Genomic DNA, 72,089 nt, shown 5'->3' with positions numbered 1-72,089 from the left:
TATTAACTGGCTATGACACCTGTATTTATTATTCTTAATCTGCTCTATTTATTTTGCATTTTGAATTTGTTTCCTGGTAATCCTAATTTCACTGGAATTGTCAGCCTTAATAGATATGCATTTTTATTTCAAAAAATTATATAAAAACTAGAGTTATTAACCATAATTTTAACATGGTACACGTAAGCAACAGAGTTGAAATTAAACTAGCCTGGCTTACTGACATGAGGTTTAAACATTTTTTTTCAACTTAAGCCCATCTAAACACAATGAAGCTGATTCTGACTCAAAACCATCTCGCAAGCAAACATCAAGTGAATTTAATGAGAAGCCATGGCACTTGTCCCATGACAACAATCTCCAACTCTTGAACAAATGGGTTAAGGGATATTATTGTGCTATAAGAAGCAATCACGATGGTAGTTTTGAAGGAATTGGCATCAATGGAGACTCAATATTTCCTCATGGGTCATAGGGACAATCCTTTTCCTTTGAACTGTCAAGGAAATTTAGAAAAATACAAGGCATTTCCTGACTACATGAGCATGTTCACACAGTTGGAGGACTATTTTGGTGAGGCACTGAACTTACAACATGAATTCATCAGAGCATTATGGTCTACATGATTAATTAGTAACCTATTGTTGACCCTTAATGTGACCCTCACCTGCCTGAAATGGATGCCTCATGTTCTGTCCAACTTGTTAAAGTGGCATAAGACTCACTTCCAGCATAGTTCTGGTGAATGTCATGCTGATTCTGTTATCACCGCTGAATGTTACATTCTTGCCATTGGCAAGGATTAAATTTGAAACTTTTCATTAAATTATTTGACATTTACTTACCTTGCTATTTTTGTGAAACTGCAAACAGTGGTGATACTACATATTGTAACAGCTGACTGTAAATGAGGGAGTTAAAGGAAATTGACAGAGGTTACTCTATGTCTGAGAATGCTGAAGTCAGTTATAAACCACAGACAGTACAGATGCAAAAGCCAGTTGATAGAAAATAGTTTTAGCATCACCTGATGGCATAATACGTAAATGTTTAACTGATGTGTTAATGAGTCATACAAACCTGAGAATGTTTCTTTCATTTGGTCATGGGGTGTGATCACTATTGTCAAAGTCAGCATTTATTTCCCATCCCTAATTTCCCTGAAGAAGGTGGTGGTAAGCTGTCTTCCTGAACTGCTGTAGTCCACGTGGTGTGAGTACACCCCATCCCTAGTACTGTTAGAGGGAGACTTCCAGGTTTCCAACCCACCATAGAAAAAGGATGGTTATGTAGTTCCAGAACATGGTGCAAAACAGAACGTGTAGTTAATGATATTCTCGTGTGTATATCATCCTTGTCTTTATAGCTGGAAGAGTTCCTAGGCATGGAAAGAGCTGAGAAGGAGGCTTGACAAGTTGCTGCAGTGAATCATCTAGTTGATATACACAGCTGTCACTATGCACCAGTGATGAAGAAACTGAATGTTTATTGTGGTGGATGAGGTGCTGTTCAGGCAGGTTGCTTTGTCCAGAATGGTTTTCTTGAGTGTTGCTGGACCTGTATTTATGATGCATGTATGGAGTACTCCATTACACTCTTCATTTCGTCCTTGTAGATGGTCGACAGATTTTGCAGTGTCAAGAGGCGAATTACTTCTGGCAGTATTTCTCACCTCTGACCTGTTCTTGTAGCCATAGTATTTATTTGGCTGGTACAGTTAGGTTTCTAATCAATGATAACCCTCAGGTTGTTGAAAGTGGGAGGTTCAGTGATGGTGATGCAGTTGAACATCAAATGCAGATGTACAGATTCTCTTTTACACTTAATGGTAAGGTCCTAGGGAATATTGCTGAACAAAGAGACTTTCGAGTGCAGGTTGAAAGTTCCTCGAAAGTAGAGTTGCAGGTAGATAGGATAGTGAAGAAGGCGTTTGGTATGCTTTCCTTTATTGTTCAGCGTATTGAGTATAGGAGTTGGGAGATCATGTTGCAGCTGTACGGGACATTGGTTAGGCCATTTATCGAATATTGCATGCAATTCTGGTCTTCCTATTGGAAGGATGTTGTAAAACTTGAAATGGTTCAGAAAATATTTACAAAGATGGTGCCAGGGTTGGAGGATTTGAGCTATAGGGAGAGGTTGAATAAATTGGGGCTGTTTTCCTGGACTGTCGGAGACTGAGTGGTGACCTTATAGAGGTTTATAAAATCATGAGGGGCATGGATAGGGTAAATAGACAAGGTGGGGTGGGGGAGTTCAGAATGAGAGGGCATAAGTTTAGGATGAGAGGGGAAAGATATAAAAGGGACCAAAGGGGCAACTTTTTCACACAAAGGGTGATATGTGTATGGAATGAGCTACCAGAGGAAGTGGTGGAAGCTGGTACAAATACAGCATTTAAAAGGCGTCTGAATGGGTATATGAATAGGAAGGGTTTAGAGGATATGGGCCAAGTACTGGTAAATGGGACTAGATTAGGTTAGGATATCTGGTCGGCATGGATGAGTTGAACTGAAGAGTCTGTTTCCATGTTGTACATCTCTATGACTCTATGACGCTATCATGCCAAAAAACTGAAGCATTGCAAAACCACCCCTTAATAAAGGGGAATGTGATAGAAAAATGAAAATTAGTAGCAGAAGTTACTACTTGACCCATTAGGTTCAATCCACCATTCAACATCACCACAGCTGAGCCACTCTCTTACGGTCTTCTTTGACACCTTTAGCCTTTAGATACCTATCGATTGCCTTCTTAAATATATTCGGTGACTTCACCTTAAAGGCTTTCTATAGTGGAGAGTTCCATTATAATTGCACAGGTTCACAAACGTCTGAGTGACCATAAGACCATAAGAGATAGGAGCAGGATTAGGTCGTTGGGTCCATTGAGTACGCTCTGCTATTCAATCATTCTCAACCCTATTGTCCTGCTTTCTTCCCATAATTCTTGATCTCCTTACCAATAAAGAACCTATCTATATCTGTGACATCCAATGACTTGACTTCCACAACCTTCAATGGCAAATAGTTCCACCTTTTAACTACCCTCTAGCCGAAGAAATTCCTCCTCATTTCAGTTCTAAAGGGTTGTCCCTTCACTCTGAGGTTGTCCCCTCAGATCCTACTCTCTCTACTAATGGAAACATCTTCTCCATGTCCATTTTATCCAGACGTCTCAGTATTGCGTAAGTTTCAATCAGGACCACCCTCATCTTTCTGAACTCCATTGAGTACAGACCCACATTTGTCAACCCCATCCTCATATGAGAAACCCTTTATCTCTGGGATCATTTTCATAAATCTCCTCTGAGCCCCCTCCAACACCAACAACATCCTTCCTTAGATACGAGGTCCAAAATTTCATAAGATTCCAAATGCAGTCTGACCAGAGCCCTTATACAATCTCAATAGCGAATCTTTGCTCTTGTACTCTAGCCGTCTTGAAATGAATGCAAGTATTGCATTTGCCTTCCTAACTGCCAACTGAACCTGCACGCTAATCTGAAAAGAACTCTGAACTCTGACTCCCAAGTCTGTTTTTGCTGCAGATTTCGGAAGCCTTTCCTGACTTAGAAAATAGCCTGTCTCTCTTCTTCCTACTAAAGTGCAGAACCTTGCACTTTCCCACATTGTATTGTATTTGTCATTTTTTTGCCCACTCTCCTACCTTGTCCAAGTCCTTCTGCAGACTCCCTGCCTCCTCAACACTATATCTCTCCACTTATCTCTCTATAATTTCCAAACTGAGCTACAAACTAAGTTCCTTTGTCCAGATCATTAACGTATAACATGAATATTCTGGTCCCAACAAAGACCACTGCAAAGCTCCACTAGTCACTGGTTGCAGTCCTGAAAAACACTCTTTAGCCCTATTCTCTGCCAGTCAGCTAATCCTCTCTCCATGCCAGTACATTGCCCCAAACACAATATGCTCTTACCTTACTTAGCAGCCTCTTAATGCATCACTTTTTTCAAAGATTTATGGGAAATCCAAATAGATAATATCCACTGGCTGTTTAGCATTACCACCTTAAAGAATTCTAACAGATTTGTCAGGCATGACCTCTCCTTGATGAAGCCTTGCTGACTCAGCATTATTTTACCAAGCATTTCCAAGTACTTTGCAAAATCATCCTTAATAAAGAACTCCAAAGTCTTACTATTGACCGAGATCACACTAACCAATATATAATTTCCCACCTTCTGCCTCACTCGCTTGTTAACAGGGGTGTTACATTAGCTATTTTGCAGTCCTCTGGGTCGCTACCTGACTCCAAACGCCTCATCTATCGTCTTTCAAATTCTGGGATTCAGTCCATCTGGTCCAGGTGGTCCATCCAACTTCAGATCTGTCAGCTTCCCCAGCATCTTCTCCTTAGTAATGACCATTGCATTTACCTCTGCCCCTGACTCTCTTGAAGTTCTTGTATGATGTTGGTGTTTTCCACCAGGAAAACTGATAGAAAGTACCTATTCAGTTCCTCTGCCATTTCTTTGTTCTCCATTACTACTTCTCCAGTCTCATTCTCCAGTGGTCCAATGTCCACTCCTATTTCAATCTCGCCACTTATGTATCTATGTATTTTGCAATCTTGTTTTATTTGATTAGCTAGCTTAATCTCATGTTTCATCTTCTCCCCACTTATTGCTATTTTAGTTAACCTCTGCTGGTTTTTAAAGGCTCCCAAATCCTTTGGCTTTCCACTTAATTTCACTACTTTGTATGTTTCATCTTTTGCTTTTATGCTATCCATGATTTTCCTCGTCAGCCATATGTCTTCTTCCTTGGGATGAATTTCTGCTGTGCCTCCCAAATTACCACCAGAAACCCCTGCTGCCTTCTCTGCCAGACTATCCTTCCAATTGACTGTGACTAGCTTCTACCTCATATCTTTGTGGTTACCTTTCCTTAATTGCAATGCCATTACATCTGACGTCAGCTTCTCCCTCTCAACCTGCAAGGTGATTTCTACCATATTATGGTCACTGATTCCCTAGAGGTTCCTTCACTTTACACTTCCTAATCAAGTCTGCTTCATTACACATCACCAAATCAAGGATTGCCTGTTCCCTGGTGGGTTCTACCACAAAATATCCAAAACAAAATCTTGTACACATTGCATGAATTCTTTTTCTTGGGATCTGCTAACAACCTGATTTTTCCAGTACACTTGCATATTAAAGTCCCCTATGATTATTGTAATAGTGCCTTTCTTACATGTCTTTTCTAGCTCCTGATTTATTTTCGAGCCACTATCCTGACTACTACTAGGAGGCCTATATACAACTCACTTTTTTCCCTTTGCAGTTTCTCATCTCTACCCACCCAGAGTCTAGGCCTTCCAACTTTATATAACTTCTTGCTACTGAGTTAGTTTCATTTCTTACAAACGACCTTGCTCTCTGCATATCTGCCTGTCTTTGATATTATGTGTAACTCTGGGCCCCCTGCAGCCATGTCTCTGGGGTACCCACAAAATTGAATCTGCCAATTTCAATCTGTGTTATAAGGTCATTTACCTTGTTTCATATAGTGTATGTATTTAAGTATCACATCCTGAGTCCTGCATTACCTGCCCCTTTCTCATAGTTGTTCACTTATCTACCAACATGAAGTTAGATTCTTGACCCTTTTCATACTCTTTGTTCTGTAACTTAGTCATAGAGTCTTAGAGATGTGCAGCATGGAAACAGACCCTTCAGTCCATCTTGTCCATGCCAACCATTTATCCCAACCTAATCTAGTTTCACTTGCTAGCACCCAGCCCATATCCCTCTAAACCCTTCCTATTCATATATCTATCCAGATGCCTTTTAAATGTTGTAATTATACCAGCCTCCACCACTTCCTCTGGCAGCTCATTCACATGCACCACCCTCTGCATAAAAAAGTTGCCCCTTAGGTCCCTTTTATATCTTGCCCCTCTCACCCTAAACCTATACCCTCGAGTTCTGCTCTCCTCCACCTCAGGGAAGACACTCTGTCTATTTATCCACTCCATGCCCCTCATGATTTTATAAACCTCTATAAGGTCACCCCTCAGCCTCCAATGCTCCAGGGAAAACAGCCCCAGCCTATTCATCCTTTCCCTATAGTTCAAATCCTCCAACCCTGGCAACATCCTTTTAAATCTTTTATGAACTCTTTCAAGTCTCACAACATCTTTCCAATAGGAAGGAGATCAGAATTGCATGCAATATTCAAAAGTAGCCTAACCAATATTCTGTACAGCCCTAACTTGACCTCCCAACTCCTATACTCAATTCTCTGTCAATAAAGGCAAGCATACCAAACGCCTCCTTCACTATCCTATCTACCTGTGATTCAACATTCAAAGAGCTATGAACCTGCACTCCAAGATTTCTTTGTTCAGCAATGCTCCCTAGGACCTTACCATTAAGTGTAAAAATCCTGCTAAGATTTGATTTTCCAAAATGCAATACCTCACATTTATCTAAATTAAACTCCATCAGCCACTCCTCAGCCAAGTGGCCCATCTGATCAAGAACCCTTTGTAATCTGAGATAACCATCTTCGCTGTCCACTACACCTCCAATTTTAGTGTCATCTGCAAACTTACTAACTATACCTCCTATGTTCACATCCAAGTTATTTATATAAATGACAAAAAGTAGTGGACCCAGCACCAATCCTTGTGGCACTCCACTGGACACAGACCTCGAGTCTGGAAAACAACCCTCTACCACCACTCTCTGTTTTCCACCTTCGAGCCAGTTCTGTAACCAAATGGCTAGTTCTCCCTGTGTTCCATGAGATGTAATTTTGCTAAGCAGTCTCCCATGGGGAAGCTTGTCGAATGCTTTACTGAAGTCCATATAGATCACATCCACCATTCTGCCCTCATCAATCCTCTTGGTTACTTCTTCAAAAACTCAATGATTTCTCATGCACAAAGCCATGTTGACTATCCTTAATCAGTCCTTGCCTTTCCAAATACATGTTCATCCTGTCCCTCAGGATTTCCTCCAACAACTTGCCCACCACCGATGTCAGGCTCATTGATCTTTCATTCCCTGGCTTGTCCTTACCACCTTTCCTACATAGTGCTACCAGGTTAGCCAACCTCCAGTCTTCCAGCACCTCACCTGTGATTATCAATGATAGAAGTATCTCAGCAAGGGGCCCAGCAATCACTTCCCTAGCTTCCCACAGATTGTTGTGGAAACTTTAATCTGTGGATCCCTACCACACTCTTTTAACTTTTTCCATAATGTTCCATCCTACCGAACCCACACCCCTACTATTAATGTCAAGTCCTATCCACTGCTCTAGTTTTGCAATTCATAAAATCTCTGTTCTCAGCATAATTCAGATGGAGCACATCCCACTGGAACAGCTCCCTCCTTCCCCAGAATTAACTGCCAATGTCCCATGAATTCAGACCTGTTTCTCCTACAACAATCCCTGAACCACTTTTTTTAATCTTACTGATCCAGTTCCATTTGCTCATTGCCCAGGTAGTGATCCAGAGATTATTATTTTTTGGATCTGCTTTTTAATTTAGCCCCTAGCTGCTCATATTCCCTCAGCAGAATCACTTTCCTCATTCTACCTGTATTATTGATTCCTACGTGGACCATGAAAACTGGATCTTTCCCCTCCCACTCCAGGTTCCCCTGCAGCCCAAATGACATAATTTGAACCTGGACATCAGGCAGGCAACACAGCCTCTGAACTCTCGAACCTGGCCACAGAGAACAGTTTCTACTCCCCTGACTATACAATCTTTGATCACAACTATATTTCTTCCTCCTCTTTCATGGCTCCCTGTTCTGCGGACGTGCGGTCAGTTTGCTCATCCTCCTTTCAAGCCCCACTCTTATCCACACAGAGCAAGAATTTCAAACCTGTTAAACCATATTAACGGCTGAGCCTCCTTCATCACTATCTCCTGCTCTCTCTATCTGTCTAACTGATAGTTGCACCCTCTTGTCCCTGACCACTAACTGAATTTGAGATGGTTCTTGAAGAAATTTCTCTTCACTGCAGTCCGGAGTGGCACACTAAACATCCTGTGACCTTGACCCTCTTTTCTAGATTAGCTTAGATTCCTTACAGTATGGACACAGGCCCTTTGATCCAATAAGTCCACACCGACCCACCAAAGAGTATCTGACCAAGACCAATTCCCCTACCCTAAATTTACCCCTGACTAATGCACCTAACACTGGACAATTTAGCATGGCCAATTCACCTAACCTGTACAACTTTGGATTATGGGAGGAAACCGGAGCACCCAGAGGAAACCCACGTAGACATGGGGAGAATGTGGAAACTCCACACAGACAGTCGCCAGAGGCTGGAATCGAACCCTGGTCCCTGGCACCATGAGGCAGCAGTGCTAACCACTGAGCCACTGCGCCACCATATTTTCTCACTTTGTGTCTGTTTGGATGCTCACAGCATCTTTGCTGTACTTTGCCTTTCCTTTTTATGCTTTACCACCTCCCACGCAGAGCTTAAAGGCTCACCGTACTTCTGTCTTGTTGTACCATCTAGTACAGACACAAAGCCAGGCAGCTTGCCAAGCTTATCAGAGGTAAGCAGTTAAAAAATTGGACATATTGCTGTGTGGCTTTGAGCTACACCAATGTCACACTTAAAGCATATGCCAACAGCTTACACAGCAATCACACTGCACGTGCTTCAGTCAAATGGCCATGTCTTGAAGTCTAAGGAGAGTAACTGTCTGTCAAGTCAAAGGGAACTGTTGGCAGTCAGGAAGTACCACCACATTCAGTAAAAGGCAGCTTTCAATGTCAATCAGCTGCTTGGAGTGGCCAGAGCCAGGGGATCCATATCACTGCAGTCTAGGAAGCAGACCACTGTCAATTCTACAGCTGCAGTCCAGCAAATTTGGAGATTGGTGGTAGATCAGCTAAGGTGTGGTCACTCATCAGTCAGGGTTACCCTTCAAAGTCAGTCAAGGAGGTAGACAATGGTTAGTCCTGGGCATCTGTTGAATGAACAGAAATAAGGAGTAATAAGAGGCAACTGATGTGGTAGGAAAGTTGCAGAAATTAATTCTGGGAATGGGAGGCAGTGTGCTGGGATGCCTAGGGACAATAATTGTGAAGGGGGCCTGGAGGAACTCAACATATAAGGGTGGGAGGTAGTGCGTTGGAGAACATGGATTACAGGGACAGGTGGTCACCACTACTCTGATTTCAATGGGATGACAGTCAGTGCAGCATGATAGTTGTTTTGGCTAAGCAGTAGGGCTAGATCTCAGGGGGATAATGTTAGCAGATTAATACATAAATGAAAGAGTTGGTTGGGAACGCGTGGAAGCTCAAAACTGGTAAGGTCACCAAGGACTGCAAAATAGAAAAGAACATGGAAGTTCAGTGTCCCTGGTTTATAAGTCTGAGCCTGCAATTAACTCTCCCAACAATGCCCTGCATTGTCTTCCATCTTCATCTAACTCATAAGTACTCAATGGAAATGGGAAACAGCTGCAACCATACTCAGACTGCCTTCACCAGTAATACAGCATAAGTTAAATTCCCAGTACTAGGGTGGCTCATCTATACGACTAGGGACGGAGGAGAAGGCAGCTCAAAGAAACAATAGTGTTGGAGGATTCAATCGTTCAGGGAGAGGACAGACAGGGCTGGGAGTGCATCATTTCAGGGTATTTCCCTAGTGTCAAGGTCAAGCGAGTTGCTGAGTGTACACTGAGAATTCCAAGGGAAACCATATGAACAAGCATAATCTACATCAGTGCCAATACGTATCCTCTACCCCACAAATATTATCCCCACACCATACTTTGCAAACCTGAGACTCCACTTGGTGGTTTTTAGATTAGATTAGATTCTCTACAGTGTTGAAACAGGCCTCGTTTTCATGCAGCAGCCATTGTCGCCTTTTAGTCCTTTTGAGTATGTAAGGCTTTTTAGAATGTAAGTAGCAATCCAACTAGACTTGGAGCAGTTCTGGACATATGTTAAGAAATGAAACTGAGATAATGGAGAGGAGTGAATGGGAGAGCTTTTTGTTAATAGTGATCATAATTCAATTAGATTTGGCATAGTTATGGAATTGGATGAAAGTAGAGCAAGGGCAAATGTTCTTAACTGAGGAAGACCAGTTTACTAAACTGACATGTGATTTAACAAAAGTAGATTGGGAATGCTGTCAGGAGATAAATCAATGTAGCAGCCATTTAAGGAAGAGATAGTATAGGTTTAGAAAGAAACATCCCCAAGGAAATAGAGTGAAACGTTCAAATCTGGAGTCCTTTGAATGTCAGGAAGTAAACTGAGCAGGTTAAGGCATAAATGGGGATATTATTTCACAAACCAAGGGTCAGATCTACATGCCTTGCATGGTGTCAGAATGGAGAAGGAAGAGTTTTGTAATGCTCGACCAAACCCAATTCCAAGATTCCTGCCCCTCATTCATGTCTCGGGCAGTTTTGGCTGCTGCAAGGTAAAGGTGCAAATCCAAGGCTGCAACTTTGTCATTCCATATGCAAAGTGAGCAGATTTGAGCTGTCACACAATTTTGATGGAATCAAGCCAGCTTTTGCAGGAGGTTTGGCGTATGGCTCTTTGGCAGAGTTTTAAGCCATGGATGAACATAGCCAGCAATCTGAAACTGTTTGGCAGGTTTAATAATATGCTCTATTTTGTCAAATTACGCTTTATGAGGTGCATATTCAAATTTTATCTGTATTCCCAGCAAGTACGTTTACATCAGTATGTCTGGAAGTATCTTTGTAAAAAATATAGGTCAAATGGTAGATATCAAATATCTCGGATGGATACCTTTCCCTGAGGGGAGATAATCACAAGATTAAGTGAAGAGTCAAAGTAGAACAGGACTCAGTGAAATCCTAACTGATGGTTTATCTGTGAGAGCAGGAAGGGACTGAAGTTCTACGTGAAGTGACAGGACGCTCTTCAGCTGCCTCACTCAACACTACCAAGCACTGTTTTATTTCCTGATTCCTTTAACAAAGTGTTCCTTTGAGAAAAGCATATGATCTACCTTTTACTTCTGCACATGAGAACAGAGTTCACTTAAGAAATGCATAAGTCTTAGCTTACATGTTTGTTTGGCCAATCAATTGTTTTGATGGTGTAACAATGGCAGCTTTAACAATCAGTGCAAACCATCTAATCATTGCTGCAGCATGTTTGCAACTTTTTTGACTTTGATTTGTACTTTGAATGTGATATCATCCAGCTCGAATGCAATTTTAATGGACTAGTTGAAAAATGAGCTTAGAATTTTAGAGGATTCCACTTGAAAAACAATATACCTCAGTAAAAGGTATGTTGAGAAATAGAGAGGTAAGGGCACGTTTAGAAGGAAAACACGTCAGCCTGGAAGGAAGAGTGTCAAGTTAAGGCACAAAGGATCATGGTAAGGCTGGATCACATTGACTTCATGGAAGGAGTTTGATGGGTAAGACAGATTAGTTGAGGGTGCTGATTAAAGTATAGGAATGTAATAACTCTGTTTTCATGAGAAATATTTGAGGAAGGACTGGACTGTCAGCTTAATATTCCAGACTATAGAAACATCAGGTGAGATGGGGGTCATGTTGCATTATTGATCAAGAAGTCAATTATTGCAATAAGAAGGAATGATAAGGAGAACCTTGGGCATTCCTCAGTTGCGACCAAATGGACAGAACCTAAGATAAAGGGAGCAATAGCACTTCTGTGAATGTATTATAGACTCCCAAATAGTCTGGAGAAATAGAAGGACCGATATGTCGGCAAATCTCAGAAGTGTAAATACAAATGGGTAATAATAGTAGAGAGTTTCAATGTTCTCAATATTAATTGTGTTAGACAAATTGTGAAAGGTTTTTGGAGGGTTGGGGTTGCAGAATTCTGAATGTGCCCAGGAGAGCTTTATAAAGCAGCAGCTAAAAGGTCTGACAAGAAAAGAGATAGTGCTGGACCGAGTTTTAGAGAATGAAGCCATATAAATGGTAATATCCAATGGAGCAGCATTTCAGTAATATAGCTTAAAAAGCAATAATAGCCTCAGTAGGCCATCACTGAGTAAGATTTAAAGCAGTTGTGAAAAAGAACAAAGATGGACTGGAAATAAGGGTTCTGAATTTAATATGATAACACAGCATCTTGGACAAACTGGACAGAGAGAAACAATTTGTAGGAAGATGCACATCGGCGCAGTGGGAGTTCAATAAAAAAATGGTGAAAATGCAGGGCCAACGTGCTCCCACAAAAGGGAAAAGTGGGACCAATAAGTCCACAGGACTCCGGATATGAAGGGATGTACAAGTTTGGAGACCGAAAAAATTAGAAGGTTAGGGCAGAATGTGAAACAACGTAAATCCCAGAGGAAGATCGAAATTGCCAAGAGGGGCTTTAAAATGAAACGAGGAAAGTGGAAAGGGGGCATTAAAAAACACTGTGGGTAAAACAAAGGAAAGTCCAATGGCATTTTTTGAATATATTAGGGGCAAGCGGATAACCAGGGAAAGTATTGTGTCCATTAGGGACCAAAATAGCAACCTGTGTGTGGCGCTGTAAGATGTGGCTGAGATCTTAAAGAGTGCTTTGTATCTGTATTCACAATAAAGAAGGTTGATGTCGGTCTAGAATTGAGTGACGGGGGCTGTTACATTATTTTCAAATCAACCTATTCAGAAATTCTGTTCTGTATCTCTGGAGTAGGCGGGACTTGAAGAAATTCGCATTGAGAAGAAGGAGGTATTAATGGTTTTAGTGGGTTTTAAAGTGGCCAAATCTCTGAGCCTAGATGAGAAGAATCCCAGGCTGTTAGTGGTAGGCAGGCGAAGAGATTACAGGGGCTCTGACGATCATTTTCAAATCTTCTCTAGCCATGGAGCAGTCAATGGTAGACAAAGTGAGGACAGCTGATGTGGTACTATTCAAGAAGGGTGATAGAACTATACTGGGAAATTTCATGCTAATGAATCAAAATCAATATTAGGAAATCCATTGGAATTCTGAGAGACAGAACTAATCTCCACCTAGAGAGAGAAGAGTTAATCAAGGATAATCAGCATGGCTTTATCAGGGGAGATGACATGTAACAAATTTGATTGAATGTTTGGATGAGGTGTGTAAAGGGAGATGAGTCATCTGGATGGACTTTGGTAAGGCTTTTGACAAGGTCTTGCACAGGAGACTGGTCAAGTAAGGAAAGACAATAGGATCCAGGACAATTTGGCAAATTGAATCCAAAATTAGCTCAGTGGAAAAAAACAGAAGATGATGATTAAAGATTATTTTTGTCACTGGAAGCCTGTGTCCAGTTACACACTGTGGGATTTAGTGCTGTGTCCATTAAGGTGTACATTAATGATCTAGGTAAAATCATTAATCTAGATAAGATCATAAAGATCTAACTTAATGTAGGATTATAATCTGTACATTCGCAGATGGCATGAAAATTGATGGTGTGATATATAGTAAGAAGGAAAGCCTTAGACTACAGGAGGATAGACATGATGATTAGATGGGCTGAACAACAGCAAATATAAATTAATCCTCAAAAGTGTGAAGCGATGCATTTTGGGAAGACTAACAAAGCAAGGGAGTCCACAGTGAATGGTAAGTCCCTCGGAAAAACAGAGGATCAAAGAGACCTTGGTATGCCTGTTCACAGACTTTTGAAAGCAGCAGGGCAGGTAGATAAGGTGGTTAAGAATGCATGTGGGAAATTTGCTTTTATTAGTTGAGGTATTGAATGTAAGACTGAGGCTGATATGAAGGAGCTGTATATAATAACACTATAGGATGGATGCGATTGCACTAGAGAGAGTGTACAGGCAATTCACCAGGATATTGCCTGGACTAGACATTTTCAGCTTTGTAGGGAGACTAGGTAGGTTGGCGTAGTTTACCTTAGAGCAGGGAAGCCGGAGGGAAGACTTGAATATAGAGTACAAAAATGCTGAGCACAGATTCAATAGAAAGGAAGAACCTGTTCCCTTTAGTAAATAAGCAGGGAGCATATCTTTAAGGTAAGTGGCGGAAGATTTAACAGGTATTTGAGGAAAATTATTTTTACTCAGAGAGACAGTTTATCTGAAACTCAGTTCCTGAGAGAGTGGTAAAGGCAGGAAGTCTCAATATGAAGTTTTGGATAAATGATTGAAATGCTATAGTACACAATACTGTGGACCAAGGGCTGGAAACTGAGATTACAGCAGATGGTTGCTATAATGATCAGCATGGTCACAGTAGGAAAAACAGCCTCTTTCTGTTTTATATGACTATGATTGGAAGTGCTAGAACTAGTGAGCTTAGAGTTTATTCTGCCACATTCCCATTGTTGTTAAGTAAATTCCAGACATCGACCCACCCTAGAGTCATAAATGTATATAGAACAGAAAAAGACCCTTTGGCCCATTTAATCTGCCCTAGTCAAAAGCAACCATCTAACTATTCTAATCCCGCTGGGGAGAAAGGTTTTTCCTGATGTCCCCTCTAATCCTTGCACCAATCACTGAAGTGTATATTAATAAAACAAAGAACTGCATTTGGAGTCATAGAGATGTCCAGCACGGAAACCAAACCTTCGGTCCAATTAATCTATGCTGAACAGATATCCCAACCCAATCTAGTCCCACGTGCCAGCACCTGGCCCATATCCCTCCAAACCCCTCTTACTCTTATAGCCATCCAGATGTCTTTTAAATGTTGCAATTGTACCAGCCTCCACCACTTCCTCTGGCAGATCATTCCATACACGTACCACACTCGCGAAAAAGTTACCCCTTAGGTCTCTTTTATATCTTTCCCCTCAAACCCTAAACCTATGCCCTTTAGTTCTGGACTCCCCGACCCCAGGGAAAGACTTTGCCTATTTATCTATCCATGCCCCTCATAATTTTGTAAAGCTCTATAACGTCACCCCTCAGCCTCTGGAGCTCCAGGGAAAATAGCCCTAGACTATTCAACCTCTCCCATAGCTCAAATCCTCCAACCCTGGCAACATCCTTGTAAATCTTTTCTGAATCCTTTCAAGTTTCACAACATCTTTCCGATAGGAAGGAGATCAGAATTGCACTCAATATTCCAACAGTGGCCTAGCTAATGTCCTGTACAGCCGCAACATGACCTCCCAACTCCTGTACTCAATACTCTGACCAATAAAGGAAAGCATACCAAACACCTTCTTCACTATCCTATCTACCTGTGACTCCACTTTCAAGGAGCTATGAACCTGCACTCCAAGGTCTCTTTGTTCACCAACACTCCTGAGGACATTAACATTAAGTGTATAAGTCCTGCTAAGATTTGCTTTCCCAAAATGCAGCACCTCACATTTATCTAAATTAAACTCCATCTGCCACATCTCAGCCCATTGGCCCATCTGATCAAGATCCCGTTGTAATCTGAGGTAACCTTCTTCACTGTCCACAACACCTCCAATTTTGGTGTCATCTGCAAACTTTCTAACTATACCTCCTATGCTCACATCTAAATCATTTATAGAAATGATGAAAAATAGTGGACCCAGCACCGATCCTTATGGTACTCCACTGGTCACAGGCCTCCAGTCTGAAAAACAACCCTCCACCACCCCCTCTGTCTTCTACTTTTGAGCCAGTTCTGTATCCAAATGGTTAGTTCTCCTGGTATTCCATGAGATCTTATGTTGCTAATCAGTCTCCCATGGGGAACCTTGTCGAATGCCTTACTGAAGTCCATATAGATCATATCCATCGTTCTGCCCTCATCAGTCCTCTTTGTTACTTCTTCAAAAAACTCATTCAAGTTTGTGAGACATGATTCCCCATGCACAAAGCCGTGTTGACTGTCCCTAATCAGTCCTTGCCTTTCCAAATACATGTACATCCTGTGCCTCAGGATTCCCTCCAACAACTTGCCCAAAACTGAGGTCAGGCTCACCGGTCTATAGTTCCCTGGCTTGTCTTTACCACCCTTCTTCAACAGTGGCACCACATTTGCCAACCTCCAGACTTCCAGCACCTTACCTGTGACTATCGATGATACAAATATCTCAGCAAGAGGCCCAGCAATCACTTCCTTAGGTTCCCACAGAGTTCGAGAGTACACCTGATTAGGTCATGGGGAGTTTTCCACTTTTATGTGTTTTAAGACATCCAGCACTTCCTCCTCTGTAATATGGCAATTTTTCAAGATGTCACCTTCTATTTCCTTACATTCTATATCTTCCATGTCCTTTTCCACAGTAAATACTGATGCAAATTACTTATTTAGTATCTCCCCCATCTCCTGCAGCTCCACACAAAGGTCTCCTTGCTAGGGGCTCTATTCTGTCCCTAGTTACCCTTTTGTCCTTAATGTATTTGTAATAACACTTTGGATTCTCCTTAACTCTATTTGCCAAAGCTATCTCATATCCCCTTTTTGCCCTCCTGATCTCTCTCTTAAGAATACCCATACTGCCTTTATATTCTTCTCAGGATTCACTCGATCTATCCTGTCTATACCTGACACATATTTCCTTCTTTTTCTTAACTAAAACCTCAACTTCTTTAGTCATCCAGCATTCCCTATCCCTACCAGCCTTTCCTTTCACCCTGACAGGAATATACTTTCTCTGGACCCTCGTTATCTCATTTTCTGAAAGCTTCCCATTTTCCAGCCGTCCCTTTACCTGCAAACATCTGCCCCCAATCAGCTTTTGAAAGTTCTTGCCTAATACTGTCAAAAATGGCTTTTCTCCAATTTAGAACTTCAACTTTTCGATCAGGTCTATCCTTTTCGATCACGATTTTAAATCTAATAGAATTATGGTTGCTAGCCCCAAAGTGCTCCCCCACTGACACCTCAATCACCTGCCCTGCCTTATTTCCCAAGGGTAGGTCAAGTTTTGCAACGCCTCTAGTAGGTACATCCACATACTGAATCAGAAAAATTTCTGTACATCCTTAACAAATTACTCTCCATCTAAACTCTTAACACTATGCCAGTCCCAGTCTATGTTTGGAAAGTTAAAATCCCCTACCATAACCACTCTATTATTCGTACAGATAACTGAGACCTCCTTACAAATTTATTTCTCAATTGCCCTCTGACTATTAGGGGGTCTGTAATACAATCCCAATAAGGTGATCATCCCTTTCTTATTTCTCAGTTCCACCCAAATAACTTCCCTGGATGTATTTCTAGGAATATCCTCCCTCAGTACAGCTGTAATGCTATCCCTTATCAAAAACGCCACTCCCCCTCCTCTCTTGCCTCCCTTTTTGTCCTTCCTGTAGTATTTGTTTTCTGGAATATTAAGCTGCCAGTCCTGTCCATCCCTGAAACATGTTTCTGTAATTGCTATGATATACCAGCCCCATCTTCCTAACCATGCCCCGAGTTCATCTGCCTTCCCTGTTAAGCCTCTTGCATTGACATAAATGCAGTTTAATTCATCAGTCCTACCTTGTTCTCTGTCTTGTCCCTGCTTACCCTGATTGTTTGACTCACCTTTGTTCTCAATTATACCAGTCTCAGGCTGAAATCTTTCCTCACTATCTCCCTGGGTCCCACCCACATCACCCCCCCCCCCACCCCCAAACCCCCATTACAAGTTTAAATCCTCCTGAGCAGCTCTAGCCAATTTCCCTGCCAGTACATTAGTCCTCTTCCAATTTAGGTGTAATCCATCCTTCTTTTACAGGCCACGACTACCCCAAAACAGCTTCCAATGATCCAAAAATGTGAATCCTTCTCCCATACACCAGCTCCTCAGCCATCTGCTCTATCCTCCTATTACTGCCCTCACTAGCTCGTAACACCGGGAGTAATCCAGATATTACTACTCTCGAGTACCTCCTTTTTAAATTCCTGCCTAACTCTCTGTAATCTCCCTTCAGAATCTCAACCTTTTCCCTTCCTATGTCATTCATTCCAATGTGTACAATGACATCCTGCTGGCCCCTCTCCCCCTTGAGGACATTCTGCACCCTCTCTGAGACGTCCTTGGTCCTGGCACCAGGGAAGCAACACACCATTCTGATATTTCGTGGCTGGCCACAGAAAATTCCGACTGTACCTCAGACTAGAGAGTCCGCTAAGACAATCGGTCTCATTACATACCTCTCATTACATTAGAGTCAGTCTCAATGCCAGGAACTTGGCCTTTCGTGCTACGTTCCCCTGAGAATCCATCACCCACTACATTTTCCAAAACAGCATATTTGTTTGAAATGGGGATAGCCAAAGAAGAGTCCTGCACTACCTGCCTACCTCTCTTACCTTTCCTGGAGTTACCTCATCTATGTGACTATATCTGAGACTTGCTCCCCTTCCTAATACTGCCATCCATCACACCCCTTTGCTTTTGTGAATTCCTCATTGCTTCTAACTGCCTCTCCAACCAATCCATTCAATCTGATAGGATTCGCAACCAACGGCATTTATTGCAGATATAATCCTCAATAACCTGTAAACGCTCCCTAAACTCCCACATCTGACAAGCAGAGCGTATCACTCTACTAAAGATCATTTTTGCTTCTTTCAAGCTACAGACACAGAAAATAGCACTGTCTTATTCCTCTACAAAACATTGCCCCAGGTTAAATTAATACTTATGGCTTATATTTTAAGTCTTATCAAGAGACTTAGCTCAATAAAATATACAATCAAGAAAGAACCCACTCTGCTCAGTACTGCAGACTTATTTTAAGACCACGCTTAAAACATCCATTTATCTGTTTCTGTGCTGTGACCTCTCCTAAACACGTTCTTCCAAGATTAGTTGTGAATTTCACTGTTTTTAATTTTTCCAGGTGCACTCCGATGTCCAGCGATACATGAATTCAAACAGCAAAGACAGTAAGTGTGCAGGTTCAGTGGTCTGGGCAAAAGTGCGGACTGCAGATGCTGGAAATCAGAGTCTAGATTAGAGTTGTGCTGGAAAAGCACAGCAGGTCAGGCAGCATCCGAGGAGCAGGAAAATTGATGTTTTGGGCAAAAGCTGTGCTTTTCCTGCACAACTCTAATCTGGGTTCATTGCTCTGTCAGTTATCAATGTGGGTTTCCTTCTTTCTCTCTCTCTCTCTTCTCTCCTGCACTGACTTCTCCAAATGCTTCCTTAGACTGTTCTTTTCCCTGTTAAAACTGCTGTTGTTTTGACTGTTTTTTTCCAAAGTTCCAAAACAATGCAACAGCATATAAAACAGTAATTTTTTACTGTTCCTGGAATTCGAGGAAATCACCTCCAACACCTAAAATACCTCAAAAAAGGAGCAGCTGTTACAGCCAGAGATTTTTCCCATCCTCCATCTTGGATTACCCAGAATCCTGATACTGGAGAAACAAAAACAGAAATTGCTGGAGAAACTCAGCAGGTCCGGCAGCATCTGCGGGAAGAAAGCAGATCTAACATTTCGAATATGGTGGCTCTTCATTAGACATTTTAAATCTGTGAAAACCAAAAGAACTACTGAGGCTGTAAATCAGAAACAAAAACAGAAATTGCTGGAAAGGCTCAGCAGACCTGGTAGCTTTCAATGGAGAGAAATCAGGTTATCATTTCAGGTTGAGTGACTTTTCTTCAGAACTGAGGATGAATGCTTGAAATGCTGTCACCTACAATACTATGGACCAAGACCTGGAAACTGGGATTAGAGATCTGAGGTAGGGTTACTTGACCAGAAACATTAAACCTCTTCATCGTAAGTGACCATTCCATTAGGGGATAGGATGTCTTTCCTGTCTGCTCTGTCTCGTCCCTCATAATATCATTCACCTCAATCCTTCAGTCCTCTCTCTTCTCAGTAAAACAACATTAGCCTATTCAAGATTTCCTCATTGTTGCAATTTTCAAGCCCTGGCGACATTATCCTCGATAGTCTCTCCAGAGTAATTAAGTCCTTCCTGTAGTGTGGTAACCAGAACTGCACACAAAATTCCAGCTGCGGCTAAACCAGCATCTTAAACAATACCAGCATAAGCTCTCTGTTTTTGTCATTTATACCATATCCAAGAAATGAAAGCATTCCATTAGCTTTCTTTACAACTTTCTCTCCCTGTTCTGACATGTTCAAGGATCTGTGGACATGCACTTCAGGTCTCTTATTTCCTCTACTGAAATCGATATCCTCCTGTTTATTGTGGACTTCCTATTTTCCTTTGCCCTCCCTAGTGCATTTCCTCACACTTCTCCAGATTGAGTTCCACTTACCACTTTTTTTGTCCATCAGCCAAACCCATAGATATTGTCCTGCAGCCAACAGCTGTCCTCTTCACTTTCAACGACCCAGCCAATATTGTTTCATGTTCAATTTCCCAAACATGCCTCCACATTTAAGTCCAAATCATTATTATATTCCACAAACAGCAAGCGGCCAACACTGAGCCCTGTGGTACACCATTGGTTTGTTACTTCCCCTTCAAGTTCAACTACAGAACCAATTATTTGTCAGAGGGGAACTCATTACAAAGATCCTTCTCAACCAATTCCTCCCAGTGGATAAATATATCCTTCCAGATTCAGCATACATTTTCACCCATCAAAAGGCACCACAAACATCTTCACTGTGTGGAAAATTCAAGAAGAGAGCAAGAAACAGTACCAACTCCTGTACACGACCTTTTCAACCTCATGCAAGTCTTTGACTTTCTCAATAACCCAGACATGTGATGTATTCACCTCAAACTTGGTTGTCCTCAGAAATTTGTCACCATCCTCCATTTAACTCATGCTGATGTGCAAACGGTGTTCCTAACCAATGAAACCATTAAACCCCTATATCAATGAAGACAAGGGTCAAACAAAGATATATCATTCCACCAATTAATTTCTCCATTTAGCTTAGTTCAATACTGCCCCTTGCCTCCAGCAATTTGCCCATAGGCACACAGATAAATTACAGAACAGATGGGAAATTATTCAATCTGAACCACCTTCAATCAAAGACCAAGGTAATTCCAACTTCAGTCATAGACATTCAGCATGTCAATGGTCGCTCAATGTATATCTACTTAGAAGTTCATCCCCAGGTAGGAACGATCTCTACATCCCTAAATGTTTCAGAGATATGGACAATCTATACTGCTCACTTTGAAGACCTTGAGAAACACTACCAACAGTGCCTTTACATAATCTTCCAAACCCAATGCCAAGGAAAAATGAACTAACAACAGCATCTTCTTCCATGCCAACATCCACAGCATCAAGGTACTAAGCAATCAAAACTAGCTCCATTGAGCAGGGCCCTGTGTGCTTGAAACCAGTATCCCAAAGCATATGGAGCTCGAGCACCTCTGAGATGCCCTCAAACCAACCCTGAAGAAGTCAAATCTTGCTGTCGATTCACAGGAGTCAAGTTTGTGGTAAAACAACATGAAGAAGGTTCATCCAAGCAAGGCATCAAACACGTCAAGAGACTTTGTTGGAAATGCACAGACAACAAGTCAAGGCTTCAGAAAGAGTGTGCAAACTCCAAGCGACATACCCACTCAATGCTTCAAGCACCATGTGCCTCAATGCAACAGAGGGTCTACAGATCATGCATTGGACTCCTCAACCATTTCAGTACAAATTCTTGACCCAAAGAACTTCCTAAGGAAAATATTTCTTCTATTATTGCTGGCCTGCAGCCACATCCTCACATATACAGTATTAATAATTACTCAGAGCAAATTAACAACATCTTGTATCACTCACAAGAATGGCTATATATACCAAATGCTACAGAGAGTGAAACTGAGAAGGTTGTCTTCGTTGAGTGGCTCAGGTGAGTAGCTGCAAGTGGTGATGCTAAAAGGAAGAGCAGAAATTTTAAAGGGTTAGTTTTCCCAATGCTAATAACATGAGCAATGGCAAGTCAGTTGGGACAATTCAGCAAAATCAGAGAATTAAGATGTCTGATGTCAAGAAAAAAAATCCAGAGTTTTAATGGTAAGATGAGAATTTCACAAATGTGCAATAAGATGTCTATTTCCATGCATTTATGTCTCATTCTTACTTGTTCTCAATTCATTTAGACGCAGTTTGCTAATCTCCCCTAAGTTCTTGGAAAGCAGACAACAACAATGCCCATCAGGAAAATTAGAGAAGGTACATATCCGTTCCAAGTTTGCTGCTTGCTCCTCCAACCTCTATGTGTACAGCAGGCCCCAGCATCTCAGGTTACGCTCCATAGGCAGTTACTGTTTATAACAAACCACGTACCCCACCACTCCGGACTTGCCATGGCTTGCCTTTTTGTGCACCCTGCCTCATTCAGAACTTACAAGCTTATAGTATTTCTGTCTTTCCTTTACGTTTAGCTCTAACACAAAGCCAGGCAGCTTGTCATTTAGGAGTGGGAGACAATAGTGCCTTCAGGATATGGGTTATTGAGGGAGGGTGGCCTTTGATGGTCAGCACCAGCTCAGCTTTGATGTGCTGAGCTGTGCAATGATGGTTGGCATGGCTAAGCTATAGGGCCAAGTCTCAGGGGCTATGCTTGTAGATGAAGACTTAAACTAAAAAGTTGGGTGGGAACATGTGGAAGCTCAGAACCAATGGAGTCACCAAGGACTGTAAGGAAGAAATGGACATGACGGATTGAGTATCACTTAAATTGCCAGGCTGAACATGCAACCTGCTGTGCAAACCACAATCTGTGTCACATTCCATCCTCAGCCAAATCACAGCAGTACAATGCACATGAGAAATAGATGCCATCACACCTAGAGTGGACAGAATAAATATTTTTGCTTTCTGCCTGAGACTGTGAGCTCTAGATGTAAGTAAGATGTAGTTCTTCAAGGGCAATTGTATTCATAGACTGAAGGCATTTGTAATCATAGTGCCTTGCATGTGAAACACATGCAGTGGTGAACTACATGAAATATAATTCATGACCATGTCATTGTTCATTACAAATATAGTCATCTCTGTGATACAGAGGTAATGAACTTTAAAAATATTGATTGTGGGCCACAATTCACAATGACATTCCAAGGTCTCATAGGCTGTACAAGGAGCTCATTTCCTCTCACTTTGAACTGGAAGTATTTGCCAACATGTTCTTATATGCAATATTGTATCTTTTTTTGAATGACCTGGGAGAAGTCAGAAGTAAAATATTGCTATCGTTATTTACTTGGCACAGCTTGGACTGCATACATTGGAATAAGATCTCCTATGTCAAAGCATATGTATCACCATTCAATGGTCCTTCCATCAAAATCCTTCTTGTCCCACTTTAACAAAGATTGCATTAAACTGTCCTTTGTGAATGATACAAATACTGACTGTCCAGACTGCTAAGAACTTGTTCTGGTTGTGATATTTCCTCACACCGGCTCAGTCGAATTATGAACAATGGATCCAATCAGAGCAGGGATCATTGTCACTGTGGCCACAGTGCTATGAAGGTGCAGAGAAGTAGCAGAGGAACAGCTGTGTCAGCAAATGTAAGTCAGAAGCAACGTCCAGTGCCTGACAGTCTCCACTCAGAATACACAGGAGGTACAGGAAACCAAGAGTCTATTGTCCCCCATGCCATTTCCTCCAGAAGAGAGACGCACATTGCTGCTGCAGATAGAGGGTGTACCCAGAAGTATGCTTTTCAATTGAGTAGGACCTGAAAATTGAAAGGGTGAGCAGTCATCACAATGGCCATCAAAGTGACATTTATGCTAGATTTTGATACAACTGTGTTTCCAATGATCCACTTCAGACCACTGAAATCTCACAACCCTCAACCTATAGATGTACCAAGGTTGCTATTGATGCCATTTGTGTCAGATCACATGGTTTCATTCTGTTTTCCTAGAATAGGGTCAGTGCTACAACCTGAGCAGTGTACATTAACAATAAAGCTGACTTCCCCCAGGGACGGGACACTATAGACTACATTGAGAGTGGCACATCACTTGGATGCCTTCATCAGTAGAAAGGACTTCACTCCGTTAATGTACAAATCATCTGTGATCAACAGTAAAAGGTCTGCAACAGGAGCCATGGGAGCTGCCATGATGCCTAAATTCTCATTTTTCTGTGACATGTCAAGGCCCAGATGCCTTACGAGGGTAGTTACTGGGAGATAAGGGCTCCTCTCTGCAACCATGGCTAATGACATCATTATGCATCCTTCTTGCTGAGGCTAAGTGTTCATACAGTGCAGCCTCTCCTTCTAGCAGTGTCATTTAGGAGCAGATAAAATACCTTCTGAATATGAGATTCTTCAATGTTTACATTGGTTTGAATGGTCCTTGCAGTTCATGCTAGACCGAATATGCCTTATAATTGTTGTATGCTGTGCACAACTCAAGCATGCAATGAGGGGATGTGATGGATGTTGAAGAGTTGGGAGAGCAACTAGGGTCTTCAGAGGTGGAAATTGGGAACCTGCACTATGATACAGCGGTGCAAGGCTGGGCAGAATAAACCACACAGGACATAATCGATACCCACTTCCAACTGATCTGAGATGGGTCATCTATTGGCTGCAAATTTGTTCTTACACAAAAGGCAAGCATCCCCTGTTTATTTCAGAAAAAAATGCAACTTGTATGAAACACGTGTCATATCTTGAATTGGAATGTCATTGGAACCTTAAGACTCTCTGTCCCAACAGTTGATAATCTTGATGGCCTATTAACTTGATTTAAAATATGCTGGTTGTTTGTGTTTTCCTTCAAATTTCCTGTTTTTCAATAAATATTAATGTTTTCAATTGTTTGGGAGCTTTCTAACATGTGGTGTTCTCACATTGAACTAGATGTGATGCTACACTGAGGGTTAGGGAAAGAGTAGCACTCCCTTAGACAAGATTCTAACATTGTATGGAAAAGAACCAGTAGCCTACATAGCTTCATCTTTGTAGCTGCAGTTACAATGACAGTCAATCAAACGTGATAAAAAGTAGCGATACATTAAGAAATGTGAACTTCTATTTCCAAAATTTGTCATCTATGTGCTTTCAGAAGCTGTCACTTTGCATTTTCCCTCCACTAAATCTATTGCCAAGTGATACTCCTGGCTGGCAAGAATTGACCTGGTGCACAGCTAGACTTTAAATTTGGCACCAGCAGCAAAATTCCTGCCAGATCTTGGCAATGCTGAATACTTTCACCGCCGCTGAGCACAAGAATGAGTGAGCATGGTGCAATAGAGAAGTCGTGTATACATAATGAAGTAAGCAGCCGAGAATTGCATGAGACCACTAGGTAGAGCTCACAGAGAGAAACCCACCACGAAACATCCTTAAATGAACACTTAACGGATTTTTGGGAAAATTTAGATCTTGGTTTTATATATTGGTGATATCAATGATCTATACATTAGGAAATTCAGCAGTGCATTGAATTTGGTTAGATACATCTCAACTGCTGTTTTCAGTAGGAAAGGAGACAAAGAATTAAAAACTGATTGCCACTATTCACATCTTACTTTAGCAATTTTCTCTCAATGGGCTGAAGAGCCTTTCCACTGTGTAAAAATCTCTTTCCTCCTACATTACAATAGTAACTATCCTTATAGAGTACTACATAGACTGTAAAGATGTGTTTGCTTAATTCTTCTTTTCTCCCTGTCAGCATTATTAGCAGCATAATAGTATAGATATCTAAGTCAGGTCCAATGCTTTCTGATCTCCAACAGTATCTTTCTTTGACTGCATTCATCTTCTTGCAAGATAAAGTGAAGACTGCACATGCTGGAGATCAGAGTCAAAACGTGTGATACTGGAAAAGCCCAGCCAGTCAGGCAGCATCCGAGGAGCAGGACAGTCGATGTTTCAAGCGTAAGCCCTTCATCAGGAAGATGCTGCCTGACTGGCTGTGCTGCCCAGCACCACACTTTTCGATTTTCATCTTTTTGCAGTTAAACTTGTGAAAGGATTGGACTGAAAACAAATGTCATACCTTGGAGTGAGATTTCAAGAGAAAAATTCTAACTTCAAGACCATCTTTCCCAACAGTTGATAATCATGCCGGCCTTCAAACTACAATTGTGGTGTATTTATAAAAGCAAATTGTTTTGAGAACAGTTAAATTCCATTAGTTTTGAACTTGATTTCTCACTGAGTGCAGATCAGTTAGAATTCAGCTTCTGTACAAAATGGAAAAACCAAAGAAGAAAACCCCTTCCACTCCTTAAAGCTTCTTTCACCATGATCTGAAACTGAACTCTAATGAAGGGAGTTGTAAATAAACGTCTGACAAATGGATCTTCACCTCCAGGTTTAAATTGAATAACATAAAATTGAGAGTGAAAGGAGACAAAACATGGAATAAAATTACATGTACTCTTGAGAATAACAACAAATAATGAACAAAATTACATATAATTTTAAGAGTGAAGATAAGCAATGAAGAAAGAAACTGTGTGGTAAATTAATTATTTATTATAGATTTTTGTAATATTTGATTTCAAAATATTTAAATATATCATGAGGGCTGGCTGCTTTTGATGTTTTGATGCTGTAAAACAAGTTAGATAAGAGCCTCTTACTTTTAATGCAAGCGATGAGCTGCTTTTTTACAACTTATAAATCATTTTAAATACCGTGCACCACTTAACCCTCAGGTAATAAACACAATACAACCCGTGATCTGTTTTTTATCAATTTTTATTTTAGTTTATTTTGGTATTTGTATAATGAGCTCCAAATCTTTTCATTTTGGCCAGTATTCAGAACTTGAGCAAATTATATACGCACCCTATTTATCAAAACTATTACTCTCCTATCTTCTACCTAGTATTTATGATCATTCTTGTAAAGTAATAAATAACACTTACTCCACACAAGTGCCAGATAATGCCTAATCTCAACAGGAGACTCTCTAACTATTTCTTCTCCACAATCAATGGCTTTACTTTCGTCAAATCCCTCATTGGCCAACAACCTGGGGTCCTGATTAAGTAAAACTTACATAGATCAATTATGTAAATATTCTGAATGCAAGAGAGGATTGGAGGCTGGCACATGGAAGTAAATGACTCACATCCATCCTGCAAATTTGTACCACTATCTACAGGACACAAATCAAAAATGTGATAGAATGCTCTCTATTTGCCTAGATAAGTACAAAGACCCTCAATTTAATCCAGGATAAAACATTTCCACATGGATGCCAGCTTGTGAAACCTAAAAGGCAAGTGGTGACCACTTATGGTTCTGCGATTGAGAAAATAATTTCACTGATTAAATTCCACCAATTATGTATTTGCTTATCTGATTGCTGTCCCTGGGATGTTGTTGCACATAAATTGGCTGCTTAATTTTCCTGCATTGTAACATCTATTATATTTGACATATAAATAGCGTGAATTTAGGTGCGGTTCAAAGGCTGGAAATCTGGTGTCCACCACTATTCGTGACTGTGGCTGGACTGTAGAGTTTCGATCACTCTGAGTGCTCAAAGAAAGTAAACAGCAAAGGACACACGACAACATATTTTCATCTAACCTACATAGTGAACAGTCCTGAAATCAAATGGTCAGTTATGAATGTTCTACTTATCTACTCTTCATGAAAGACCCAGATATTGACACATATATCTTAACTTCTTTTTGGACTCATGTCTCATTTCTAATCTGGGTGATATTGCATCATTAATTTTTCTCACCTTTAGTAACTAATAGTCACACATTTAGAACTCAATGAAAATTAATTAAATTGGCTCCTTTTAAAACTTAAATTCATTTGATCTGCGCAAAAGATGTTCAGAAGAGAGAAGATCTTTTTAGAGATGAACAAAAGGGTGAATACTGAAGTTCATCCCTACTCATCTGTGAGCTTGACAATTTTGGCTGCCCCAATTGGAACTGTAAAAAATAAGGGAACATCCCCCAGGTTAGGCGGATTGACCTTGTTAAATTGCCTATAGTGTCCAGGGATGTGTGGGCTAGATGGATTAGCCATGGTAAATGCAGGGTTGTGTGTTTTAGGATGGGGGGTAGGGAGTAGGTGCTAGAACTGGGTGGGATGCTGTTCAGAGGTCAGTGCTAACTCAATGGCCTGACTGGCCTCTTTCTGTACTTGCAGGAATTCTATGATTCTAAGCTCTGATTGCAGATAAAAAGCAAAAGGCAGTGGTGATGTGCTGATAATAAAGGGTGGAGTTTGTAATTAATGAGAGGGGATCTTAGATTGGAAACGTTAGGTGCAGAGTCTGTATGGGTGGAGCTAAGAAACAGCAAGGAGCAGTAAACATTGGTAGGTGTCATGGTTGACCGTAAACACTGATCGTGGTGTGAGGTGTGGCATAAATCAGGAAATTAGAGATCCATGTAACAAGGGTAACTACAAGTTACATCTAGACTGGCAAATCTAATGAGAACAATCGTTGTGGTAGATAAATTTTTTGAATGAGCTTGAGGTAGTTTAATAGAGCATTATGTTGAAGAACAAACTGAGAACAGGGTCTTTTTTTTATCCAGGGTAATGGAATGAGAAAAAACTAATTGATTTTAGCCTCCAGAAAGTTCAGTGACTTCAATTTCCTAATCCTTATTGGGTCTATCCATTGTGTAGAAGTTAGGTTTGTCTTCAGCTGGAGCTAATTAGTGTGTTGTTGGTTCTTTTCACATTTCCCCTGTCCTTTGGACTATTTTTAACTCTCTTTACAATACTTGTGCATAATACTTGGTTTTCCACCAAATCATTTTCCAACAATGGGATTATTTCTCCTATAGTTTGGTTCAAAACAACCCTTATAGTAACTGCCCCATGACACACTAATTGTTTAGGTAAATTCTTATATGGGGAACCTTAAATATGTGCCAATATTCCCCAGGTATTCATCCTGCTTTGGCCTGCAAATCACCAACCTTTGCTGCAAGCCTAGGCCTCAGAAAATAGCTGTTCCACTTCTGGGAGTGTGGAATGCAAAAGGAGTCATTCTCCATTTTTACAAGAAGCCTCGGCAGAAATTTGGTCTTACACTAATCCCTGAGTCTGAGCTTGATCATTTCAAGATTATGGAAGCAGTTCTGACTGCAGAGCCCTTCCGTTGGTACCTTGCTAAATCAATTCTCTCTGATGGAGCCTGGTTTGCCACATTGAAAACAAGCTAGGTACGTTTCTACAAGTTCTATTTCTTAGAAGTTGGAAGTTGATCTGCTCTGTACGCCCTACTCTTCTTTCTTCTGGAGTCTATTTCTGTCCCCTTCACATCCTTTCAAATGTTGCTGAGCCTCAAAATGATGCATGTGCAGTGACATTACTGTAACCAAAGATGTTTTCAAAAGAAATCCTTTCTTTGACAGGTCTAGTGCCTCATCCTGTTTGCCCTCTAAGGAACCTGAAAGCATATGATAATGTGATGGCTGTTAATGAGCCACAGCAAAATCCATTGGAGTTTGCAATGCATTGCTAACCAGCTCATGGCCCTGCCTTTTGTTCAGAAGCTATCACTGTAACATTATAGTCACTAGAATACTAGATCAGTTTACTCTGCCATAATCGTAATCCACAATCATACCACTGGTGCATAAAATACATATATGCCATTGAAAAGCATCAAATTCTGGATGTACGTTACAGTAACTCACCTCCTGAATCTCCAAAGTCTATCCACTATCGACAAGACTCAAGTCATGAATGATGGTTTTACTTTCCACTTGCCTGGCGGAGTGCAGCTCCAGAAACACTTCAGAAGCTCAACAGAGATGGACTGCAATAACTCACCAAGGCTCCTTCAACAGCATCTTCAAAGTCGCAATTTCAACCACCTACAAGCAAAAGCAGTCGACGCGTGGAAACACTACCACCTACAATTTCCCCTCGCAATTGTACACTAGCCTGACTTGGAGCTATATTGTAATTTCTTCATTGATATTGTGTCAAATTTCTGCAATTCCCCAAAAGCTTAGTGCATGCATTTACACAACATGGATTGCACCAGCACTTTCTTTAGGAAATTAGAGGTAGGCAATAAATGTGCTCACAACCCATGAAGAGAGAAGAAAATCTAAAACCAATGGACCAAACCAACATCCAAAGTTTTCTCGAACTGGTCATTCCAAGTCTGATTGTGTATATGTCAATATGTGAGTTGGGAATAATTTCTCAGCTGTCATACTTTTGATTTTTTTGTTATGTACTGAATTTAGCTGTATTAATAAAAGATTGTAGCTAAGTGATGGAGTATGTTTGATTCACCCTTTCAGCATTTAAATTTATGGAATCCTTAAAATGGATGCAAATATTATAGCTCAGATTTTCAACAGGTTCAATTTGCTTTATTCTATCCTTTACCAAAGACTAAAGTATATTATAATCCATTTTCATTTGAAAGCAAATTATTTCTTCTGTAATATAGATTATAGACATATGGTTATTGAGTACTTGAATGGCTCAGGATGGTTGAATTAAATTCTAAAGGTTTGTAACAAGCATCTGATTTTATTCTGAGGTTGTTAAATGCACTAATTTCTGTCAGTAAACCTATTTCCTAATAACAAGTAAAGTGCTACACAGTTCAAAAGATCATACTCATTCATCAAAGATGCAATAAAAGTACTAGAGTCATTGGCAGGAAGACAAGAATCCATTAATGACGGTCTGGTATCTAGCAAAGAATGTCATTTTAACTGAATAAACAAAAAAAAAGGATAGTAAGTGCAAATGAATCATTTCTGTGCAGTGCTTTCAACCTTTAGAATTCCGATGCTTTTCACATGCCAAAGTTTAAATGTGAAGCATTTTCATTTAAACATGTATTTGTATCAGAATTAAAATCATTAAAAACAAACATACCAATTTACAGAAAATGATACGTGCTCATAGAAATCCTAGAGAGAGAAACAGATTTTCATTTTAGTACCTGGATTCTATTTCACACGCTTTCATGCCACAACATCAAACCCTCTCATAACCCCCTCAGTCTCCTGATGCAGCCTTCTTTTGTCAAAGATAATTGACAGTTGATAATTTACAATATCTAAATTATTCACATTACGTTTTCACTTGAATACTGCAAAAAATCTTTAAATCCAGCACTGTGAACAAATCTAAAACTGGGAAAACATAATGATATTTTGTGATACTTGTTAATCAAAATGAATGAATTTCAACATGAAATTTTATCAGTTAATGTTTTAATAGAATAATTTTAGATTTGTATAAGGATAGACGCTACATGGAACTAAATATAGTCCAACAATCCTGGAAGTTGGCTTAGTGAATTTGCATCTAACTACTTCTTAGAAGCACCAAAGTATTTTTCTTTCACGTGACATTTTGTAATTTCATCATATTCAACAATACAATTTACTTTAACCTTACTATATGAAAACAGAGGACAGTTTCACAAATTTGTGCAAATTACCAATGCAAAGCTACATTCACTTTATTCTAATAGGTGAAATGATCTGGTGAGAATTGTATTTAAGTATCTGATTATTGACTAGAAACATATTTGAAAACACTACAAATTTTACATTACAAACATCTTCAATATGTCTTAATTGATCATAATTATGTTACATCACACCATCAGAAGAATGTAATTATTAGAATAATTAGATATTAGGTAATACATAATTCATGTAAAATTTGATGGACTCATCACACATTTGTCCAAGGCAGTGTTGGATTTATATAATTTTCCTCAATGTCTTTAGATTGCAGCAGCAGAATTTCTGTTAGGTTGCTACTATTTCCCATTATTGGACATCATTCTGCAGACTCACATGAAGAATGGCAATTTGCCAGAGGTTATGTAAAGCTACTTCACCTGTGGATCCACGCTTCAGTTGAATCACTATCTTCAAGGAATATACTGAGACAATCTATTTAGAAAAGAAGCTGAGAAGCATTACCCGTGACCATCATAAGACCTAGCATATACCAACATGATTTTTATTTCAGCAATCTTATCGTGAAGGAAGGAATGCTTCCCACTTCTGGGCACCTACAGTACAGATCAAATGCAAAAGATCAGATCAAATCAGGCAGATCAGATCCAGATGCATAATAAAAGTGCCTTTCTGGCCCAACAGTATAGCTTCGCCACCATTTCAAAATAGCACCCCCTACTGCACTAGTGTAGCATCACTCATACTGTCATTTCTCTGATTGAAATTGCCACTTAATGCCAAATGATGTTTGAGATGAGTCAAGCCAACAAGACATTGGCTATTTTGGCATGAGATGACATTTTGACCTCACGTCTGCACCTTCACTGAGGCTGCATATTCCCACCTCCATAACATTACACAGCTCCATTCTCACTTCAGCTCTTTCACAAGAACTGGACGTATCTATTCCATTGTCACCTCTAGACTTGGTCATTCTAATTCACTGTTATCCAGCCTCCCAGATTCTACCCTATCTAAACTCAATTTAATCAAAATTTTGCTGCCCATGTCCTACCTCACACCAAGTATTGAACATCCATCATTTCTGTATTTACTGAATAACATTGGCCCCGAATTAAATAATGCCTTGATTTTAACATTTTTTTCCCTTGTTTTCAACTGCTTACATGGGCTCTGGAAGATTGCTCCAAACCATAGGTCACAGTCTAGGATACAGGGTAGGCCATTTAGGTCCAAGATGAAGAGAAATTTCATCACCCAGAGTGGGAGCCTGTGGAATTCTGTGCCACAGAAAGTGGTTGAGGCCAAAACTTTGAAAGTTTTCAAGGAGTTAGATATGGCTCTTAGGGCTAAAGGGATCAAAGGATAAGGGAGAAGTCAGAAACAGGGGTTCAATGAAAAGTCACAATAATACTGAAGGGCAGAGCAAGCTCAAAAGGTTGAATCACCTACTCATGCTCCCTTTTTTCTGTTTCCATACTTATTAACCTCACAATCCAGTAAGGTATCTTCATACCTTCCTTTCTTCTTTGTGCATTCTACTTTTAGTCTTCGGTAACCATGCATTTGGCTGCTAAGGCATTACACTCTGGAAATCTTTCCCTGAACTTTTACATTTCTCATCCAATTTCTCCTCCTTTAAGAGGCTCTTTACTAACAACATTTTTGGCCATCTATTCTTACACCTCCTTATGTGGCTCAGTGTCACAATTTGCTTTATAGCATTGCCAATAAATGCCTTTGGGATGTTTTATTACGTTAAGTGTGCTATATAAATTCAGATTGCTAATATTTTTGAGCATTATGGAACTTATTTCACTTTGGATTGCCAATCCTCCAGGAATAAATAGTAGATAAACTAAACAATGCTGTTAGAGATGAGGAGAAATGACCATGATACTCATATAATGCACCTGTGCCCTTCCACTTCTTGGGTTGACTGCAACTTTGCCCAAAGAAATTGGAAACTGTGGTCATCTTGAAGGCTAACAAAGGATGTACTACTATTACATGACTTACCATTGTGACTGGTTTGCTTGGGAATCAACAGGCCACTTCTAAATCACCATTGCTGTGCTCCATATGGTTTGGGGATTACAGGAAACTTCTGGGGTTGCCCTTGCAAATTTTTTTTAAAGAAACTACTCAATTTATGTGAAGAAAGAAATACGATGAGTCAGCTCCTGGAAAATAATACAAATGCTTTGGAACATACATCAGAAAAGTTAGCAACACATCCTCATAAAAGGAAATTATATACCGTATGGGAGTTCCTTCTCTCAATGTAATAATCTCTCTTTCCTAGAATTTTTTTTGGTTCATTTTCCCAATTTGATCCTTTCTTGCCTGAAAGTATTAACTCTTAATTGGCCATTGCTGGTGTGGACTCTCACTGAGTAGTTTTCCTACCATTAGGGGACAGTCATCCTGGTGTTCTCGTTGCTCTGCTGGGCATTGATCCTTCCTCTTTCCTTGGGAGCAATTCTCATTGTTGTATAATCTGAATTTTACTAGAATGTGGTTTCTCTGGCACTGACTTTCACTGAGGCATGGTTCTACAGTTATCAATTACCCTGCCATGGCTATACTCTTCATGTAAATTCAGGCACTGCCTCGTGATCAAATGGTGTATGACCAAACCTCAAGCACTACATCCAACAAAAAAATTAACAACCCTCCATAGGCCCACTAACACACAACAGAGAAGTCCTTCATCCACTCATTCTAGATTTGAACCCAGAGGTGAAAGCTCAGTCTGATCAGTCAGCCTGCTCCTGGAACTCATTCTTTGTCTACATTATGTCCTCATCTGTTAATCTACCTCGATAATTTGTGATTTAAGCTTAAGTTTACAAATAAGGACCTAAACAAACGACACCCTCTTTTAGACTCCGAGAGTCATAGAGATGTTCAGCATGGAAGCGGACCCTTCGGTCCAACCCGTCCATAACTTTGTTTATCGTTACTAGTTTAATAACTGCTAAATTATTATAGCTAAATACATTTTGATTTAATTATTGGGAGGGTAGGTATTGAAAGATTAAATGTTTCTGTGCACCAGGGAATGGTTTGAATTAAGACAATCATCGGGTACATTTAAGTTACAAACTAACCATTGATACAAAGCGATTTTTGAAACACTAACACTCAGTTGTCCTTGCAAACCTGAAATCAGGCCTTGCTAAACTGTGTTAAACTGCTTGGATTAAGTTCAATCCAATACCAGGTGAAGCGTAATGTTCGGCCTGGGTCGTAATGTACTTCAACGGCTTGGCATTAACTATAACGTGGAGCTCACCCTGTGAATATTTCCAGCAAAGACAAAAATTCGATTTGAACAATATACTTCTAGTCAGGTAGGAACCAAACAGTGAGCTGCTGTTCCTTCTGGCTGAAACCAAAACTGGAATAAGCTGCGACCCATTCCTAGATGGGTATCTGCAATGTAAATGTACCCTTGTCCTTATCGATTGATAACTCACCTTTCAAGTAACTAATGTCGTCACTGTTTTTTTCCCTGATATGTTTTTGAAGGCCGATTAAAATACAAATGACAACGAATTTATCTTGCACCGATATAACTGAAAATACACAATGTTACCGGCATCACACGGAAAATACGTGAAATAGAAAATATCTGAAAAAAAGTGACAATTTTAGAACAGCCTACTAATAATTGCTGTGTAAGTTCGTTCACTCAAAGGCTGTGAAGGCTGTGTCTATCGACTGAAAAACGTGCGGGACAAATCATTTAGTCCCACTCATATGTTAGCTACAATATTTCTTGCTTCTATTTAGACTTTTTTTTAGAAATGAACTCAGAAATGACAAACAAATCGATCAAATTAAAATTTAATGATACAGCAATATTGAGAATATAACCAGTAAGAAAAAAAAGAAATCTATTTACGCCGGACTATCGGAAAAGATTGAAGTGAATTTGCCAAATTTCTTTAAGTTCAAAACATTGTAACATAATCTGAGGTAGACAATGAAAGACGTCTCTCTATCATGGGCATAACAAGAATTAAACATTATCGTTGATGATTTTTAGATTTCGGGATGTCAGATACATGTTTGGCGTTTAAAACCCTGTGCAGCTCAAATATCATTTTAAAAATATTCGAAATATCACAAAATTCAGAGTGCATACAAAGATCTATACTTTTTTATACTTAATGTAATGTTAACTTCTCCATTTTGCACATTAAAGTCTCGTTTAAATACACAAATATGTACAACACCACATATGAACAACAGTGCATCAAAGCTAATGTGCATTTTTTTTATACATACGGTCCTGGGGTCAATTATTTCCCCCACCTCCTAGCTGCGGAATCGTGCAAGCCGGCCAACTTCCAGTTTACAACGGGTGGGGGAGCTTACCAAGCAAGTGGTGATTCAACTGAGCAAGGCCTCACTAATGGACAGAAGAGCACTTGTTATTTTTTGAAATCCTAATTCAAGCAAAGCAAGGCTCTCCAAATGTTTTCCCATTGCGATCGCTGGCGGAAGATAACTATTTGTACAAGGGTTTGCTTGTTCCCAGGTTAAATTTGTAAATACTCTATTGTCTAGAGCTGGTGAAATGCTACCCAGCCCATTGTTTTTTTTAAACTGTTGCTTTATCAAGGACAGTAAATGCATTTTGGTCATTTCCAGAATTGGTCCTCCATCCTATTCCGCCCCCCTCCCCCACCCCCGTCCAAAACCCCTACCACTTTTTTTTGCAGTTTTTAATCACACCGGGCATCTTAGATTCCACCATAGATGTAATTACAATCTGCAACAATTGCTTCTTGGCCGTCGGCTCTTTCTGGCTGGTAATCTTGTCGGAATGTCAGAAGGCGGGAATAACCCTCTTTAACAAGAAACCTGGGAGAGCGGAGCCATTCTCTCCTTTCATTAGCTTCAACTGTGTTTGTGTGTGTTTGGTAAATTACCCTCACTTTTCAAAAGGTGAACGAGATCAGCAGATAATCGCGGCGAAAAGGGAACAGAATTTTCCTTCCAGTTTTGCCTTGTGCTGGAGGTCCCATTACTCTCCGCATGCCAGCCCATGAAAGGAATTGGTCTTAAGGTGTTCCCCATCTCCCTCTTCCCACCACCCCCTCCCCCACCCCTTTCAGCAGGTGCCACCCGGCTTAAACCGCGATTAGAGATTGAGTGAATATTACCCTCCCTCCAGCCCTCTTCCATCCGAACATGACTGGCATCATCCAGAGGGGGTTACTGGAGGTCGTGTGTCCTCCCCCCCTCTTCCCCCCCCCACCCAACCTCCAATCGTACTGAATGATCCTTCAGCAACTTGCATTGATATGATTCTCTAAAAGATGGGGAAAATGCGGCAGGCGATCACTCGTCCGTAGAGTGGGTAGGAATACGTGTGGAAGGACTAACCATAACCGTCTCTGGATTGCTGCGACCAGCACTGACTGGTTTGCACAGATTTGAAGGACTATATTTTTCCATCTCGGTCCTCTGTCTCTGCCAGTAATGTAGCCCCTTTTCTTGCTGGTAATATGACACCTTATAGTGTGTGATAATATCTGGGTGCAGAGGGGTTAGATATCTCCTTACAGGTAAATTGCAGGTAGTGTATTAAATGACTGGTATAGGAATAAATTACAGATAACATTCTGGAGTGTTTTTCCCCTCTCGTCTTCTCTCTCTCTCTCTCTCTTCCCCTGATGTTTTACTTGCAAGCACTGGTGGCAGGGCCACAACTATTTGAGAACATGTTCAATCGCGGCTGTGCTCCACCAAGCGACTAGCCCCGCGCTCTCCTCAAATACTCCACCCGGGAGGCTCGCTTTCCCCCCCTCCCCGGAACCAGGCCCACTCTGCTACCTGCAGCCGCACGACTCGACCACCATGTCCTCATACTGTTTATAGACAACATTGTTGCCTGCATCGATGTACAGGATGCTGATCGGACTCAGCTTGGTGGGCACGCAGCAACTCGGAGGCGTGGAGTTCGGGTCCATGGAGTTCATGAGCGTTTGGATGATCGCGTGGTTGGTGGGTTCAAGGTGGGATCTGAGCGGGAAGTCACACACCCCCTCGCAGTGATAAGCTTCATAGTCTAAGGGCGCTATTATCCAGTCATCCCAACCCAACTCTTTGAAGTTGACGTGGAGAGGTTTTTTACTGCACCGGGACTTGGATTTCCTGCCGTGTCGCTTCCCGTGGCGGCTGGTAAACGCGGTCCGTCTGCTCCTCCTCCTCCTCCTGGCTTGCAACTGGAGTTCGCCGGCAGAGCCCTCCGAGGATTTGATGTCCTCTTTCATCTCGCTGAAGAGACTCTCTCTTCTCCGAGTCCGAGTGAAAACCACCAGCAGGGCTCTTTCCTGGGGCGCCCTCCCCTTCCGACCGAACCCGAGTTGTATCAGGTCAACGTCCCGCTCGCCCTGGCCGGATGTCACCTTCAATTCAAAACAGAACTGGGCGGAGTGGGAAAGCTGAAGTGTCTCCCAGACATCAAACACCTCCCATCCTTGAGCATCGGACTGGTGAATGTGAAGGCTGCGGGACTGCAGCAATTTGGACGGCTGGCCCTCGCTCAGGCAGGAGTACAATTTCAAGTCGTACCGACCTGACAGCGTCTGTCGAAATTGCTCGGGCGTTTTCCTCAGCAGCCTCAGTTCGGCCCCGATTAATTCCTCTTTGTTCGACAAAGCTGCGACATCAAACAAATATTGTTGCCGCTTTAAATGTGAATCCACGGCATCGTCTGTAGAAAGAGGGGGGTGGAAAAAAAAACACAAGTCGGTCATTAAAAGGCTGGATGTAAACTGGAGTCGTTAGTTAGAAGGCAAGGGGATTTCTCTCAGTGAGAAAAGCTGATATTTTCACTTACGAATCTTATCACACTGACAGCCTCCGCCCCATTGGACTGAATACCAACAGCCCTCTTATTTTTTTTTAAAAAAAGGTTTATACCCTAAGTTACCAATAAAAAGGAACACTGATTTATATTCAGAGGGCAAGCGCCGAGTTACCTAACGCCCTGTTGCCCCATGAGTTCAAGGAATGTCCTCTTCAAGATGTGAAAAACGCTCCTGACGCTAATGAGATAGGAATCGCTAACATTGAACCGCACATCAGCGCAAGCACATAAGATTTAAAGTTACTTTCAACAGAAGCTGCACATTTTTATAGCTCGAATCTGCCTGGTTCGACATTTCTAGAGTAATATGCTCGCAAAAGACATGTTGTTGATGTAATGAACGCATTGCCATTTTAAATTCGGGTCCGATTGTGGGTGGCTTTTCAAAAGGCTGAACCACGTATTAAGGTTTTTCGATTACATTACCTACAGTGTGGAAACAGGCCCTTCAGCCCAACCAGTCCTCCGAAGAGTAACCCACCCAGACCCATTTCCCTCTGACTAATGCACCTATTGCTATGGGCAATTTAGCATAGCCAATTCACCTGACCGGCACATCTTTGGATTGTGGGAGGAAACCGGAGCAAACCCACGGAGACATGGGAGAATGTGCAAACTCCACACAGTCGCCCGAGGCTGGAATGGAACCTGTGACCCTCGTGCTGTGAGGCAGCAGTGCTAACCACTGAATCACCGTGCCACCCTTGTTAGGGGCACGGCAAAACAGGTTGAACCCAACAAAGCTTTCCCGGGACTTTTCTCAAACTCCCAATAAAATTTGTATATGACAACAGGTTATGAAGCTGGAACCTGACTATGACTTGGATTTCATATTTAAAGAGCCTAAGTTTTGACGCGAGTCTTTGTGGGCTGTTACTGATGTCCTTATCAATTTACTATTCCTGGCTAATTTTTCAGCTTTGAAAACAGAAATTGCCGGATGAGAGGTGGAAAGATCACTGGGCCCCAAACATTAACTCTGATTTCTCGCCACAGATGCTGCCAGAACTGCTGAGCTTTTCCAGCAGTTTCTGTTTTGGTTTCTGATTTCCAGCATCTGCGGTTTAATACTTCAGCTTCTTGAACAGAAATGGAGCGGCCCAGCATGTTGAAGTTTTCGTGCCTAATCCCTCTGGAAGTTGTGGTACTCTGTATTTGATATGTTTCGTTTGTCTGTGCCATTGCGGTTGAAACTTTGGAGATTAAGTGTTTCTTTATGGCCCATTCAGCAAAACACAACGCTGATTTGGGAATTCCCCACAGAAACAGCAGCCAACCCTTATCCAAATAATCTGCCGAGGTAATAATTAAAAGGGTGCAATTGTCTTTACCTCCCAGACATGGACATTGTGAATGGTCGACATTGCTAAGAGAAGCTCAGCTGGCGCTTTAAAAGGTCTTGCAATCCTAAATGATCAAATTATATCTAATGTGTATGGAACAAGGAACCTCCAGTATGTACACCTCCCATTTAAGCCATAGTACAATTTCTTATCCATATAAGAACATCTATCGAAGAAGTGTTTTAATATCGGTTGCAGATGTGCATTTTAACACGCAGCATCCCCCCCCCCCACCCCTTCCCCCACCCACAATCACTCCAGAGAAATCACTGCACAACCCCTTGTAGTCGGAAATAATGAGTCATCGCTCAGCCGCTTGCATGTGGGACGATCCAGTTAATCGGTATACAGGCACCAAAATGTCGGTCCTCCAAAAAATATCAATGAGTAGTGGTGCTGAGTTTATTTTACAAGAAATCACATTGGACTGAAAAAGTGAACTTACTTCTTTGTTTCAAAGACGAGTTTCTCCAGAACGTTAGTTTTAATAGCTTAAGGTTTAATTTCCAACACTTGCAGTATTTGCATCAGAAAGTGCTTGTGGGGCGGGGGGCGGGGGGGTTACAAGGAGGCAACACATTCATTACAAAGTAGAGTCAGAAGGTGTTCAGCTCAGTGTGTTGAAAATCAAAGCGTTGTATTTTTTAAAAACCCAACAGCTTCAGTTTTGCACTACATTTGAAACTCCGTGTAGGGATTTCCCCTACCCCCCCCCAATTTTAAGAACATTGTAAGAACTCGAACGACAGAAGTCTCTACTCCCTCAGTATCTGCTTTGATGACAGATATCAATGACGGATAGGGAAGCTCTCTAAGTGATATCACACAACAGCTGGATGGTTATACCGACATATTGTTCCCAGATTACGAGTACAATGCTTTTATGCATAAATTCTCGTCGCCGAATTCAAAATTTGTCGTTTATCTTTGCTGCTATTCAGAGACGTGATGGATTAAGACACCTGTGTACTCAAGCGATTCAGTCATTTCACTAACCCAACGTCCGACCACCGACCCCCAGCTGGGTGCTCGGTTCACTTGGACCGTAGGCATTCGAAGTGAAATGTTCAAAACCGAGACCATTATTATTGACAGGGGCACTTGTGTGTCATATTGGGGAATTGTCTGTGAGCCCTCCTTTCCAGAGAAGAATCAAACAATACCACGCAGACCGACCTCTGCCAATTTTAACAGATTTGAACCAGATGAATAATTCCATGTTCTTGTCTCCAATGTACACACTTTAATTGAGAAAGCACTTAACATTTCTTCATTCATGACCGGTGCCTGTCCGTGTATTCGTTCCCCATGTTTTCTAAATTAAAGAACCACACCGCCCCTCCCCACCCCATATTGCAAATATGTTGTTTGACGTTTATAAATCCAACTTCTCGTTTTATCGGGACCTTTTAAATTCAAATCTCCTCTAATTATTACCTGCACAATATATTTAACAGGCAAATGACACCAGAGTTTATTATAATTCCCAAGGAACAGTACTGTTAAGATTGATTTCCCCGTACACGTTCTCCCCATTCCCTCCCTCCTGCTCAGAGAGCCGTGGTCACCCTTCCTCCTGAAGTCTTCCTGTCATGATCAGGTTGGCTGACGTGTGGACCAGACTATGCGGCCAAACCGTGAGTGTGCATACATCAGGCAGAAAGACTTGTCAAGCTTTGTGAACCCAATTCATCCCTTCACTACATCAGTTCTGTCACGGAACGGAAATAAACTTCACTTTTAAAACAAAAGGATAGCTCCTTCTTGGTATTATAGAGCTATAGAGAGAGAAACATTCACCTTCACGCCGACAGTACAGGGGATTCCAGGCGCGGTATACTCCACATGGGCAATGGATTACATTTCCCGTGTGAATATCTGAGACGTTTTGTGTAAATCTACAGAAAGCCAGTGTCTGAGATGGGTATTCACAAAGAAACCTCCACCTGGCCTCTGTGGAGCACTCCGCTCATTCTAAACCAGAGCTTCTTCATAGAGTGCTGCATTGTCCTTCCCTGAATTCGTTTCAACTTTTTCTTTGAACGGAGAGGAGTAGAGTGGGGCTGAAGCTGAGTTAGGAACAGACACGAGCAGGGTGTGAACAGGAGGGTGTTATGTCGAACTCCTGGATGTTGCAGACTGTCAACAATAACTGTTTTGTAGTCTAATGTACCAATAACAAGAAGTATTTAGATTTACTAATATAAAAACAAAACTTGACAGGATATCAGAAAGATAGTAAGCAGCCTAATGATTCTTATTTTATTATTCCCAAATATGAAGATGTTATATTTTTCACTGTTATTTTTGTAACTCAGGATACAAGGTGAATTCGCAAAAACCCATGGGAAATATGGAAGCTTCAAGCAGAATTCAGCACATACGGCTGTAAAGTGTTGACACCTTACACATGACTAATTAAGGGATGGGACAGGTAGATCCAGCCAAATGACGGATGCCATGTACAGGTAATGGAAGATTGGCTCCAGGGAGCTGCCGCTGGCTTCTCCAAACACTGACCGCGCTATTTAGCGCCATCCACAAAGCCTCTCAAAGAGAGACAATGCGGTGGAAACAGGTGCTCCATATTCCAGTCCGTGAGTTTACCTCGGCCTTCTTTTGTCATGTTTTGAAGTGGGGAAGAAACACTGAACTGAAATGCCAAATAAGTGTTGTCCACTCAGACATAAAGACAGCACGCCAGACCCGCAGCACTTGTCTTGGTTGGGTTGAGTTGCTACGACAGGATTGGATTTAATAACTAAATTTACTTTCCAACCCCGGAGCGCAGACGACAGTCTGAAAATAATTAAAAGTGCCTTTTCGCTGCAGGTAAATTAACAGAGTAAGTTGTTCTAACTTGTAGTTCTGGCTACTGTACTCGCTTCGTTCTACGCGTATACTTAACATCTTCTATTTCTATAAGTCTGCCATTTCCCAGTCTATTTTCCTGACCTCACGCATCCCCCCAAGTCGGTAACAGGCGTCATCGTAAACACACGGTACTGCCCTTAAACAGCACACTGCGGTGAAATGGTTTCCCTTCTTGAGATTGGCTCTGGCCTCTATAGTTCTCCATCCAGCACAGGAGCGGACTAATTTAAACCACAAACCAATCTGCATTGTGCCAACATCGATTCTGGTCTCGGAGTGTCAAAGGATTGAATGGTGCTAACAAACACCGTGGAATAACAAAAGTTGAATCCCAGCAGTTAATCCTCGTGAAATCTTATATTAAACAAAATGGTGTATGTCGTTAACTTGCGTTGACAGGGAGGGAGATTTGTGAAGCTCTGGTTTACATAGAGTACTGTCAGATTTTATTTTTACTTCTACCCTGAAACGCTGGGAATTGTTTCAATATTACAACCCCCGTTCCAAACTGATAGAAACCGTAAACTAAATGCAGTTAAAATTATGCGCAGTAAATGCGAGATTAAAAGGAAAGCGACCTCGGAAAGAGTCATCTATTAATCTTTCGTCGAGTTTCTTCCGTTTAACCCAATTATGTAACAGCAGCGTTTCCATAAAATACACATCTTAAATATTTCTATAATGTACGCAAGGGCTTTGCTTACCGAAGGTTCACGTTTCGACTTGGTCGGCTGATGCCACTAATCGCGTGGATATCCCCTCTCCCTTCACTTTCCCTGAGCACTGTGTGATATTAAACTTAGATTGGAACCTTCTGTTTGAGCAGTTACTTTAAGCGTCTGTTCCACATTAGTGCCTTTTTTATATGGTCCTCAAACAAATCGAATACAAGGTCACCAAATAATTAACAGTTTCCAATTCCCTCTTCATCCATTAAAATACTTCTCTACTTATATTTCATTTCCCCAAAGTCTTAAAAGTTTGTAAAGACAACAGACTTCGCTTTCAGTTCTACGCATTGGTGAATTAGCTAAAGACATGGAGGGCTTCACTCTTCTGGTTAAAATACAACGTCACAGATTCTGAAAAAAAAACTCGCTGATATTTCAGGCTCTGCGGCTTCCCAGTTTTGTGTTAAACGCGGCTGTGTCACACTGCAAACGAAACCTGGAGCACATAAAGGATTTGAAATCCAACTAATGATGTCTTTAACCTCAAGCAGACAGATGCAGCTCTCTAAAGTAAACCATTATCCCGCGTTGGAAGACGCAATCGCAGATTCGATTATGTACTTCATTCACATAGTGACACACAACTGCACATTTTCGTTATCACCAGTGCTGTTAATGAGGCTGGTGAAAATCATCTTTTGATTTGTTAGATGTCGCTGGTAACCCCAGCGTATTTTCTTGAATTCCTTCCCCCCTAATTGTCATGTTGCACTCTGGAAGTTCTAATGCTGGGGTTACCGAGGCCAGCGCTTACCATCTGCGTTTTAATGAGTTACTTCATGTGCCAAGAGTAATTTTTCTACATTCAACTCGTTCTTGTCTGATCTTGCGACCATATCGAACGATGAACTCGCATACTTCTCCAGCCCAGTCCTTTACCACTTGCGTGTGTGTGTGTGTGTGTGTTTTAAAATGCCCTCTAGTCTATTAACTTATTTCTAACTTTGAGTACTCGGTTGGAACAGAAGCAGTCGATTAGAAGCTGGCACTGAAAGGGGTTTTTTTTGTTGTTAAAGAAATGACTTTACTTCGTTGCTAAAACGTCTGTTCAGTTCAGATCCAGCAATTAATGCCTCGCAAAAGTAGCGATCACGGAGGGTGGTGGGCAATAAAAGAAATAACTTTCAAGAGGAACGGAAGTGCTGTTGAGTTTTGGGGATTTGCCATTGGCTGGGCCGGGTCATTATGGGAGAACAGACAATATCTGATATGTTGTGACATGAACACTCAATTAGATCATTGAGTTCAAATACTCAAATCACTGTCTTTATGCAAAGCGACCCTCAGAAGGTCCCGCGCAAGGTCACAGCAGTGACACATCAAATCACATCAGCGAGACGGCAGAGGCTGTCAGCCCAGCCACTAGCTTTCTCTCGCTTGTTCACAACAAACAGGCCCAAGCCGAGAAACTACCGCCAAGTTAGACCCCAGTCGGCTTCAGAACCACAAAGCTGCCTCCCGCATTTGAACGAGGTGTTCCGTTTATGACGCCAAAGGAACTTAGCTTAAATAAACCTATTGCTTCATAAAGACAACTGTGAGAATGTTCCGGCTCTGAACAGGTTTGTCATCGGTTTCCAGTTAACAGCACATTTCCCAACATGTCCTGGACAGCCCAGACAGCCGCAAATTGATGTTCCTCAGAAATAGTTCAATCGAGGAAGATTGTGGTTTTGAACCAGTTTCCTGTGAGTAGAAAACCTACCCGCCGAGGTAAATGGGAAGAAGGTTCCAAGGGACGCACTGATTCATACAATCCTTTATAGGCTTCACATTGCAATCTTGAGACTTGCTTTCTGATTTGTCCCAAAAACCAAGATATCGATTCGCCTCCAGGGGTCTTGCTCTGTCGGTAACAGCCGCTCTGTATATCTCGTGTGCACCCTATGAGATGGGCTGTAGGAATCTTCCCCCCTCGCCGCACTGTCCTGAACATGCCCCTGCTCCTTGTGAAGAGTTGCGACTAATTTAGATTTTGTCGCTCTCACCACTTTCGCAATCACACAAGGCGGACAGTGAGCGTGGGCTCGAAAGATAAAGCCGCGGTTGACTTGAGTTGCTTGGGGCTGTTAAAGAGGGATGATGCTGAATATCCATAAAACCGGTCTTTCTCAAACCTTCTGAAATATCAGTGAATCTCTGAAGGTGGTTTCAGACCTCTGTTCAGGTGCTCGGAGAGCTTAACCAGCTCCTCATCTCCAATCCTGAGTGCTTACCCTTACTCCTGGCACCATTCTATTTCTGGTTCTCTCACTGGGAAACACGGCGGGAATAACCTGACCGGACAGGTGGGCTCTGCGCCAGCCAACTGAGCTCACCCCAGAGTGAAGCCACACTCAAAATCTTAAAGACCATGCACCTGGAGCACCCCTCAAGGCAAGCGACGCCAAATTAAAGATCACAACGAAATAAATTAAGGTGAGTTACACAGTTCCCTTTCCAATGGCCAATCAATTGAACGAAAGTTGCGGGCGGTGGGGGAGGTAGATCAGTGTTCTGCTCCCGTTCAACACAGAACACCAGACAGGTAATGCCAAAGGAGGGTCTATGTCACGGATAATAGGGCAAGGACAGCATTTACAACCGTCATTAAAACCTAACATCAATTAGCATGTTATTAGTCACAAGTAAACGTCAAGCTCGGCTCCAAAAACATTTCCTCATTGTAACCAGTTCTTGAGGGAAAGCAAACCTGCCTGGGCTGTAAGGGAGGTGTGGTTTTGACATATTGAGAAATGCACCGTTTAACCGTGAACCGATTATCAACCTGTTCGGAACGTGCAGCTTTTTCACAGTTTTTAGACAGTAATCAGCTTTATGATATATCAGTCGATTCACACCCCCGTGTCACACCGCCAGCTTAATAGCCGCGGAACCAGCTTCTGGCTGCTGGTTTCACCACCCCCCACCCCCCACCCCCCCACCACCACCACCACCACCAATCTGGTGAACAAACTCACAGGTTTCAGTCTGAACAAAAGCCATGATTGAACACGATCTTTCCGCTTCACGTTTTGGGATGAGTTGTGAGGACTCACAACTGGTCTGACTGTTTGGCCAAGTGTTTTAGAGTATGGAGCAGTGCGTGCCGAGGGAAATAAAAGGACATCAACTCCCACAATGCGTGTGGATCGCAAGGCAGGTCATCCTCATATCGCAACTGCAATGATAACGCTCCAATAAATCCTGGTGTGGAGCTGCTTTGGACCCTGTTGGTTTTAAGGGTGAATTGTAAAGCGTTTTTCAAACTATTTTAAAACCAAGACACGACAAAAGCAAAGACCGTAGGAGGAGGAGGGAGTTACTAAAAAGTGGTCTTCGTTTCCACAACATCGTACGTTTTAAGTGCTCTCTATTGTCTCTGAACTCCCCCCCCCCCACACACACACACACAAGAAACCATCCAGCCCCTCTGATTTAATTTTGTGAAGCTAAAATGCGCAAGAAATTGCCAGCAGTTGTCTCTCTCTCTGTGCTCAGTAACCCACTACAGTACTGGATTCCAGATGTGCATAAGCCGTTTCTGCAAAGTGGTTTACCGCGGACACGGTGCGGCCAGTTTAAAAGATACCATACACATCACCTAAAGATATGAATTTTCGACCTGATGAACATATAAACAAGGGTCAGACGGACGCACGACCCGGTAAAGGAGGCGGCTGGGGGTGTTGGGGTTGGACCAACCTTCAGCTGTGTCCACGAAGCCGGTGATGGCGTTGGCTGCAGACCTGGAGGAAGCTCGCAGCAAGCTGGCGTTGGTCCCGAGTCTCTCGGCCGCCGACTGAGCCGTGTAGATGGACATCATGAAGTGGTGAGGGACCACGCTGTGAGTTCGGCGGCGGCGGCGGCGGCGGCGGCGGTGATGGTGGTGGCTCCGGGCGGCGGGCGGACCGTTCTCCTTCACCAGCAGCAGCTTGCTCGCCCTGGTGTCCGTGTGGCGTCCCGGGCCGCCGCTGAGTCCGGTCCCCGGGGAGGAGGAGCCGGGAGCCGGGGACAGCGCCGCCGTCTCCACGCCCTGTAAATCCCACCAGCAGCAACAGGTGACCGAGCAGAGGAGAAGGGCAGCGGCTCGCAGCGCCTCCATCCCGCCCGCTGCGGGATGTGACAAACCACTGCCGCTTCAGGCGCCCGCGTCCTTTCGACTGGGTTTGAATTTAGAGATAGAGAGAGAGAGAGAGAGGGAGGGAAGGAGGGAGGTGGGGGGGGGGGGGAACTGAGACGGGAGTGTGTGAAATTAAAAAAAAGTGATGGGGGGGGGGGTTTAAAAAAAAATTGGAAAGCCACTCAGTCGTTTCTCAGCAGCAGCGCTCGGTCTGCCCGAGAGCAGCGCTCCGCCCGCCCCCCCATTATCCTCCCTCCCTCCCTTCCCCAGTCACTCACTCACTCACTCACACTCTCTCAGAGCCCAGCCCCGCCCACTCGGCGCGCTGCCCTGCCCCTCACCGATCCCTCATTGGCCCAAGCCCAGCGCTCTGCCCTGCCCTACCCGGTCACCGCCACCAGGGGGCGGGGAAATTATCCCTCCCCACCATTCCTTCGCCCCCCCCCCCTACCCCAACCCTCAACTTAACTCCCACCACCTACCTCTGAGGAAGGGGGGGGGGGGGGGGTGGAATTGCAGATGTTTCCTGACCTAAAGCCCCTCCCAACCCTCCTCATCAAGATTAAGCAAGCAGACCTCTTCAGTTTCCACAATCGCCACCCACCCCCCTCCGCCAATACCCACATACACATCCCCAGAAACACACTCTTTCAATCCACTCCATACCTTAACGTTACACCAGACCGTGTCCGTTCGTCCAAAGAGGTCCTTCCACCGTTCACTCAGAATATGTAGTTCTGTTTTGGTTTGTTTTGCGGGGGTGTGTCATGCATTGGTCAGACTGTTTCGACGCGTGTTTGTATGTTAAGCGCAGAACGAAATAAAAATGTTGGAATTATGAATTTTGCTACCAACGTTTCAGGCAACTTTTTTTTGAAAAAGATGTATGACGTGAATTTACTATAAAATACTTCACAAACATGCTAAGATAGGCAGGAGTTAGACAGAAACATTGATGACCTATTTCAATGAATGGTGTTCGTCACTTGCTCCAGAGATGGTCCCTCTAAAGTATGTATAAAATGATACGACACGAGTGTTACATACTGGTGCATTGCTAGAACGTGATACATGGGATTCAAGTTTAAGGACGTATATCAAAATAACTTGAGGGTCACACCAGTGCAAGAATATTCTATGTGTTGAATAAATGCAATTATCCCAGAAAAACACAAACCTAATGAAGGGCGTGTGCATTTCGCGAAATGAAGTATGATTTTCAGTCACTGATGGCTTATTTAAATAAACTGTAAAAACACTTCAAACGCTTTCTCTTTTATATAAACTAGCTTCATCGATATTTATTTCATTGTTCTGGAAAGTTTCTGAAATACTTTGGTACAAATGTAAATGACGAAGATAAAGCAACAGTTTTATACTACAGTAGACAGGTTCGTACAATAGATAATTCATTAAGATCACATTTATATTTCCTCCAATACTGACGAGCTAACCATTGTACATTCAAAGTACATTCTAAGGGTTGTTGCGAGCATAGGTAAAGTTGACAATGTGTAAAACATTAAACGATTCCTCCATCTGGTGGCAGTACTAAGCAGTAGTGCATCAAATATTTTGTAACTTCGGTATGGCATAGCCGTTCCTACGCTTATTCCACGAAATTAACAGTGAAAATAATGGCGATTTTATTATTTTGTGCAACGGTGCTTGTCTTAACTAATTTCATATGATCCTCCAAATGAGTCACCGTAACGCTGCAAATTGCTACAACTTATCCGAAAACACGATATCCACTTGCTATTTCAGAAATAACCGTACATATAACTATCGCAGACTATTTAGCAAGGACATCGTCCAACTACAAATTCTTTTTACTTAGTATTTTACCTTTTCACATTAGGTTGCCATTCTGCTGTCCGCTTATGCTGTTTGAAGGAAAATGCTGATTCATTCATTTACTTTTGAGTTAAACAATATAATTTATCGGGAATAGGTTGTATATTTGACCATTCTCCCATTTTGATGGAAACAGACAATATAATTGACATCTACCTTTCCGTGAAAACTGATGAACAAAGGAAAATTTAGAATAAATACTGAAGGCGGTGAAAATACTCTAGTGGTCAGGGTGCATTTGGATTAATGCGGTTATTATTAATGGTGGTATTGAAGAAAATGCAACCCGTGTTTCCAAAAATCCTTTTACTGAAAGAAATGCTTTTTCTTTGTCAAAATTAAAACCAGCAATTACATAGGAAATTCATTTTTTAATACAAGTTCAGTTTTGATACGAAAAACAATCGACCATAATATATTAGCAATAATAATTCTTTAATCCGTCCGGTATTTTATCCACTTTGTATTAGTGGAATATAGAATGAAATGGTTGAATAACAACTGAGAGCATTGTCGAGGCATTGCATATATTCAAGCTAAGCAGTGACAGTACTTATTTTCCAGGCAAAAATATGTCGAAGACTAACATAGATAAAGACAATCATTTTGACACTGGAAAGAGATTTGGCACCACAAAATGTTGAAACATTTTCAATTCAATGATTGTATTTGATTTTGGATTCTTGATTTTTGTTTTTTTTTTAAACGTCTCAGAACCATAAAAATGTAAAATAAATAATCAAGTATTTGGTGTAAACAGCATCAGTCATTTCTTGTCATTCTACTAGTTAATAGGTTTTATTGTAGCTGCTTAATTTCTTCATCTACAATAAATATCTATTACTTGTGCACACTATGCAATAATATGACAATCAGATTTCCAGCAACTGGCCAACTTCAAATTGTCTAATATTCATGTGAATGGGAATGCTGCTTGGACATTGTGCCAGACATCTGCACAATTTGTACATTCCTGCCATAGTTCTAAAACAAGTTTTAGTCTCAATGCTATAACTATTTGAAATTGCAAAAACTAAATAGTACAAATAAGCATGCTGAATACCATAAATAAACTAACATAAACTTCACTTAAAAAAGAGATCTTGCCTTTGAGGATAGTCATCAAATCATTGTAATATCAATGCTTTGTCATATTTACCAAATACCAAATAGGCATAATTCTTAATTAACATAGAAATAAGAAGTGTAAGATGTTAGAAAGATGTCAGGCAAATAAAATATATCTAAAACAGGAGGAAGTGAAGTAGAATGTGAAAAAGAGAAATCAGTTCAAAAATTGGCCAAAATAATTAATACACTACCTCAGACTGCCAAGACAAAAATATAAGAGGCTGCTTATGTATTTACATTGAGCTTGGTTTGGACAGTGTATCAGGTTAATGAAGGAAATTTTTGAATTGGAATGTGATGTCTAGATGAAGTAACAAAGAACTGAAAAGCTACCCTAACAGACAAAATGTACATGAATGCAAAGCTGATACTAAAACATAAAGTGCTAGAGAAACTTAGTTGGTCTGACAGCATCTGTGGAGAGAAAGCAGAGGGTCCCTTCTTCACTGAACTCAAAATATCAACTTTGCTTTCTCTCCACAGATGCTACCAGACCTGTGAAGAATCTCCAGCAATTCCTGTTTTGTTTCACATTTCTCGAAACCACAGTTCTTTGTTTCATTATGAGTATAAAGTTATCTCCCAGTCTGCACTTGGATTTCCTGATGCATGAAATACTGCATCATGAGTAATATATTAGATTAGAAGAAATAAGTGTTAATCATCACCTCATACAGAAATTAGTTGGGCATTGAACATCTGTCTGGCCAGAAATAAATGGACAGGTGTAGCAGCTTCAATAACTTGATGAGAAAGTGCCTGGGAAGAAGAGGAGTGGGGGTGGTGGGAGTGAAAGAAAACTGAACAAGAGTGTTGTGGAAGGAATCTGTTCACAGGTTATTAACCTCATTAGGTGATTCTTTGTAGTAACTTCAGCAAATGTAATCTGCAGCCTTTACCTGTCATTCACCTATCCCCTTTGTTTTTATCAGCCATTTAATATGGTTTGACTTTATTTTCAGTATAAGAAAGAGTCTCTATTAAAATGTTAAAACTTGTCTTTTCCTTTTCAGATGCTGGTGAATCTATTATTTATTTCCAGCATATTGCAGGATCAGCCTAGAAATATAATTGAGCTCAGGTTTCTTCCTCCAACTATCAACTACAATATGCACAATATTAATGAAAGGAAGCTCACAAGTTGAATACTAGAATCGCAGACTGCAAATGCATTTTTAAAAATGTACTTTCCACAGGCAGGGATAGGAATTTTGTATTGTGAGGTGTACATCTTCATATCTGTCCATAACTGCAACAATGCAATTCAACCTCAAATTACATGTGATTGTACTTTACCTGACTTAATTCAAAACTTCCCTTTACCAGAGGTAGAAGTTAGTTTATTTCAGATTCACTTTGCTTTGAATTATGACTGCTGGAACAGAAATAATAAAATTGCTATCAGAATTCATGTAGGTTGAGTTTCTTAGTGTCATTCAGAACTACATTATAACTAGCATTTTTACATTTTGGGAGTTATGATTAAACCACCGAGCTAATTCATTGATCAGCAATAAAATACATTATATTTGGATGTGGATCAATCCTGTTTAATTAACTGATAATGAAACATGTTGCTTTTAAAGTAGATTAAGACAGTCTGTGCTTTTGTGGTTAGCGTGTTTTTTTATGTTTCTTTTCCTCTTGTCTCCCACTGTAGATTATATTTCATTTCTAACTCACAAGATACATCTATCCTGTACCCCCAGGCTTCTATAAATGTCTTCTTGATACTCAAAATATTTTCCTTCATTAGATTCACTAATGACATGTCAGTCATCGTAAGATTGTCACTTTCTAATTTGACCATGATGTCGCAGAGTTCTGCACAGTATCCTCAGTAATCATTTTAACTAAGTAAAGGTGTGAAATGGAAACTTTTTACAAAATGTTCTGCCAATTTTGAAAAGATAAGAATGGTCTTAGAAGTGCTGAAGATATATGAATGTCTATTACTGTTTTATGCCTACACAGCTATGTTATGTTTTAAATAAAATTGGCAAAGACTAGAATCTTGACCCCAGTAAAATACAATTCAGTCAGAATGCAGAGTTAACTAGGCCTGGACTGTATCATACAGTTAAATTCATTAGTCATGCTCAGCAGATTTGCAGTGATATACAATAATTCATCCTTATTGACTTATTTATAACACAATACCAGTCTCTGAAACACAGATGAATACATTTGTTGACTTGCTGTTTGACATTGGGTAATTGACCCTCTTCTTGAGAAAGTAAAGACTCATGAATCTTTCAAAAATAATGGGTATTCTGCTAAATCCTTTCTTTTTGTAATGCTAGGGCATTCTTGTTATGGTGGAATGGAGATTACACTTAGTCAGTGGGGAACATTGTATCAATTGAAAGAAACACAGCAATGAATGCATTTGCTCCCTCCCGAGAGTGGAACTCCATTCCGCTGCCAAACTGCCAAGCTATTATTTTCTAAAATTAGTCCCAAGTTAACGTTTAGGACACATTAGAATTCCACGTAGATGGCAGCTAAAGATAAATTAAGTTTTGCAATAACATTTCTCAACTAAGGTATTGGACTAAATTGTGACACAAATTTATTGAAAATGAATGGACTAAAGAAAGACATGAATTTATATTCTGCCTCCATGACCTCAGGATGTCCCAAAGTACTTTGCAGCAAATTAAACTCTTTTTGAAGTGAATTGAGACAAAAGCAATATTAGAACTTAGGGAACAGGTTCATCTGCCAATTACAAATAGTACTAATTCCAAGAGTTGCGAAACCATATATTAGACTGAGTTTATAATATTCTGTAAAAAGAGAAAATGCAGGATAAACTCAGCTGATCTGGAGAAAGTGAACAAAAAAAGTTCCAATTTCAGTCTGATGACTCTCCAATGGAAAAAGAAGCTCCTAAGAAGAGTCATTGAACTAAAGATGTCACCACATATGTTGCTGCCAGACCAACTGAGTTTCTCCAGCAATTTCTGTTTTTATTTCAGCTCTCCATCATCTATAATATTTTGCTTTTATTATCATAATCAATCTTGTGATAAAACTCACTTTTTTTTAGATTAGATTAGATTAGATTACTTACAGTGTGGAAACAGGCCCTTCGGCCCAACAAGTCCACACCGCCCCACCGAAGCGCAACCAACCCATACCCCTACATCTACCCCTTACCTAACACTATGGGCAATTTTAGCACGGCCAATTCACCTGACCTGCACATCTTTGGACTGTGGGAGGAAACCGGAGCACCCGGAGGAAACCCACGCAGACACGGGGAGAATGTGCAAACTCCACACAGTCAGTCGCCTGAGGCGGGAATTGAACCCGGGTCTCTGGTGCTGTGAGGCAGTTGTGCTAACCACTGTGCCACCGTGCCGCCCGGTGGCATCTTTATAATTATTTTAACAATTTTAATATTCACACTTGCATTGTTTCCATTTAAATATCACAACTTTAAAGATTCATTGAGTCCTTTTGCCCTTTTACATAGTGCAACATAAACTTACCAATACACTTCAGGTTTGATGGCAACAGGTAATTCTCTAAAGGTAGCAGGATATTTGAAGGTTAAGTTATCTATGATATTATATCAGCACAAGGTTAGCACAATGTCAGCTTAACCAGAAAGAAAAGAGTTTTAGTTTTCAAGGATGATAGCTCTTTTCTCTGTTCATTTGGGGATATGAGTTTATCTGTCTAGGACGTTAGTGTGTCACCTCAGCTGATGTGTGCGTAATACTGACAAACTGCTCTGTTGTCAGACATGTTATTTTCAGATTACATGTTAAACTGCAACTCTGATTGTCTGTTTGGATCAAAACAAAGAATCCCATGACATTCTTGAGGAAAGCAAGAAGATGTGTTGCAAACTTTCATCATTCAGTCAATACCAACAAAAGGCATGTACCAGACAGTTTAATTATTGTGATTCATAAGGTACCACTTTGTATAAATCAGCTGTCATACTTGTGACAAAATAAAACAATGACTGCACTTCAAGAAGAACTCCAAAGCTGTGAAGTACATTGAAACAGTCTTAGGATAAGAAAAACACACAATAAATGCAATATTTTCTTATTTCAGTTTAATCAATATCAGTTTAGCATTTTGTATTGATCATGAGATTAGCTCATTACTGGCAGCCAGCATAGGTCAATGAGAACAGGAATCATGGGTGAATAGGATTTATTACACATTAAGAGATAGGAACCATAATTATAGTCATTGAATCATTATGGCAGAGTAGGAAGTACATCAAAGCTGACACTTTGTACATCAATGTAATCAGTCCCATTTTCCTGCAATCCCACAAATTTATTTCACTAAAGTCCCCAACTAAGTTCTGTTGAAATCATTGATCTCTGCTTCCAGAAACCTCATTCGCAGCAAGTTCAAGGTCATTTCTCTCGACACACATGTTTTCCTCAAATCCCCACTATGTCTCTTACCAAAACCTGAAATCTCTGTCCATTAGTCCTTGCACCATAAACCAATGAAACCAACTTACCTTCTATAAACCTGCCATGTATTTAAAACAGAGATAGATACCTTTTTGATTAGTAAGGCAATCAAAGGTTGGGGGAAAGGACAGGAGAATGCAGTTGAGAAACATATCAGCCATGATCAAATGGCAAATCAGAGTCAATGAACTGAATAGCCTAATTCTGCTCCTGTATCTTATGGTCTTATGATTTTACTATTGTGTTACTCTCTTATCACTTCTCCCCACTGCCTAATCTTCTAGGGAAAGACTCCAGATTTTCAACATAAATAACAATAACACAAAATCTCAGGAACTATTCTGGTAAATCTCCTCTGTACCTTCTCGGGATCTTCACTTCCTTCCTAAAGTGTGGTGACTAGAACTGGCTGCAGCCTAACCAAAACTTCATAGACGTTCAGCAAAATCATTCTGTTTCTCAATCACTCTATTTTTGAAGCCCAAGATGACATATGTTTTGCTAACTACTTTTTAAAGATGTTCTGCCATCTTGAAGCAGCTATGCACATTGATACACAAATCTCTCCATGCCTTCACACTATTTAGAACTGTATCTCTTCCTCTCCCTTCCACCAAACCGCCCACCTCTCTGCATTAACTTCCATCTAACATATGTCTGTTAACCTATCCATGTCCTGCTTCAATCAATCACTTGCCACACTTCCAAGGTGGCATCATTGACAATCTTTGAAATGTTATTCTACATTCAAATATCCAAGTCATTTATATATACAAAAACTAGTGGACCTAGTACTGGCCCTGTTGGATCGCATTAATTAATTCAAATCGCTCCAAGTTTACTTTTTACTGTTATAGTTTTGGATATAGGTTTGCTTGTCTGGAGGCTCACTGAAGATGTTACCTAGTATGGTGATGAAATGTCTGAAAATGAACTTTCCAGCTCAGCAAGCAAACCTACATCCAGAACCTCAACCTGAGCTATAAACCTTCTTAAAACTCGCTAACTGTTATAGCTTCTAAAACCATACCTGTTGCTGAGGTTAAACTGACTGGCCCAGAATTAGAAGGAGAATCTTTACATTATTTCTTGAAATAGTGTGTCAAATTTGCCACTTGCCTCATCTTTAGAACCACATCATATCTAAAGAGATGTGAGAGATTATGGCATGTATATCCAGTACAACCTCCCTTGTCTTAGGATACTCAAATTCAAAATGGGGGGGGGGGGGGGAGGGGGGGTCAGGTAAATGAGATTGAGATGGGAACGGAGTGGTTAAGCTGAATGAAATTCACGTCTTTTGTAGAAGTTATCACCATGTTAGGGATGATGTCACCAGCGGCAGCATATAAACACAGATTAACGATGTACCTCTGCTAGCACCTCCTGAGGTAAGAGTGTGTGATTTTTAGGGACAGAAGAAAAATAATTGCTAGAGGCATTGTGCCTCACTTAAGATATGAGTTCAACCAGATGACAGCAATCCTAATGTGTTGTGGTACATAAGCCAAAGGGAATGGTAATTATCATGTAAAGAAACAAATGAGGTGTCTATATGAAGTATTACTGGCTGAATAGTAACTTTCAGAATGGAACATAAAGAAAGAAACAAGAAAACAACAAACCATCAAAAAAAGAGACAAAATGGAGGCAAAATTTATGATCTAAAATTGTTCATCTCAAAATTGAATACAGAAGACTGTACAACCACAAGCAGACAATCTGAAAGAGCACATTCAGACACACTCATTACAGAGTAACAGTGGACCTTCAAGCAGCAGCTCATATGGCTTTAGGTCAGGCCTGGTCCAGTTGGCTTGAATTTGAGAAGTGAAGATATAGTCAGGTCCTATCATAACACCTGGAGGCAGCAACTTTCCAATCGACCTGTTCAGTGATGTTATTGCACAATTTTGTAGCAACTGAGCCTCCTGACTCACGGATAGCTACCATGCACACAAAGGCCCTGGAGTGATATTGCTGGTACTGGACTTGGCTTGTATTCTCTGAATGTTTGCATTTATGAACAGCTCCTTTAATACAGCTTCATCAGACACAAAAGTCTAGATTATGCTCCTTAATAGGACATGGGAGTAATATAGTGATAGCTCAGAGTGTTGTGAATGTGGACATCTATCTTGAATGAAGAAGCTAGCCAGTTCACCAGCACAGCTGGATGTTGAAATAACAGCAGCTCCAGACTTCCTGATGTGACCATAAAGATAATAAGATATTGGAGCAGAAGAAGGCAATTCTACCCATTGAGTCTACTCCACCAGTCAATAGAACCATGGCTGATCTGATAATTATCAATTCCGCTTTCCTGCTGTTTCCCCATCACCATTCCCTCACTGACTAACAACTTAATATCTCACCTTGAAATATATTTAATGACCCAGCCTCAACTGCCCTCTATGATAAACGATGCCACAGATCCACTCCCCTCTGAAAGAAGACATTCCTCTTTATCTCTGTTTTAAGTAAGTGCCCCCTTATCCTGTGATTATGCCCTCTGATTCTAGACTCACCCAGAAGGAATAAGAACTCTCAGCGTCTAACATGTCAAGTCCCCAAAGAAACTTGTATTTTTCTATAAGGTCGTTTCTCCTTTGTCTATATTCCCAATGCAGGCCTAAATATTTAACCTCTCCTCATAAAACCTCTCCTCCATGCCTGGTGTCAGCCTAGTGAACGTTCTCTGGACTGTATTCAATGCTGCTACTATGCATCTTAGATAAGCGAGGTGCAGAGAAGACGCAATATTGCGACTTGTCAATTGGGTACAATCTAAAGAACGAATCAAAGTACACCAAAGTGATTGTAACAGAAACGAAAGCTAGTCCGTAAAGATGTATATAAGCTTGGCCTGAAATGTGGAGCCTCCGTGCCCTTAGTTATTGATGTGAATTTTCTTGCGGGTATTCACACTCTCCCTCTAGCTCTGAGGGAAATAATCACCTGCAGGAATCCCTGTATGTGCCCTGCCCAGTCTACCCAGGTCCTCTCGGCACCTGCAGTAGGGAACCGCTCCCTCTCGGCCCTTTTCAGTGTGCACATTTCGCTGGTGTCCTTACACCTCACGTGGGGAGAGCAGCACAATATTCACCAGGGAAACCGGAATCGAGGAAACTGCCAATATAAAAAAGTACTAGTCACCACCCCGTGAAACACAAGAGCACCGCACGAATGGAGTAAATCCCCCTACCCCCCAAAAAAACTCTTCAACCGAAAATATTTCACAATTTACAGAGTAACATTGGCGCCAACCATTGTTCTACTAACGGGAGGAGGGCGGAGGAAGACGCTCATTTCTTTTTCCCGTACAATACAATGGTTTGGAGGGATATATTAGATTGTTAGGATGCCAACTGTCTTCACTAGACGCACTCACTGACGATTTTCTAACATACATTTGCTGCAAAAGAGGTGAACACGTGTGTCACAGGATAGTATTTAGAGTCATAGAGATGCACAGCATGGAAACAGACCCTTCGGTCCAACCCGTCCATGCCGACCAGATATTCCAACCCAACCTAGTCCCACCTGCCAGCACCCGGCCCATATCCTTCCAAACCCTTCCTATTAATCTGCTTTCAACATGACGGATGGGGGATTTCAAGACTGGGAGGTATATTTTTAAGGGTGAGCGGAGAGAAATGTTAAAAAGCCATGAGAGGCATATTTTTTTAAAAAACAAAGGGTGGGTTTCGCGTCTGGAATGGACTTCCTGAGGAAGTGTTGGATGCGGGCACAGTTAGAACATTTAAATGACACTTAGTGTAGCTAAGTAAATGGATATAGGCCAGGAGTAGGCAGGTGGGACTCGTTTATGTTCGTCGTGGACTTGGTTAGACCGAAGGGTCTGTTTCCTTGCTGTATGACCCTGTAAACCCGAGAAATAAGAAACAAACAAAAACTAGCAATATTCAGGGAACCATGAGACCAGAACGAACCTCAGCAGGTCTGTTAGCATCTGTGGAGAGAGACACATCCGGGAGGGTCACTGGTCTCGAAACATTAACATCGTTTATCTCTCCACAGATGCTGCCAGAGTCGCTGGGGTTCTGTTTTTGTTTCAGGATCCAAACTCCTCACGTTTGTGTTTTTAAGGGAGAAGTGAGTTTGAATTCTCCCGGCGAACGGAACAGTTAAGACCAGGAGAAATGTGTTAGACTGCACCCGACCTTTCGTTATGCCTTGGGAACAAGCAGGACGAAACATTGTTTGTGTTCTGAGCTGTTTATTGGAAAGGGCGAAAATGTCGTTGGGAGGGTCTCTGAGCCTGGCGATTCGACTGGCGCTCCAGAGTCGTTTTCTCATTCCTAAACTCTGAAGTTAACCGATACAAGCACATGCTCTAATCTGAACCCCACAGTCTCACCTATCACCCCCAGTACCGCATTCTCATTCCGATATTCCCTCTTCACTTTGCAAAAACATTGGAGATTGTCCACTGGCTTTCGTCCAACATACAGGAGAATTCCTGAGGAAGGGTCACTCGACTCGAAACGTTAATTCTGATTTCTCTCCACCGATGCTGCCAGACCGGCCGAGCTTTTCCAGCATTTTTTTGTTCCTGTTTCTCGTTTACAGCATGCGCTGTTCTTACGGAATTCACACAGGGGAAGCAATTCTGTTAGCAATCTCCATCAGCGCCACAATCACTACTCCCTCTCCCTATCCCTGACCTACAGTTCAACTCAAAGTTGGCAGAAAGTTGGCAAATAGAGAAAAAAAGTTAATGAACTTGATTGGATGTTTAACACTCAGATATTTGTAGTCAATTATAAACACTTTTCACATAAAAGGGCGAGATGTTCGACAGGATTGGAACAGAAAGGGATAACTTTCGCAATCTAACAGCGAACTTACCGATGAAATGCCCAGATCAAAAGCTTGTCGAGGTCAGAGTAGCATATGCACATTTTGAAGAGAAAGTTTAGAATACTATTATGTCAGTTATATTTGAAGATCTGTTTGAATTGAGTTCATTTTGCAATAGCAGAACGTCCATGGTAATAGAGTGCGATAACATTGGAAGTTTAAGCTCACCATAAAGAGCTGTGTTCCCTACATAACGAGCTGTCAACTATCAAAACTCTCAAAGCACGCTCAACACTGCACTGTCACTGGAACAGATAACGGTAAAGAGTGGCACTGAAACAGCCATTGCAAGTAAACGACCTCGTAAAATGTTCATAACGCCGACAAGCTCCAATCATACTCTAATCGCCATCGTCAAGCACTTTGGGGAAAAATAGGCTTTCTTTCCCGGCTGCCCAGAGCCTGCCTATTTTTGGCTTGTCCTTTTATCTCGGCTTTGTAGTTATCTTTTAGTCGAACTCTATTTGATTAGCAGCCTCTTGAATACAGCTCACTGGCTTGACCTGTGGGACTTCCTTGTCAGAAGGACACGTTAAAACCTCAGTGGTTAGCACTGCTGCCTCACAGCGCTCGGGAAGCGGTTTCGATTCCAGCTTTGTACTGGCTGCCTGTGTAGAGCTCTCCCTGTGTCTGCGTGGGTTCCCTCTCGCAGTGTAAAGGTACGCAGGTAAAGTGGACTGGACGTGGCTTTAAAGAAAGACCGTGGAGGTTGGTGCACTGGGTTGGAGGGTCGCTGCAGACTCAATGGGCCGAATGGCCTCTTTCTGCGGTGTTATACATCTGGATGCAAATTGCCTTCTCAACTCCCAATTTTGTGTTTGGATGGATGGTCCGAGTTCTACATTTTGCATACATTCCAAACCGTTGTGAGAGCTCCGGCTGCAGCCATCAAACCCCGGGAGAGTGATAATAAGCCTGCCGAGCTTTAGAAACTCCTCATCCCTCTATTCTGTCCCCGAATCTCCCACCGCTCGGAATGACTTCGTGATTTGAATAAAACCGAGTTCTACTATCGACCAATCTACTTCACAATTCTGGCGGCAGAAAGTGATCCTTAATATCTGACTGGCACTTTGAATTGTTCAAAGGAATATTTGCCATTTCATACAGATAAAAAGGAGACTCTTCAGCGCAGGTCTCTTGGAGGACGGTTTCGCTGCAGTTCCAGCTTTGATTTGACTTTATAAGACTTTGGGCAAGACAACAGGAGTGTGGGAATCATTCGACAGCTCTTTCGAAAAGCTAGCATAGGCACGATGGGCCGAGTGATTCCCTTCTGTGCTGTTTGGTTCCTTCATCATTCGGGAATTTACAATTGGGGCACTATGCAAGTGATATCTCTTTCAATCCCATTTTAAAGACCATCTTTCTGGACATATTCTCAAATTCTTAAACGGTTAAAATCCCTTTAAAATGATATGGCATGATAAACAGCCGTTTGCGGTAAAACATTCTCTGTTCCAAGTCACCCTGTGAAAAGGCTTCTCATTGCGGACCGAGTCTGTCCTGCAAAATCTTCAACCGGTCTGTCCTTATTGCAATTTCGCTAACCAATCTAAAACTATGTACCAACCTTTTCCTAGCTGCAATCAGTTCTGAAGAAGGATTACTGGACCCGAAGTATTAACTCTGCTTCCTCTGCACAGATGCTGCCAGAACTGGTGAGCTTTCCCAGCAATTTCTGACTTTGAAACTCTCTCAGAACTTTGCATCAATTTGCAAACATCTTGGACCCCCTGGGCGAGAGGAGATTTATTTTAGATTTATTCACATCAAAAGCCTTTAATCTCGGTACAAACTGTAGGTATGTTGCCGCATGAATCCAAGTTCTCTCTTCAAGTGCCATGTTTTACCAAGTCTACGATCGCAACTTTCAAAGTTCTCGCTCGAGCCAATATTAAACCTCGTACTTATTCTAATTCAAGTGTTGGTGCATCTCCTCCTCCTCTCTGTTGCCCCGCTACCCTCAGTTTTGCCGGTTATGGTTTGAATAACCTTCCTATTACAGGGTGTCCAGAACAATATGTAACACAACCTTTCCAACTACGGCCTAGCCAATGCTGGTCTCCTCTAATATGAATCCGTAATTTCTCTCCGTTTAAACTGAAACGAAATTATTTCTCAATCATGTAACACATCGTTTGAACATTATTTTCCTCTATGTGTGTGATTGCCCAACAGTCATTGCTGAGTAGAATTGGATCGACCAAACGTACTTTTACCAAAGGTGAGCCCCATTTCATCATCGCATGGTGAACTGCGAAATGTGTACATAAATTCTTAATGCCAATAGTTTAATCATAAACATGATGCATTTATTTCAGTCGTTTTGGCCAACGGTCCAAGATCAGCCGTGTGTCTACGCGGTCACAGAAACCCCAAACAGCAACATTTAAACTGAGCTAAGTAATCTGAGGTGAAACAATTGGGGTTTTGTCACATGGACCGGTATCTCAAGTAGCACCAGCTGCCTTAAGCACCCTTCTAACTCGGCGACGTCTGTATATTGCTACAAACTGCAGGTATTTCCTTTCCCCAGTAACGTCTTCACTGATTACTTCCACAGCAGCCCACTAAACCGCTGGCTTTTATATCCAGTATATCCCTCAGCCGGTAAAATAACCACTGGCTGGGAAAAGTTCGATCCTCTTCCTTTCAAGAATAACCATTTATTTCTAATCATTTGTACAAACTCCTCCACACTTCGTGGTTTTCATTCAGATAAATTCAATCTTTCCCCCCTCACCTTAAACCTATGCTCTCTAGTGTTGGGCCCCCTGACCCTGGGGAAAATACCTTGACTATTCACCCCATCCAAGCCCCTCATGATTTTGTAAACCTCTATGACAGCCCTCAACCTCCGACGGTCCAGGAAAAATAGCCCCAGCCAATTCACCATTCCTCAGCCCATCTAATCAAGATCCTTTTATACACTGACGTATCGCTTGGTATGGCAGAGAATTCCGCAGTCTCACCACACTCTCTGGGTGCAGAAATTTCTCCTTATTTTTGTCCGAAATGGCATTCCTTAGAATGGGATCTTTGGTTCTGGATTCCTCAGTTATCTGGAACATCCTTCCTGCATGGACACTGATTCTATTAGTATTTTGTGGGTTTCAGTGAGATCCCGTTTAATCTGCTAATACAGTCCTAACTGATCTACTGGCTCTTCATACACCAGTCCACTCATTCCAGGAATCAGTCTGGTAAACTTTCGCTGCGTTCCATCTATAGCAAGAACATGTTCCTCAGATAGGGAAACCAAAACTGCACACAATTCTCTCAGTACAGTCTCACCAAGGCCCTGTAGCAAGGCATGCCTGCTCCTGTATTTGAATCCTCTCACTACCAAGGCCAATATACCCCAATTACCTTCTTCACAATCTGTAGTTCCTGCACCTTACTTTCAGTGACTGGTGTTCAAGGACAGCCAGATCTCACTGCACTTCCCCCTTTCCCAAACTCTAACTACTCTGTTAATAATCTGTCTTCTTGTTTTGCTGTCAAAGTGCTACCTCACATTTATCCCCATTATGCTGTATCTGTCATACATTTGCCCAGTCACTCAACTTGTCCAAATCACACTGCAGATTCTTTGCAGAGCCTCAAAGTTCACCCTTAACCCAGCTTTGTGTCTTCTGAAAACTTGGAGACATTATATTTAATTACCTTATTTAAATTATTAATGTATATTGTGAATAGATGCTGTCTCAGCACTGACCACTGCAATGCCCTACTAGTCACTGCCTGTCATTTGGAAAAAGCCAGTTTTATTCTGACTCTTTGTTTCCTATTTGCTCAATAGTTCTCTATCGATATCACTGCACTATCAATCCAATTTTACATGCTAACCTCTTCTGTGGGAGATTATCAAAAGTCTTCTGAAAGCCCAAGTAAACCACACTCACTGACTCCTTCTCAACAATTCTGCAAGTTACATCCTCAAAGAATTCCAATAGATTTATCAATCATAATTCCCATTTTGTTAGTCTGCACTGACTCTGCCCAATCTTGTGACTGTTTTCCCAGTGGTCCACTATTAAACATTTTATAATGAACAATAACATTTTCCCCACTGCTCCAGTCAGGCTAACCAGTTTACAATTTCCTGTTATCTCTCTGACTCTTGTTTTATACATGGATTAACATTAGCTACCTCCAATCCATAGGAAGTGCTCCAGAATCTCCAGAATTTTGAAAGATCATCACCAATGCATTCATTTTTTGGGATCACTTCCTTAACTACTCTGGAATGTAGATTATAAGGCCCTATGGACAATCAGCCTTTAATTCCATTCGCTTACCCAATTCCATTTCCCTACTAATATTGATTTCCTTTAGTTCCACTCTCTCACTGGACTTCATGTTCCCTAATGTTTTAGGGATATTATTTATATTCTCCTTAATCAAGACATAGTATAAGTATATATTTAATTAGTTTGACATTTCTTCATTCCCTGTGAGGATAACTTTCCATGTTTTTGACTTTAAGGGACACACATTTTGCCTTCACAAACTGATAGTTTTCACAATCAGATTACATGTTCCCCACAAGCTGACTCCCTTATTCTTATTCCCCCTCTTAACCAATCCTTTTGTCCTCCTTTGCTGAAATTTAAATTGCTTCCTGTCCTGAAGTCTGTTGCTTCTATTGGCTGAGTTACCTGCCTCTTCTTTGGATCTAATACCATCTCTAATTGCTTTTATTAGCCATATCTGCAGTCATTGTTTTTACCGGGTCCCCATTCCCGTTTTATGCATGTGTCAGACAGGAATAAACAATTGTTGTAATTCACCTATGCACTCTTGAATTGTTCACCATTGCCTATCCACCATTATTTCTTGAAGTAATGTTCTCCAATTTATCATTGCCAGTTTGCACCTCATACCATATTAATTTCCTCTAGTTAGATTCAGGCTCTTAGCCTCAGAATTAACTATATCATTCTTCATCTTAATGAAGAATTCTATCACATTATGGTCACTCTTCCCCATGGGGCCTTGAACAGCTGCTTTGCCAGTTATTTATTTCTCATTGCACAACACACAGGTCTAAGATGGCCTGTTCTCTAGTTGGTTCCTTAATGTATTGATCCAGAAAATCATTCTGTACATACTTCAGGAATTCCTCTTCTATTGTAATATTATAACTTGATTTGTGAAATCTATATTCAGATTCAAGTCACCAATATTTACAGCTGTACCTTTATAAATAAAGGGCAATGATCAACACAGTTTTTGAAAATAGTGATTGAATTTCCACAGGACTCATTTTGGTGTCTCTTGTTAATTGTGCTATTTATTTTTGATCTCGATTTGAACAATCACAGTCTCATCCTATTGAAGACAGCCTTCGATAAACCTAGAGTCTTAGTCACTGTTACACATTTTGCCTGTTCAAACTTATTTTGAATTCGATCATGTGATGGCCACTGACCATAAGGTTGTTTAGTACATGAGACATTCTCCTTCTGAATGTATGGGATGGGCTGAACGGCTAAAATTGTTGATAATATTCGACAGCTGCATGACCTTGGTTGAGTCCCGTACATGCGAACATTCTCATACATGCCGCAGGATGCACAGCCAAAACTTGTTTTCAGTACTTGCAAGCTGCTGGTTATCTGTATCTTCTTTTCTGTGCTGGCTGTTTGTTCCACTCAAAAAGAGAGGAAGTGTCATTCTGAGTTTTTGGACTTTACCTCTGACCAGGATCGCGAATGGTGTCAGGAACAAACCTAAGTCTGCATTCCAGCCATCGACTGAGGAATCCCCAATGTGCAGGAGGGAGTGAGGCTTATTGTTTTCTTTTCCTTCCTTTTTCATCTTCATTTATTACTGAATAGATGATCACAGTTCACTCTTTTATTTTTTCTTCCATTTCCATCTTTTATTTTCACTCAATAAATATTCCTATTTAAGCTAATTGCTGTGTCATGACTTCTCTTAATTTCATTTAATTGAATGCGAAAAGAACAGCTTGGATGCACTCTCTGATAGAAGACACTGCACCACCTGGTCTAACTGGATGTTCGGCTGCCTGTCCTCAAAGTTGGGCACCAATTTTGCCTTATCAGCCATATGTGGGTGTGGACTTGTAAAGATGCACAGCAACTTTTAAAGATGGCAGGGGTGCCAGGAATGCCAGTTTATACTAGGGTAATTGGGCAATGGTGCTGATTATTGTGGTGCTGGCAGATCAAGAGGGCAGTGCTGAGTTGGTGGCCTGGGACTAGGATAATGTGGGGGGAGGTGAAATGAGGAAGCTGTTGAAATCCACATTTATCTCGTGTGGTTGCAGTGTCCCAAGGCGGAATATGATTCCTCCAGGCATTGGCTGGTGAGAGTTTGGCAATTGAGGAGACCCAGGACCTGCATGTCCTTGATGGAGTGAGAGGGGGAGTTGAATTGTTCAGCCACAGGGTGGTGGTGTTGGTGAGTGTGGGTATCCTCTGAAATGATCCGCAAATAGGCATCCTGTCTCCCCAATATAGAGGAGACCATATCAGGTGCAACGGATACAGTAGATGACATTGGTGGAGCCACAGGTAAATTTCTGCTGGATGTAAAAGGACTTTTTAGGGCCTTGGACAGAGGTGAGGGGAGTGGTGTGGGTGCAGGTTTTGCATTTCCTGCAGTGGCAGGGCAAAGTGCCAGGAGTGGAGTTTGGACTAGTTGGGGTCGTGAACCTGATGAGGGTTTGGGGAGGGAATGGTCTCTCCAGAACGCTGATAGGGGTGGGGAGGGAAATATGTCTCTGGTGGTGGGGTCTGTTTGTAGATGGCAAAAGTGATGGAAGAAGATGCAATGTATATAGAAGTTGGTCAGGTGGAAGGTGAGAACCAGGGGGTTTCTGTCCTTGTGGTGTGAGGGGTGGGGTTCAAGGGTGGCAGTGCGGGAAGTGGAAGTGATGTACTGGAGGGCATCATCAACCGCATGGGAAATTGCGAGCTTGGAAGAAGGACACCATCTGGGATCGTCTAAGGTGAAATTGGTCATCCTGGGAACAGATGCAGTGGAGGCAGAAGAGTTGGGAATAAGGGATGGCATTTCTACAGGTGGTAGGGTAGGAGGAGGTGTAGTCTAGGTAGCTGTGGGAGTCGGTGGGCCTGTAGTAGAAGTCCGTGGTTAATTGGTCACCGGAGATGGAAATAGATAGGTCGAAGAAGGGGAGGGAAGTGTCCGAGATGGTCGAAGTGAATTTGAGGTTGGTGTGAAAGGTGTCGGTGAAGTGGATGAACTGTTCAACCTCCTTATGGGAGGACGAGGTAGTGCTGATACAGTCATTGATGTAGTGGAGGAACAGGTAGGGGGTGGTGCCGGTGTAACTGTGGAAGATGGACCATTCCACATACCTGACATAGAGGCAGGAAGAGCTGGGACCCATGCGGGTGCCCATGGCTACCACTTTGGTTTAGAGGAAGTGGTAGGATTGGAAGGAGAAGTTTGTTAAGGGTGAGGACCAGCTCAGCCAGATGGATGAGGGTGTCGGTGGAAGAGAACGGTTGAGACGGCATGAGAGAAAGAAATGGACGGTTTGGAAGTCTTCATCATGGCAGATGGACATCGACAACAAGCCCACTGACTCCCATAGTTCCCACTACACCTCCTTCCACCCTGCCTCCTGTAAAAATGCCATCCCTTATTTCCAATTCCTCCACCTCTGCCGCATCTGTTCCCAGGATGACCAATTCCACCATAGAAAATCCCAGATGCGTCCTTCCAAGTTTGCAATTTCCCTTTCCACGTGGTTGACGATGCCCCCCAGTGCATCTCCACCAATTCCAGCACCACCACTCTTGAACCCCACCCCTCCTAACGCAACAAGGACAGAACCGCTCTGGTCCTCACCTTCCACTCCACCAACCTCCGCATACATCGCATCATCCTCCACCACTTCCACCACCTACAAACAAATCGCACTACCAGAGATATACTTCCCTCCCTACCCCTATCAGTGTTCCAGAGAGACCATTCCCACTGCAAGTCCCTCATCAGGTCCACACGCCCCACCAGCCCACACCTCACTCCTGGCACTTTCCCCTGCCACCAAAGGAATACAAAACCTGCACCCTCACCACTCCCCTCACGTCCATCCAAGGCCCTAAAGGATCCTTGCACATCCGACAGAAATTTACCTATGCCTGCATCAATGTCACCTACTGTATCCGTTGCACCTGATGTGGTCTCCTCTACATCGAGGAGACAGGATGCCAACTTGCGAATCATTTCAGCGAACATCTCTGGGACACCCGCACCAACCAACTCCACTGCCCTGTGGCTAAACACTTCAACTTCCCCTCCCACTCCATCAAGGACATGTAGGTCCTAGGCCTCCTCCATCGCCAAACCCTTGCCACCCAACTCCTGGAGGAAGAATGCCTCATATTCCACCTTGGGACGCTGCAACCACACAGGACCAATGTGGATTTCAACAGTTTCCTCGTTTCCCCTGTCCCAGCATTATCCCAAACCCAAGCCACCAACTCGGCATCACCTGCCTGACCTGTCCATCACCTTTTCCATCTAAGTGCTCCACCCTCCTCTCCAACCTATCCCCTTCTCCCTCACCTTCACCTAGCTCTCTATTTCTCAACTACCTTCCCCTCCAACCCCACTCCCCTCCCATTTATCTCTCAGACCCCGGCCCACAAGTCTCATTTCTGATGAAGGGCTTATGCCCAAAACGTCAATTCTCCTGCTCCTCAGATGCTGCCTGACCTGCTGCGCTTTTCCAGCACCACACTCTTGACTCTCTCCAGCATCTGCAGTCCTCACTTTCTTGAAATTGCTCCTTAGCCAAAAAGACTACTTGTAAGTAAGTGAAAATCCAACGTTAAAACCAAACTGCCTTTATCACATTCTTACTTGATTTCTACATTAATGCATTCATATTAACTAGTTAATTCATATCAATTAGTTCTTATGAGTTAATACATTCATTAATACATTGAAATTACTTAATCCTTCATTTCTGGTGCTACTATTCACCACCAGGTTCCATATCTCCTGTAATACACAATACCAAAAAAGCAATAAGATATAATAAAGTGAAGTATATGCGTGATGATGCTGTCACTTTAACAAGGTTATTTTGTCCTTGTAGTTTTTAAAGAGTCGTAAAGGCAGAGGAGTCTGGGAACAGCCTCATTTAACAATGGCCATGGAGTGGCCATTTCTCTCAGTTCAAGTCTTTTCTAGTTTGGTTTAGGTGTAGCAGCCAGAAAATATTGGAGTCCAGGAAAGGTTTCAAGCTTTAGCAGATGATTGCTGACTGACTTTTTCTCTCTGAAATCTCATTGGAAGTTGTTCCCTCCTGCCTATAAGAACCTGTGTTTGAATTACCATTTCGTCAAGGCGTATGTCTATGGAATGTTATGGACTAGGCCAGACCACTCAAAATATTCTTAAGCAGGCAGCCTCAGACCATAACTTTGCAATTTGTTTCAGTAAGTGGACACTGAAAATTACCCAGAGTAAAATAACTAGGTTGATGACTAGATTTTAAAACAGACAAAAATTTATTCACAAAATTACACAATGAAACACAAAGCACAAAATAAGGAACCCCTACAGAACTCAACCTATCCAACTAGACTTAATTATGCTGTGGCTACACAACAGTCCCAATAAGCAAACTCACTTTAAAAGCCTATATAAATGGAACACATGCTTACAGGTTGAAGTTGAAGGGCAGAAAAGAGAGAGAGTTTCCACACAGCTCCCTGTTGAATTTCCCAGTTCAACATTGAACTAAAACTGCTTAGCTCAGCCCAGCTAGAGAGCTGACCACACCATTCTCTTTATACAGGTCATTTCTAAAGCATGACCACTTCAGCCTGAAGTGTCATTTGTTTACATGTAAACAAAAGGCCTCTCAAAATCCTTTTCATCTCTGTACCAAACCAGACTGATCAGAGCCCGGCCTGATTTATTGTCCCTCTGAAAAAAAAAATCAAGGACTGATCTCCTTGAGCCATGGAACAGCTTTTAGAAAAAAAGGGACTAGCTTTGTGACATCTCCCCCCTTAAATTAATGAACCATCAATCCCAAAAGGTGGCTTAATTTTTAACCCTCTAAAACCTGGTTCGTAGGCTAAACACACATATACACTATAGTAACTGTAAACATGCAAACATGCACAACCACATGCAAATTCAGGCCACGGTACAACCACCGCCGAACTCCTCTGTATCTCATTCGAGTCTCAATAACGCATTGGCAATCACATTTTTGCGACCTGCCACATGCATAATTGTCAAACTGCAACAAAAAGCTCCATCTAAACAGTCTGGCATTTTTGTCCATAATTTTTTCCACAAATGCCAATGGGTTTTAATCAGTGTCTCAGGTGCATTGCTGGTAATATAAACACTGAAATGTTGCAATACCAAAACCAAGCCTAAAGTCTCTTTTTCCACCATTGAATATTTCTGTTGATGAACATTCAACTTCGTGGAAAAATCCCGATGGGTCTTTCTATCCCCTCGTCATCTTCCTGCAGGAGCACTGCACCGACACTCACATCACTGTTATTGATAGCCACCTTAAAAGGTATCATCTAATCTGGTGTGGCTAAGAATGGGGCAGTGGTTAATACAATTTTTGGTTTGTCAAATGCCTTTTGACAGCCCACTTTCCACCGAAACTTCTTGCCGTTTTTTAACAATTCAGTGAGTGGAGCAGCCACACTGATGATGTTCGGCATAAACTTTCAGTAGAATCCACTCAACTCCAGGAACAGAGTACTGCTTTTTTCATTGACAGTGTGGGAAATTCCCCAAATACTTTCATTTTTGCATCCTATGGGGCTGTTTGTACATGTCCAACAACATGGCCCAAGACGGTGACTTGGGCTTCGGCAAATTCACTTTTAGCTAAGTTTACCACCAAGCCTGCCTTCCAAAGTTGATTGAACAAGTTCAATAAATGCTGTAAATGTTCCTTCCATGAGTGACTAAAAATCAACAGATCATCAATATATACCACACAGTTGGGTAATCTGGCAATGACCTTATTATTCAGTCTCTAAAATGTGGCTGGAATGTTTCTCATACCAAATGGCGTGACTTTGAACTGATATAGTCCATCTAGCATCATGAAAGCTGAAATTGCCTTTGCTCTCTCTGACAGAGGTACTTACTCTGAGCAAGTCCAACTTAGAAACATAAATTGTTTGCCCCACATTTTCAACAGTCCTCCAAACATGGAATTGGATATGCATCAATCTTTATAAATGCATTGACTTTGCGACAGTCCACACATAACCATCAGGTACCATCTGGCTTTGGCACCATAACTATGGGTGAGCTCCAGTAACTGTAACTCACTTCAAATATGCCATCTTGGAGCATGTGCTCTATCTCCTTCCGAACCTGTGTCAACTTTAGAGGGTTATGCCTATAAGGATGTTGCTTAATTGGAACAGCATCTCCTATATCTGCATCATGCTGAGTTAGGTTAGCACTTCCCAGTTTATTACCACATATTTCTCCATGTGATAGTAATAACCCTTTCAGGTCATTTTGATTTTCTTGCGGAAGGCAACTCATCCCAATTTTTGACAACTTCCTCATTGTCCAATGTGATTTGAGGAATGTGCAATTCCGAATCCTCTGAACTTGGTTCTTCCTTCTGTGCTGTAATCATTAATACCTTCTCCTCTTGCTTTCCTTTCCTATCAAAATGCCTTTTGAGGATATTCACATGACACACTCTGTGAGATTTCTTCCTGTCTGGAGTCCTTATCAAGTAGTTCACCTCACTCAATTTCCTCTTGATTTGATAAGGTCCACTAAACCTGACTTTTAAAGGCTCACCTGTTACTGGAAATAACACCAATACCTTATCTCCAATTGCAAAATTGCAAATTTGTGATTTCTTATCTGCTTCCTGTTTCATTGCATGCTGTGATACTTTTAAATGCTGTCTAGCCAATTCTCCAGCTCTATTTAATTGTTCTCTAATATTTGATCCATAGTCTAAATGAGTGCTGTCTGAATTCTGACTTTTTAATTTCTCCTTAATCAGTTTTAATAGTCCTCCTACTTCATGCCCAAAATTAATACAAATGGACTGAATTTGGTGCATTCATTTGGTGCATCTCTGATTGCAAAAAGTACAAACAGAACTCCCTTATCCCAATCATCTGGATAATTCTGACCGTAGGCCTTCAACATGGTCTTTAGTGTTTGATGCCATCTCTCTCATGCTCCCTGCGATTCCAGATGTTATGCAGTAGATTTGAATTGCTTTATTCCCAAGTTATCCATAATCTCCTTGAATAGTTTGGATGTGAAGTTTGATCCTTGATCTGACTTTGATCTCTCATGACAGTCCATATTTAGTAAAAAAAATTTAAGTAACTCTTCTACAACCCTTTTAGTTGTGATGTTACATATTGGGTTTGCCTCTGGAAATCTAGTTGATCCATTATTGTTAATAAATACTTATTCCCACTTTTTGTTTGAGATGGGGGACCTATGCAATCAGTCAAGACTCTTATGAAAGGTTCCTCAAATATTAGAATAGGTCTTAAAGATGCAGGTTTTATTACTGCCTGTGGTTTTCTGATTAGCTGACATGCATGACAT

At 41.5% G+C, this 72,089-nt stretch overlaps 1 protein-coding gene across 1 annotated transcript; it reads right to left on the bottom strand.

Moving 5' to 3' along the window:
* Window positions 1-36,366: 36,366 nt before the first annotated feature.
* Window positions 36,367-47,248, bottom strand: LOC140477032 (growth/differentiation factor 6-A-like). The gene is made up of 2 exons (XM_072570182.1): window positions 46,755-47,248; window positions 36,367-37,966 (listed from the first exon to the last, which is right to left on the bottom strand). Exons 1-2 carry the CDS (start codon window positions 47,152-47,154, stop codon window positions 37,080-37,082), a joined length of 1,287 nt encoding a protein of 428 aa, XP_072426283.1. The 5' UTR covers window positions 47,155-47,248; the 3' UTR covers window positions 36,367-37,079.
* Between the last annotated feature and the right edge of the window lie 24,841 nt (window positions 47,249-72,089).

Source organism: Chiloscyllium punctatum, chromosome 5 (assembly GCF_047496795.1).
Source record: "Chiloscyllium punctatum isolate Juve2018m chromosome 5, sChiPun1.3, whole genome shotgun sequence".
Taxonomy (NCBI): domain Eukaryota; kingdom Metazoa; phylum Chordata; class Chondrichthyes; order Orectolobiformes; family Hemiscylliidae; genus Chiloscyllium; species Chiloscyllium punctatum.
Note: the sequence above shows the minus strand (reverse complement) of the source record. Positions and strands in the feature narration are given on the sequence as shown.

What these genes read in the sequence shown, in the direction of transcription:
- LOC140477032 (XM_072570182.1), bottom strand. Translation starts at nt 47,154, where the DNA reads ATGGAGGCGCTGCGAGCCGCTGCCCTTCTCCTCTGCTCGGTCACCTGT. An exon ending in CTTCGTGGACACAGCTGAAG is followed by an intron (nt 37,967 to 46,754) that starts GTTGGTCCAACC and finishes CTCTTTCTACAG; the next exon opens with ACGATGCCGTGGATTCACAT.